The following is a 70,144-nucleotide window of genomic DNA, read 5'->3' as shown; positions in this document are numbered from 1 at the left end:
CTGGTGCAGGAGAAGATACAAAAAAGGAATCAGAGGCAAAGTGGAGGTAAGAAGGCCTTGGGGGAGGATGGAAGTGGGCAGAGGTGGACGCACGGGGAGGGGACTAGAAAAGCGCTTCTCATGGTTCTGGCTCCCAATCCACCTGTGTAGTCACAGACAGACGCCAGCTACCGCCACCACCAGCACCAGCCAATGAAGGTGAGTCCTTTAGGCAAGTAGGGGTAATAAGGGACTAGCCCAGGAACCTGAGGTAGGCTCAGTGACAGTTCTCAACTCATTCCATTTTCCCAGAGAGAAGAGGAGGGCTCCCACCCCTGCCCCCACATCCAGGCGGAGACCAAGGGGGTGAGTGGTGATTCTTTCATGTGTCTCTGGATGGATGGGTGGGTGGGGAATGGGTAGATGGATGAGTAGTTGGGTGGGTACACAAGTGGGTAAAAGGGTGGGTGGATGGTCAGATGGATAGATAAATGGGTGAGTGGGTGCATGGATTGGTGGCTAAGTGGGATGAACTGATGGGAAGTTGAAAGAATAAATAGATGTATAGGTGGGTTATAGATAGATAGGTGAATGGGTATGTGGCTAGGTGGATGAATACATGGATGAATGATTGAGTGAATTAGTGAATGAACAGTGAATAAATGAATAAATGACATAATATTCTAGCCAGTGAAGAAAGCAGTGATTAAATGAATGATTGGTAAGTGAATTATTTAACAAATGAATTACCCAAAAAGCCAGGGAATGAATGAGTCCATACTTAAGTGATAAGCATGAGTGACTGCATAAAATGAAAGAATTAGTGAATGTATGAATGGTTTTGGGGTCCATCCACTTCTACATGTACCTTACGTAGACCCCCTCATCCACTCTCTCTGTGACCATCAAACACATACACCAAAAGTCTTCCCATTTCTTTTCCCTATGCTGTGACTGGCAGGTCAATGGTCCATTCATCCTATTTTGCCCACAGGTCCACCAGCTGGCCCACTGTCCCTAGGACTAGTGACAGTAGACATTCAGAACCCTGACATCACAAGTTCACGATACCGGGGGCTCCCAGCACCTGGCCCTGGCCCAACTGATAAGAAACGCTCAGGGAAGAAGAAGATCAGCAAGGCTGATATTGGTGCGCCCAGTGGATTCAAGTGAGGACCTCTCCCCTGTAGCCCACAGACCCTAGGGATGGGGAGGGCATAGGAAAAAGTGGACAGCTGAGTGGATAGAAGGATGGGTGGCAGATGAGTGGATGGGGAGAAGATAGATGAATGGATGAATGAATGAATTAAAGGGTTGAAGAAAGAATGGGTAGGTGATTGGATGGATGGGTGGATGGATAGTAGATTAATGTATGAACAGGTTGATATGTAGGCTGATTGGTTCACAGACAAGGTGAGTGGGGATGGGTAGATAGCCAGGTATGTGGATGAACCGACAGTTCATGAATGGATAAGTGACTAGAGGTATGTGATTGAATGGCTAGAAAAATGAGTAGATGAGTGGAAAGGTAGACACGTGCGTAGAGGTGGGGTGGTTGGACACTGCGTGAATGCAGATTGGTGGAAAAATGAGTAAACAGATGTGTGAGCAGATGGTTGGAGGGACAGATGTATGGACAGATCAGTGGTCCAATGAATCTGAATGGATGGGTGGAGAAAGGAATGAGTAGATGGATAGTGGAAAGAGGGAGAGGTGGACAACTGGACACCACACACTATAGACCCCTTCTAATGTCGTAACTCGTGCTCACATTCGTTCACTCATTCCAGCCCCTCAGAGCCCCCTGGGCAGTAGAGGGCTGGAGCTTCACTAGGAAGGGGGGGCAGCAGGGCTTCATTGTGGTCTCCTCACATTCCCCAGACACGTCAGCCACGTGGGCTGGGACCCCCACAATGGATTTGATGTGAGTAATTCAAAGTCCCCTGGACCCCACTCAGCTTCCACCCATCCTTCCATATACTACTGCTCAGACCCCGCCCCCACCCCTGCCTTTCCCACATCCCTCTCAGATCCCTTGCTGGGATGGATCCAGTGGTAATCTGTGTCCCCTCATCCCCCCTCCCCAACCCTCCTGGCCTTTTTCCATCTTGGGCAGGTGAACAACCTAGACCCGGATCTGCGGAACCTGTTCTCCAGGGCTGGAATCAGCGAGGCCCAGCTCACCGATGCTGAGACCTCCAAGCTTATCTACGACTTCATTGAGGACCAGGGTGGACTGGAGGCTGTGAGGCAAGAGATGAGGCGCCAGGGTGAGCCCCCTTCTTCTCCAGCCTGGCAGTTGATACCTCAGAGATACCTGGAAGTCACTCAGTTGTCATGGAAACGCCTATCTATACTGCTTGAATAGGGAGTTGACCAGTTGGGGCAGCCATTTTACCAACGAGCTCAGGAAAAAAAAATGAGTGAATATTATCACACCTGTGTTATTTTTCCCACACAGAGCCCCTTCCACCACCCCCACCACCATGCCGAGGAGGAAACCAGCCCCCCCGGCCCCCTATTGTGGGGGGCAACAAGGGTCGTTCTGGGCCACTGCCACCTGTACCTTTGGGAGGTGCCCCGCCTCCACCAACACCTCGGGGACCCCCACCCCCAGGCCGAGGGGGCCCTCCACCACCACCCCCTCCAGCCACTGGACGTTGTGGACTACCACCTCCTCCACCCCCTGGAGCTGGGGGAGTGCCTATGCCACCACCCCCACCCCCACCCCCACCCCCACCCCCACCCAGTTCTGGGGGTGGACCAGTTCCTCCCCCACCCCCTCCTACTCTGGTGACTGGGGGGGGCCTGGCCCCTGGTGGGGGCCGGGGGGCACTTTTGGATCAAATCCGGCAGGGAATTCAGCTGAACAAGGTAAGGATAGACAAGATGTATTATCGGGGGTCTAGAACTCTGGGTGTTGTGTGCAAGTCAAGATATTGAGAGCCAAGGCTAAGACTGATTGGAGTGCCAGGCTTTTGGGGTGCAGTGATAAAGTTGGAGATTGATGGGGAACCTTGGATTGGAGCGTGGGGAGGAGAATGGAAAAGGAAAGGGTGGGGAGAAATGCTCCTCTCACAGGCCTGTGTTCAACACTGTTTGCTGCAGACCCCTGGAGGCTTTGAGAGCCCACAGCAGCCTCCTCCTCAGAGCTCCGAGGGGCTGGTGGGTGCACTGATGCACGTGATGGAGAAAAGGAGCAGAGTCATCCACTCCTCAGGTGAGCCTGTCAGCCCAGGACACAGCCTCAGACATTGCTATCCATAGTGATACCAGGGCTGGGGTGGCTCAGTGGTAGAACACTTGCTGTTATGCTCAAGGCCCTGGGTTCCATCCCCGGCACAGCAAAAAACCAACCAACCAAACAAACAAACAAAGAAATAGTGAGGCTTACCACATCTGTTTTTGTTTTTGTTTTTCCAGTACTGGGATTTTAACTCAGGGCCTTCACCTTGAGCCACTCCACCAGCCCTTTTTTGTGAGGGGTTTTTTTGAGATAGGGTCTCTTGAACTATTTGCCTGGCCTGGCTTTGAACCATGATCCTCCTGATCGCTGCTTCCTGAGTAGTTAGAATTACAGGCGTGAGCCACTGGTGCCCACCTTGGTCTATCTTTTTAAAGTGCATTCTTGACAATAATATTAATGTTAGTGTCGGGCATGTCCACGATACCGACATTACTCTCATATGTTCAGTGCTAGTAACATAAGCCCACTGGCTCGTGATAATGTTACAGAGAACCCCACCCCATATCTGCAGAAATACCAACTTCGATTCCATACATTAACAGATTTACATTAATTCATCATGTGATAATAATATCAATATCTAAACCAGTCTTTTGACAATACTGTTAACATTAGTGTGTCAACAGTACTGTCATTAACCCATTAGAGAAGGGCAATATATATCTCAGCCTATTATGTGACAATAACAGTGAACTTCAGCTTTGACAATAATAGTAACATTAACCCCAAAATGTGTCTGTAAGATTAATGTGAATCCATTATATGACAATATTATCACAAGTCTCATCTTTTGACAATGACGTTATCATTAATCCCACTAAGGGTCAACAATGTTAACGTTGATTCACCATGAAACAATAATAAATCACCCCACCTTTGCTAATAATATTTAAATTTCCTTATTAAGTGACAGAGGAAATTACTGTTAACCCTTGGTGTAACAATAATAGCCTAACTAACCACATTTGAATTTTATTGTTGTTTTGTGTTTTGAGACGGAGTCTCACTGTATAGCCCAGACTGACCTCAAACTCCAGATTCTCTTGCCTCAGCCACCTGACTGCTGGGGCTACAGGCATGCACCTCCATGCCTGGATACTACCCCATTTTTTATAATACTATATTGACTTCAACTCCAACTAGAGCCCAGACCCAGAATGCAATATCTATTTTGCCTAAACTCTACCTTCCCCCAGAGTGGAACCCTCACCTCCTAGGCCTGAGGACTCTCCCAGAGCCTTTGAGCTCACCTGTCACACTCTCCATCTCTCTCTCTCCCTCCAGACGAAGGAGAAGACCAAGCAGGGGATGAAGATGAGGATGACGAATGGGATGACTGAGCTGCAGCCCATGCTTCTCCCTGTGGGCCTGTGGCTCCCATGCCACCAGCTCTGCGCCCAGCTTCCAGGCCCCAGCCTCCAAAGCTTTCACCCTTGCTTGGCCCCCCCATGCTTGCAATGCCCAGGGCCCTTTTATACAAAAGTTTTCAGTTCTCTTCACTCAAGGATTTTTAAATAATAAAACAATTTCCCTCACCTCTCTAAATCTCAGTCGCTTCATTCTAAATGTTTGGGAATTTTGGGTCCTTTCCCTCGCCCAAGACTGGGGTTTGAACTTGGAGCCTCATGCTTGCCAGGCAGGCTTTCTACCACTTGAGCCACTCCACCAGCCTTTTTCTATATTGGGTATTTTTGAGATAGGGTCTCAACAGCTATTTGCCTGGGCTGGCTTTGAACCGTGATCCTCCTGATCTCTGCCTTCTGAGTAGCTAGGATTACAGGCGTGAACCACCAGCACCCAGCTCACTATCTCATTTTATTTATTTAGCCTTACATACATTTTCATTCATTCCATTTTGCCCTCAGTCATTTATCCTGTGTTTCTTTTCTTTCTTTATTTTGTTTTCTTTTCTCTTTGAGATGGGGATCTCACTATGTTGCCCAAGCTGGCCTGGAACTTGTGGGCTCAATCGATCCTCCTGCCCCAGCCTCCCAAGTAGCTGGGACCACAGGTGTCTACCATTGTGCCTGGCATTTCCTTGTGTTTCTTTATTTCCTTCTGTCTGTTCACAACATTTATTGCCAGGCAATATTTTATGGGCTAGGATGGAATGGCCCTAGAGACAAGGAACAAGAAATTAAAGTGAAATCAAAGATGGTCACAGGTGTTATGGGGTGCTGAGGAGACAGAAGGGAAACTTTTATTTTTTTTATGGTACTGGGGCTTAAACTCAGGGCCTTCACCTTGAGTCACTCCACCAGCCCAATTTTTTGTGATAGGGTTTTTCGAGATATGGTCTCGAGAACTATTTGCCCAGGCTGACTTCAATCTGTGATCCTCCTGATCTCTGCCTCCTGAGTAGCTAGGATTACAGGCGTGAGCCATCAGTGCCAGCAGGAAATTCTTAAAGGAGCAGTCAGGGAAAGCTGCTTGGAAGAGGTGACAGTTGTGCTGGATCTAAAGAGAGAGAAGGGTAGGCCAGGTGAACATTTGGAGGAAAGTCATTCCAGGTAGGGGAACAACCAGTGCAAAGATGCTGAGGTGACAAAAAAGCTTGGCACAAAGCTGAGTGGCAAATGAGTAGGAGTCATTTTTTAATTCATAATGGATGGTCAACCTCCACACCCCCACTCTCCATGCACACCCTCTTAACACCAGGATTCCGATAGGTCCCCCTTTAATATTAAAATCCATCTCTGCCCAGTTCTCAATGCAAATCAAGCCCTGAGCAATCACAGTGGACGAAGCAAAAAACAGTACCCGGACAGCATGGCGCCTGTAATCCTAGCTACTCAGGAGGCAGAGATCAGGAGGATCACGGTTCGAAGCCAGCCCTGGCAAATACCTCAAACGTACCCATCACAGAATAGAACTGGCAGAGTGGCTCAAGTGGTAGAGTGCCTGCCTAACACGTGTGAGGCCCTGAGTTCAAACCCCAGTACCACCAAAAAAAATACATAAATAACCATACAAATTTGCTCCAGAACCCAGTCTCAGTCTCTTCACCTATGCAATAGAATAACAACATGTAACGGATTTTGGATTTCAAACTGAGATACTCTTGGGTTCCTCCTCCTCCTCTACCTCTTCTTCCTTCTCCTCTCCCTTCCCTTCACTCAAAATTGTCCCTGGAGTTTCACCAATTTCCAAGGGAGCAATTAGAAACTTTTGCACATCAAAGAGTGCAAGAATTGAGGTCCGCACCCCTTCCCACAGTTGAGGAGGATGAGGGGTTAGTAAAGGAAAGGGGAGGATGATAAAGACCAAGGCAACAGGCCTAGAGAGATCAAGGAACTTGCTTTTAGTCAGTGTGTGTGTGTTGCTAGACAAGGAACCCAGGGCCTCATGCATGCTAGGCAAGCGCTCTACCACTGAGCCACACCCCAGACTCTTGCTATTCATTCTTTTACTCCAAGTAAAAGAACTTTCCTGTGAGGGGAATCCAGAGAGGTTGCCTTTTCAATCTACAAGATCAGTGAAAAAATTCAGAATCGAGGCGTGTGTAGGAAGGAAGCAGCCGCACTGAAGGTGTGGTGAGAGAGTGGGAGCTGGCCTGGCCACATAAAGGATTGCCTGGGAAGGTAGAATCCCCCCTAGCTGGAGAGGGAGGAAGTCTCAGGTTCCTGAACGCTTTTGTGATTCTTCACCCCTACTCTGCTCTCCACCCCAGACAATTCCCAGGGCACTGGGTCTAGGAAGGGCCTTGCAACATCACTTATCCCCTCTCTAAGTCACCCACATAAACCCTAAAAATCCAGTGTTCTGGGATTCTTTCTACAGGCTTTGTCCTGGAAAAGACCCCCCCACACCCATGCTCGACCTCGGAATTCCCATGAGCACTGCCCATAGCAGGCACAGATTTGAGTATAAGGATTGACTGAGGGGCTGGGGGTGTAGCTTAATGGTAAAGCCCTTGCCTAGCAAGCTAGAAGTTCAGAGTTCCATCCACAGCCTGGCAAAAGAAAAGATGGGATGAATTGGGCGCCTGTAATCCTACTCAGGGGGCAGAGATCAGAAGAATTGCAGTTGGAAGCCAGCCTGGGCAAATAGTTTTCGAGACCCTATCTCGAAAAAACAATCACAAAAAAGGGCTGGTGGAGTGGCTCAAGGTGTAGGCCCTGAGTTCAAACCCCAGTACAGCAAAGAAAAAAACAGAGAGGAGAGGGGAGGGGAGAGGAGAGGAAAAAGGAAAGGAGAAAGAAATGGTGCAAATTGCCTGACCTCCATGCCTCAGTTTCCTCAGCCTTTAAAATGAGGGTAAAAATGTTTACCTACCAGGGCTGTGACAGGTTCTTGTACTAAGTGGCTGCACCTTGTAGGCTCTATAAATGGTATTGTCAATATCATTGTTGTGTACTGGAGTTAATTGACTCTGAATCACCACTGATTGAAAAACGTACTATTATTTTATGTATCACTAAGAAAGGAGAAAAAAGCACTGCCATTTAAATTATGACTTCAAGATACAAAAAAAATTAAATGCTTTATTTATTTATTTATTAATATTTATTTATTTTTGCAGTGCTGAGGCTTAAACTCAGGGCCTTGAGCTTTCTAGACAGGCACTCTACCACTTGAGCCACTCCACCAGTCCCCAAAATTAAACGCTTTCTAAACCCTTCTGGTTCTGCATGCAACATAATACATGACATTGTAACATACTCTGTTACAATGGTCTGTGTACCTTTCTGTACATATGTTACATTCCAATATGAGGTTTACATTAACATAGATCCAAACTGTGTGGTTTGGAACAGAAAAAACCTTGTGTTGGCCCCCTCATTGGGTAAGGCAGTATACACAGTAGGTGCTTCATTAATGCTGAATGAACAAATGGTTGGGAGGGGCTCATGGGAATAACAGGATAACCTCTTTGGAGGTCTCCTGAAAAGATCCTGGTCTAGAAAAACTCATCCTCTACATGAGTGGAAGACACCCACCCCAAGGTCATTCATCGGCTGAAGAAACTGTCCAAGTTCATATAGCTCGTAAATGGTGGAGCCAGGATTTGTTCTTTTGGTTTGGTTTCGTTTTGGTTGGCAGTATTGAGCTTTGAACTCAATACTCTGCCTCTTGAGCCACGCCCCAGCCCAAAGTTCCCCTCCCCCTAGCATCTGACAGTTCTAGAAGGGATGAGGGAAGGAAAGGGCTGCAGGGTGGGACTATTGCACTTACAGCAAGCAGCAACAGATGGAACTCACAGCTGGGCTGACAGGGAGACAGAATATCTGGTTGACTGTACAACTCATGGCATGATGGGAGAGGGACAGTTCGAGGAACTGACAGTGCAGTGTCCTGATGCCTCAAGGGAGTGAACATCCAACTGAATGACAACCTGCCTCGGACTGGCTGCAGGGAACACAGGCAGCCTTACAGGACTGGCTGGCTGATGACCCATGACACTGCCCCTGGGCTGGGTGGCCAGATGTTGTGATTGGGTAGCTATTGCTAGGAATCATAGCTGGCCTGAGGAACGTGATACCGAATGGCCCTGTGTAAGGGAGTGTAGCTGAGGGAAAAACCCTCTAGCTTCATTTGCTTTTTTTTTTTTTTTTTTTTTTTTGCAGTACTGGAGTTTGAACTCAGGGCCTACACCTCGAGCAACACTGCCAATCCTTTTCTGTGATTCCCCCCCCCCTTAGATAGGGTCTTGTGAACTATTTGCCTGGGGCTGGCTTTGAACCACCACCCTCCTGAGCTCTGCCTCCTGAAGGCCACTGGCGCCCGGCTGGTTAAAACTATTCTCCAGCAAAAGTTGTTTTCTGCTCTTCTCTATGTTCTGTATTAATGTACAAGGTTAACTATTCCTGGAAAAAGAAACTAAAAAGACAAGAGTCATAAAACTTACTAATCAGTAACTGTTCGCTAGATTTACAGAATTCAGAACATCAAATGACCTTCAGTCAACAGCAGCCTGCCTGTCAGAAAAACAAACCTCTGTGGAATTTATGATCGCCCCAGCATACCCACCCAGGACTACAAAGATACTTCCCTTAATTCCTATAAAAGCCTTTCACCTGCAACCCTAAAGCAAGATGGTCTTTGTTGCCAAGAGCCTCCCACCTTCTTTGGTTTGCTGGCTTTCAAATGAATCTTTTTTCTTGCCCCCAACAATTTGTCCTGGGTTATTGTGCTTTTCTTTTCTTTTCTTTCTTTCTTTTTTTTTTTTTTTTTTTTTTGAGGTACTGGGGTTTGAACTCAGGGCCTATATCTTGAGCCACTCCACCAGTCCATTTTGTGATGGTTTTTTTATTGGCCCTGGCTGGCTTTGAACTGTGATCTTTCTGATCTCTGCCTCCTGAGTAGCTAGGATTACAGGTGTGAGCCACTGGCGCCCGCATTGGCCTTTTCCAGTATGAAGTTGGAATCCCTAACAGAAGGCTAGCCTGAGGGAACTTCAGGCTGACAGACTGACAGGTCTGTGGCTACCACAGCCATATCTGTGACTGATTTTCTTCCCTGACTGAATCACACCATGCAATAAAGACCTTGATGTCGGGGTGGTGGGGGGGAGGCTCTGATCATTCCAACAGTGTGCTCAGTGGGGTGCTGAGAATGACCTGGTTGACTGAAAACACAGCGAGGGGCAGATAAAAGGAGTCACAGGCCAGCCGATCAGCATAGCTGCCTGGCTCCTTGGTTGTGTATGGTTACAGACTGTCTGCCCTGATGGAATGCAAGGGGCCCAACACAGAAGATTCTGACTGGCTGACCCGTGATGGGGTTGCCCAAGAAATGAAAGTTCTGTTGGACTCTAGCTGAAAGTGGAGATGCTCATGACTGCCATCTTGTCTGCCAGGTGGCCTTGGCACACATTCCAAACTTTATAGGATAAACAAAGTCCTCAAGATAAGTCCGGTGAGCATGTCATGCCCGGGTTTTTTTGTTTCTTGTAGTGCTGGGGATCAAACTCAGGGTCTTGGACATACTGGGCAAGTGCGCTACCACTGCCATGGAGCTACGTTACCAGGCCCCACGGCTCTCATTGTTTCTTTTTTTTTTCTTCTCTCTCTCTTTCTTTGATGGGACCAGGGTTTGAACTTAGGGCTTAGTACTTGCAAAGCAGGCACTCTAGTGCTTGACCCACATCTCTAGTTCATTTTGCGCTAGTTATTTTGGAGATGGGGTCCCGTGCACTTATTTGCCTGGGCTGGCCTCAATCCTCCCAATCTGAGTTTTCCAAGTAACTAGAATTGCAGGTGTGAGCCCCTAGCACCCAGATTTTTTTTTTTTTTTTTGGAACTGGAGTTTGAACTCAGGGCCTCACACTTGATAGGCAGGTGCTCTACTACCTGAGCCACTCCGCCAGCCCTTTTTTTGTTTTGAATATTTTCTTTTTTTTTTTAACTTGGATATATTCATTGTACACGGTGCGGGGCGGGGGGTGTTCATCGAGACAGTTCCGAATAGGCTGATATTATACATTGGTTAGATCGCTCTTACCATCTCTCCTCCTCGACCCCCCCTCCTTATCCTACTTAAAGCAATTGCAAGGGTTTTCATTGTTCCGTTTCATATAGGTATATGAAGTCCATCAACCATATATCCTCACCTTCATCGCCTTCATTTACCCTCCTCCCTCTCACTAGTATCCCCCACCCCGTACCTATTTTACAGTCCTGTCTTTCATTATTAATTCCTAAGTTAATGTTCGAAGGGGTTTCTCTATGAATCCCTGCTGTGAGTGTACTTTACTTTAGTCCTTTCAACTCCTTCCATTTATTCTCCTTTACCCACTTCCCTCCCACCCCCTTTTTCAACAGCAGGATACATATTATATCCTATACCGGCACAGATATTATGTATTTCAATTTCATTGACAGTGTATCTTCCTCTTTTTTCTTTCCCTCTTTCCCTGAGTTCTATAGAGTAGTTACACTGTTACAAACATGTATGATCATGCTTGTTTTTGTGTATATGTTTATCTTTGGATCTATCTTCCATGTATGAGAGAAAACATTCGGCCCTTGTTGTTCTGAGCCTGGCTTACTTTTCAGTTGCGTCCATTTACCTTCAAACCACATGGTATCATTCTTCCTTATGGCTGAATAAAACTCCATTGTTTATATATTGTGCTGAGTATTTTCGAGATATGGTCTCATGAACTATTTCCCTAGGCTGGCTTCAAATCAGTATCCTCCTGTTGTCTGCCTCCCGAGTAGCTAGGATTACAGGCGTGAGCCACTGGTGTTTGGCTGTCCAGATTGTTTCTTAACTGACCTTTAACATAATACTTTTCCTTTTTCTTCTTCCTTTCTCTCTCTCTCTCTCTCTCTCTCTTTCTGAAAGCCCAGGTGTATTCTGATTGGCTGCACCCAGCTTTGTTTATGGCATATAATCCCGTTCCTCCTGTCAGGATGCAGAGATTCTTGCTGCCATCCAAGACATGTTTCAGTCTGTAAATCCCTAATAAATTAAACTTTGTGTAATCGTGGATTTGGCTGAGTCTTTGTACTTTCGGCACCTTCTGCCTTTGGCAGCCAGTTCTCATACACCGAGTTTTTCCTACACACCAGATGACCCGCTGATAGCTGACCCAAAGCTTTTTCATAACTCTGTTTGCTCGGAGGGCCTAGTTGGATGTTGCAACTGATCATAGTTTAAATGAGGAGTAACCTGAGGGAACTACAGTGACCAACTGACTGCGTGACTGCCCAGACAGAGCGCTATTAGAAGCTGACAGCAACAGCCTGTCCTGTCCTAATCCCAGCCTGCCTGAAGACGTGTCTGGATGCGATAGCATATGAGAAGTTTCTTCCAGGGGGATGGCAGCTGGTGCCATGTCAGGGGTAGAGGGACAGGAGGGACAATAATGTGATGGGGACGGTTTGAAGGAATGACGGGCTAGCAGCCTCGTGGGTCTACTTCGGAGAGATCGCAGCTGATGGAAGGGCACAGATGGATGCGGTCTGAATTCACACCTGACTGCAGAGACTGACAAAATTTGCATCAGGCTACCAAGTGCATCAGACTATCAAGTGAGCAGTTATCTACGGCGCCAGTCCACCCTGGAAGGCACGGCCTGCCTGGGGTTAAAATGTGATGACAGACATAATAGAGGGGCTGACAGGACGAAGAAGCCCCAGTATGACTGGCTGGCAACGTGATTGGCTACAACTGTGATGGACAGACCAGCTGAAAGGCAGGGCCTCGGGCAACCTCCGCCGCCGCCGCTGCCGCCCAGAAGCACTCCGGGAAAGCTCGGAGAGCACCCGCCTCTGGGAACCAGGCGGGTGCGGGGAGGGGTCCGGTCACCACTCACCGGTTGGTCTGCGCGGGCAGCGCTGGCGGCGAGGCGCGACCAATAGGCTGTGTGTTCTTGGCCACGCCCGCGCGAGCTCTCTTCTCGCGAGGCCGGTTAGGCCCGAATGTCGTTAGCCGTGGAGAAAGATGGCGGAAAATTTAAAAGGTGAAGTAGTGGCGGTAGAGGCACGGGCGCGCTGGCCGAGCCGGGTGGGCTGGAGGGGTGGTGTCGCGGGCTCGGGGCCCCGGCGTCCGAGGCCACGGAGCCGGGAGCTGGAAGCCTGGCGCCCAAAGGATGGGGCTGGAGGAGCGCGGGCCTGGCGCGCGGGATTGGGCGGGGCTGAGGGGAGGGGGCGCATGCTTCGGGGTTCGGAGGGCGCGGGACTAAGTGGGGACCTGGGACCCTGCCACGCGCAGCAGTCCACGATGAGACCGGCGCGCCCACGCGCGGGGGTATCCCCGGAGGCCGTGTCCGCGCGCGGGAAAATCGGGCCCCGGTGACTGTTACCCTTTCGGTTTCCACGCAAGACTCCGGAAGGGGAGGGAAAAGAGGGGGTACGGTCCCCCTGTTAGAGTGGAGGACAGGCGACACTTCGGGTGGAGGGTATCAGGTCCCAGTCTGATGGCGGAAGGGTTTGCAGTAGAGGATTCCCCCAAGAGAGGGGAATGGGGCCTCCCTAATAAGAGAGCTGGAATCCTCCATGTGCAGGAAAGAGGGGTGACTGCATATTGGGGCGACTCCGCGAGAGTAAAGCTGTGAGGAGGATGGATTCCACAAGTGTGAGGGGGAGCTACGAGGGGTGGGAGAGCCCCGTGGTAGTCACTGTGGCGCTAGCTGCTGGCGACATTACTTGGGGTCACTTCGGTGGGGGTTCAAAGGCAAGTTACGTGCTTTGGAACCTAGAGCATCACGGGGAGAAAGAAGCGCGGGCACAGGCTCGGTGTCCACTGGGTCGTAGCTAAATGAGTGTGTGTCTGTGTGGGGCGGGGGGAGTGCACACGAAATCATTTTGAAAAGCGCTTGTATGTTTAGGTTGACATCTAACGCTTAAGTTTTATTTTTTGTAATGGGAGGCAGAAGATATTAAACATCTTGAAAAGAAATAGGATGTCGACTTGGGTACACTTGCAATGAAGTGTTTTGTGACATTTGATAAAATGGCTTCTAGAACACATTAATGAAGGATGTGCCTTGAATCAGAAATGTATAGCCTTTAAATCCCGTGTGCTGAAAAATGTTGGTGGCTCCAGAAACATTCCAGGTATGTTTAGAAGAACCAATGTCATTATCTCACCTATATGGCTTTCTTGAGTTCAGAGCAAACCCTTTGGATGGGCCCTACCTTTCACAGAAATGTGGATGAGGCCACAAGTCAAAATGCATTGTGGGAAAATATACCTTGGGGGTTTAAGGAGCCCCTGACTAATCATTCAAGGAAACTGCCTGTAATGAAATATCTTCCCACAATCCTTATTTATAATCCCCAAATGTAAAAAGTCCTGAAAATGGAAGTCTTTTTCTTAAATTTGGCACCATTCACGGCAAGAGGATATTTTGTAAAAAGGGACTATTTAGTGAGGGCTATTTTACATCCTTATTTCTATTTGATTTGGAAAACTTAGTACTTTTGCTGTAGTTCTAGCAATTGATTATGGCTTGACATCCATGACCACACTGAGAGTCAGTGTCATGTATGGGATATACCTAGAACTGCATTTGGGAAGTCCCCCAATTTTTGAATTCAAAAACACATCTGGCCCTGGAGTTTCATGTAAGGTATTGAAGACCAACCTTTTCAGTTCACACCTTTGTTTGGTGCCCTGGAGATTTTAATCCCATCCCCACCCCCACCCCCTCAGGGTAATTGCACCCCACTGAGATGGGAGATTGTTCTCTTTTCTTTTGCAAAGTGGAAGCAGAGTGACTAGGTCTAGAACCCTAGGCAGGTTTGCAGGCAGCTTTAGGAATAGTGTAGAGGGGCCTAGGGAGTAGAGTCCTCTTGGGCAATCAGCAAGCCCCACCTTGAGCCCCACTGCTCCAGGGCTTCCCTTGGGCATTGAACATTGGGGTTCGAGGAACTGGCCACTGCTCCAGTTGCAGAAGACTTCAGCATTGGCAGAGGTCTGTGGATTCAGTCTCCATGACTCTTCGGCCCCCTTATTCCAGGCTGCAGCGTATGTTGCAAGTCCTCTTGGAATCAGCTGCAGGACCTGTGCCGCCTGGCCAAGCTCTCCTGCCCTGCCCTTGGCGTGTCTAAGAGGAACCTCTATGACTTTGAAGTGGAGTACCTGTGCGATTACAAGAAGATCCGCGTGAGTCTGGGTGACTGCCCTGTGCTGATGCCCTTCTCAAGCCTTGCCTCTTCTCCCCCACTGCCCACCTCTGTTTACAGAGGGAATTTGCTCTGATCCTTGCTGAAAAAAAAATAGACCTTCTTATCCCCATTTTACAGGTGGGGAAACTTAAGTGGATTTCTCAGTGGTAGGAGCCAGAACAAATCCCCAAATAAATCTGTCTTCCCACCTTGCAAGTAAAAACCAACTGCCGAAATTGACATGCGGCGGGGAGTGGGGATAATAGCTAAAGGTTACTGAGGTCTTCTGGCATGCCAAGGAACTTGCTCCCAGAAACCCATTAACTGTTGCACTGTGAAATGGCAACAATTACCACTGCACTGCTGCTACCTGCACTAGCAAGATAGTTACAAGAGCAGAATGCAGCTACATGTTTCTTTTGAAATCCTGGCTACTCTTTTGCAAAACTCTTGGCACTTTGTTTTCCTGGTCTGCAAAGTGGGAAAGGCTAATAGCATCTACTTCACATAGAGTTGTGAGGACATGTCAGTTGTCAGAATAGTACCCACTACATAATGAATGCTAGGAAAATGTTAGCTATTTTACTTTTTTTGGTGTGTGTGTTGGGGGGGGTGGGCATGAGACAGGATCTTATTGACTAGCCCCAGGCTAGTCTGAAACTTGCTATAGCCCAGACTGGCTTTGAACTGGGAATTGATTCTCCTGTCTCAGCCTCCTGAGTGCTGGGATTACAGTCATGTAACACCTACTACCACCACACCTGGCCTTTTTTTTTTTTTTTTGGAGACAGGGTCTTGCTGTGCAGTCTGAGCTGGCCTCAAATTCTTGATCCTCCCACCTCAGCATCCCTAGTGCTGGGATTACAGGTATGCAGCACCACACCAAGCTTGTATTTTTTTCTTTACAAATGGAAACCGAGGCCCTCAGTTTAATAACTGCCTAAATTAAAGAACTTCCATAGGCAACACAGGTAGGGAGCTACAGATTAAAGATTTGTAATCAGATGTCTTCAGACTCTGCCCTATTATAGCTGCCTCTCAGCAGTGTAAGCTTTCTCTGGCTGCTGTGTGAAAAACAACCTGTAGAGGTGAGGGAGGAAGGGTAGGGGAACCAGTGAGGAGGCTTCTGCCAGGGTCTAGGCTAACCATGATGGTGGTGGCAATGGCAGGGTTTAAAGGTATCAGATTCTGGGTGTACTTTATTTTGTGTTTTGTTTTTGTCTTTGTGGTGCTTGGGGATCAAACCCAAGTCCTCAGGAATACTAGGCAAGCACTCTACCACTGAGCCACACCCCCAGCCTTGTGGATATGTTTTGGAGGTGGAGCTCACAGGATGTGCTGAGGGTGGATGTGGGGAGTATGAGCAAAAGAAGAGTGAACTGCTGGAGTGGCTCAAATGGTAGAGTGTCTGTCTACCAAGCACAAGGCCCTGAGTTCAAACCTCAGTGCTGCCAAAGAAAAAACTTAGAAAAAGAGAATAAATAAATAAAAGAAGAGTGAACAATAACTCCAGGAGTTTGGGCCTGAACAATTGGAAGGAAGGAGCTGAGAAGTCAGAGAAGGGAGTGGTTTCGTGGGGGATGAAATGAGAGTAGGAATTTGGGTAAGAGTGTGAGTTGAACCTTGTAGTCCTCACTGCAGAGCCATACTTGCTAATCAGTGCATGGGGCCATTCCAGGAAAGGAATGGTGTGGGATGGGTGTTCTCTGTTGGCCCAAGAGGCTTGCCTCTTATGGTGGCCCCCGTGCCCTTGTGCCCTCAACAGGAACAGGAATATTATCTGGTAAAGTGGCGTGGATACCCAGACTCAGAGAGCACCTGGGAGCCACGGCAGAATCTTAAGTGTGTGCGCATTCTCAAGCAGTTTCATAAGGACTTAGAAAGGGAGCTGCTCCGGCGACACCACCGGTCAAAGCCACCCCGGCACCTGGACCCAAACTTGTCCAACTATCTGGTGCAGAAGGCCAAGCAGAGGCGGGCACTTCAGCGATGGGAGCAGGAGCTCAATGCCAAGCGCAGTCACCTGGGACGCATCACTGTGGAGAACGAAGTGGACCTTGATGGCCCCCCACGGGCTTTTGTGTACATAAATGAGTACCGTGTTGGTGAGGGCATCACCCTCAACCAGGTGGCTGTGGGCTGCGAGTGCCAAGACTGTCTGTGGGCACCCACTGGAGGCTGCTGCCCTGGGGCATCCCTGCACAAGTTCGCCTACAATGACCAGGGCCAAGTGCGACTGCGAGCTGGGCAGCCCATTTATGAGTGCAACTCCCGCTGTCGCTGTGGGTATGACTGCCCCAACCGTGTAGTCCAGAAAGGCATCCGCTACGACCTCTGCATCTTCCGCACAGACGACGGGCGTGGCTGGGGCGTCCGCACCCTGGAGAAGATCCGAAAGAACAGCTTCGTCATGGAGTATGTGGGAGAGGTAAGATGGGACTGGGTGTGTGTGCAGCTTTTCCCATTGTGTTCCCGAAACTCCCCTGCTTTCCTTGTGAGAAAGGCCTGGGGGTTGGTCTGAGTGTCATAGGTACATCCTGGTAGGAGCAAGTATTCCTAGCTGCCACACACCAGCATGACCACGCTGGTAGTTAAAAGAACATTGAAGTACTTCTGGTCAGGACTGTCTTCATGAGGGTACCTAGTGAAGAAGAAAAGTGGAAACTGAGCTCCAGGCAGCAATCCTTGTAGAGACCATGCGTCTGAGAGAACAAAGTCACCTGAAAAGGCCTGTCCTCTTTATCATGTGATAAGGGGCCATCTTACCACAGTGAGTCTGGAGTGGGATGCTGGCATGCCTTGGCTATCTCCTCTATATTTTCAGGTTGCCCTAGTGAAAGGATGGGTGGAACATGAAGGCAGATCTTAGTGGCTTTGCACACTAGCAGTTTGTTTGATCACGAGCAGTCCCCAATGGGTATATTCAGATATAAGGGTATCCTTTCACACAGCAGCTTGGGCACCTAGGTTCTTTCCCTGTTCTGTCTTTCTTGTTCCTTACAGCCCAAGTCACTGCTAGATTCTCAGCATTGGCTGGAAGGTGGGCCGAATGGGGGACTGAAGGTGAGGGTTCTAATGGACATGCACACGTCACTCCTGCCCACTGTCTGCTGGCGGGAACTGAATCACTAGCCTTACCTCAGTGCCAGGGAGGTAGGGGGAGTACTTTAGCCACATGTCCAGATATAAAACAAAAAGGGTATGGGTGAGTAACTAGCAGGTGTCTGCGGAAGAAAGTGTTACATCCTAAGATGGGATATGGTGGTTATTTGGGGCAGGGCAGTTCTTTTTTATGCAGACCTGTCTTGTGCTTGGGAGACATTTAGCATCTCTGGATGCTAAGATACCCTGAGTGTGTCTTGCCATGGTGACAACCCTAAATACTTCCATGGGTCCCTCACAGGGTATAATATGGTTGGGAAGTAGCAGGAAGTGGCCTGAGGACACACATTTGAAGGTGTCCACACTGTAGCAATGGCACTGATGATGAGGAGAGGCTCTGCTCTGAGGAGTCATAGGGTAAAGGGTCACCTCAGAGGGACAGAGACACTCTGAAGACAGGACAGTCTACACTACAGAGGATCCTAACAGTCTGGACAAGGAGACAACCACACCCTAGCTGCTCTGCTGGAGGAAGTGTCCACATGCCAGAGGACCAGGCAGTCTGGCAGAGAGAGGAGGTGTCCACACCCAGAGGGTTCCTAATAGCAGCAGGAGGGGGCATCCTGAGGATCTACAGGAAGGGGTATCTATGTCCCAGAGTGACCTGAGGACCTGGAGGAAGAGCTCAAGCTCTCTATACTCCAGAAAGCCCTGATTTGGGAAGTGTGCACACCCATGCTGTACTAAGGGTCATGAAAAAGAAATGTCTTCACCCCAGAGGGATTAGGGGTAGGGATCAGGTCTATGCCCGTCAGTCTACCTACGCCTGACAGGCTGGAGGTGTTCACACCATTAGTGATCTAACACTAAAGTGGCCAGACCCCAGAGAGACCCTAACCATCAAAAGGAAGACATGTCTTTACCATTGGGCCTCGGGCAGTTCTAGAGGCCACCCTGACCAGGAAACCTCACTGTCCTGACTGATGGGTGGAGGAAAAGCTGTGTACACGCAGGATCCTACAGGAGGAAGAACCCACAAGTCCACAGTCAGCCTCAGAGTCCCCTAGGCTCAGTGTTCTGACTTCTCCACTCAGGAAACACCAGGGTTTCCAGGGGCTCTCTCACCTCTTCCTTACCCTTCCTTCTCTCCACACATTTTCTCCATGGCCTCCATTTTGCCATGATTGGCAACTTCTAGACATCCTCTGGTACCTTTAAGACCCATGGGTCTTCCTGATGGTGCCAGTCTTCCAAATACTGCCAGAGCCAAACTTATCTTTTTTTTTCTTTTTTTTTGTGGTACTAGGGTTTGGACTCGGGCCAAACTCATCTTCCCACATGGCCTCTGAAGAGGTGGCATGGCAAGGTGGGTAGGAGGTGGGCCTTGGAGCCTGTCTGCCCATTTGAAGTTGAATCCTTACCCCACCACTCATCAGCAGTCACTTCACTTCTCTGTGTCAGTTTCCTAATCTCAAAAATAGGAGTGATAACAGCTCATGTGCTTGTGAGAAGCATTTAGCTAGTTATTTTGTATGAAGCACTTGGAAGAAGCACTTGAGTAGTATTCCAGACACAGAAAGTTTCAGGTAAGTGTTGGCCCAGACAGTCTAAAAGTCAGAAAAATCCAAAATGCTTGGAAAGTAAAAGAGTTTTTTTGTAACCCATCTGGCTATTAAAACCCCAACCTGACCTGATAGGGGCCTGTTCATAGTCTTTGTTATCCTGTTTAGGGTGAATATTCATGTATTTCGTTACAGAAATATCAGTTTATTCAATTATGTGGTACTATTCCATATGCTTCCAAGGCGCTATGTAATCAAGAGCTTAGCTCCATACTTGGATGCCACCCTGTCCCCTTCTACTTTGGGACGCTGACAATCTGCACCAACAGTTCCTACTGGGCAAACGGCCCTTCACGCCTTTGTATCCTTTCACTTTTGGTTCAGACTTTCACATTTCTGCAGAACATTCCTAGCTTCACCCAGCAGAGATTGGCTAACACATCACAAACATTCTGAAACATGTATTCTCTTATTTGAAGAGTTCTGGAATGAAGGTTAGTCTTAATTTATTTAATAAAATGATAACATATCATTTAGTTAGTAGCATGTTTTCTCTCTTGGTAAAGGGTACCTGAAATAAGGGTGCACTTTAGATTTTGACAGGACATGGCACTCAGTCACTCATCACATTGCTCTGTTCCTAACAAAACACTTCACGTTCATGATCCTTTGTGTCTTTACAACAGCCCCTGTCCAGTTGGGTTGTCATTCCCATTCTACAGATGATAAAACAGAGACCCAGAGAGATGCAATAACTTGCTCAGAGTCACAAAGCTAGTAAAGTGGGTTTAAAAAAAAAAAAAGGCCAAGTGACTAGCTCAGCCAGGCCTGCTGGCTTTTTTTTTTTTTTTTTTTTTTTGGCTGAGGAAACAAGCACAGAGAGAGAACATTGAGGATCTCGCATCCAGGAGGGGCATGGTAGCGGCTGACTCAGTCTTCTAGTTCCCTTTTCAAGCTGCCAGCTCCTAGGCTGTCTGTCTCCCGTGACAGCCTGGACACATGCTAGGGAACAGGGATGGGGACAGGGACAGATTTGTTCCTGGGTTTTCAGGGTGGGCCACTTTACAGAGTGGGACTGGAAAGGAGAGAGACGGAGAATGAGAACCGTTTGTGCCCTGGAGGACTTGTAGAATGACTCACTCCTGGTGAGCTGGTGAGACTTGGGGAGCAGGTAGGGGCAGGATAGGCGGGAAGATGGAGCCTGGGAAGGAGGTGGGCATTGCCCCTGGCTTGGGGAGGGGCTACAATTTGAAAGATGGCTCACATGAGAGCCAATATGCTGGTGAGAGGGAGAGGCTGCCCTTTGATCCTGGGTTTAATGAGAGAGGCACCTGGCTTTTGAGGGGCTAAGAAGCCAGAAGCTCAGAGCAGTCATATGTGGTCACATATATCTGAGCCAACACCACAAGGCACAGCGCGTGTTCTCTTAAAAGGTAGAGGGAGACTGACCTCAACATACCGTGCCTCGCAATGCTCCTGTGGCTCTAGCTACAGCCCTCAGGAGAAGGTCTCCACCTTTCATCCTGGTGTCATGCCTTTTTATGACCTGCAGCCTACTTTGGAGGATGTAGCTCTTCTGCACACATACACCCATGTCCCCCTAAGCACTGTTCCCTGATTAACATCTTCCATCTCTGTTGCCTCTGTGACCTTTGAGGGTTGGCGCCAGCCTGAGCTCTGTGTCTTCCCCTACCAGACTGTGCCCCTGCAAGGTGGAACTAGGCACACAGTAGTTCTCAATCCTCAATAAAAATCTGCTGAATGGCTGGGAGTATAGCTCAGTGGTATAGTGTGTGGTTAGCATGTATGAAGCCCTGGGTTCCATCCTCAGCTCAGCAAAACCAAAAATCCACTGAATGAATGAGTAAATAAAGAAACAAATTGTGTGTGGGGGGGAGCCAGACTCCTCTAGGAATGCAGAAGCCTCTGTTAGAGCAGAGTGCAGTTAGCAGTGTAGCCTGGAGGTAAATCTGGGTTTTGTAAAGGCATTGTTGATTAGTACTTGGCAGAGCGTAGGTTGGATGTAATAGCATTAAGAGGCGGGTAGGAGACAGGACACCAAGGCCTTCCTGGCTAGAGAACGCAGGGTGGTCAAGCCCAAAAAGGGATGAATTTGAAACTGGAAGAGCATGGCTACCCAACTGTATGAAGTGGGCAAGGAGGGTTTGTACCCAGTGTCACTAGGGGATTGGGGGCTGGGTAGTGGGTCTCTGAGGAAGGGAGAGGGAAGGGAAAAGAGTTGTGGGAGGAGAGAGTGTTGGAACTGCCTGGAGGACTGCTACTTGGACAGAGAACAGGTTGCTGGGGTAGAGAGCAGAAAGAAAATAAGTATTTTTTTTTCCTTTGAATAAATGTCACTTTTGTAGCAGTTACGTGTCTGCTGTGGGCTGTACACTGCTAATGGCACTTGTCTCTAAGGAGTGGGAAAAGAGGTAGGAAACCCAGGAGTAGGGGCACCCTGGTCTGGGGAGGCAGCATTTGGGTACGGTGGGACCCTCACCTGGAGAAGGGTATGATCAGCCCCGCTTGGGGGTTGCCAGAGGCTGTAGTCACTGGCCCCAGGGGGAAGAGCAGATATGGTGGCCTGAGAGGAAAGATCCGCCTCCTTTGGGAGGCAAGGATAGGTCAGGGCTGGGCTGGTGGATGGGGGACCCAGCTGTGGAGGAGGCATGGCAGGAGGCACTGAAGCACAGTGTCAGGGCAGAGAGAGGGCATCTCCCATCTCTACTTTGTTGTTTTTTCTCTCTTGATCTCACTGTCTCTCTCTTTCATTCATCTGTCTCTTTTAAGTTTTTGGCCTCAGAGTCTGACTATCTCAGATTCTCAGGGATCTTGGCCTTGGTCTTCTCTCTGGATATGAGTTTTTCATTGTTTGTGTCTCTTTCCTGTTCATTCAGGCCCTTTCCCCACCATCTCAGGTCTCTCTTCCCTCACGTTCCCCTTGTACTTGCTCTGGATTAGTCAGTTTCTCCCTCTGTCTCTCTCACATTCTGATTCTCATTCTTACCTCATCCTTGCTCTGGGTCTCTCTGTCTCTGTCCCCATCTTGTTCTGTCCCAAGGGCACAGGAAACTTTCGGACATCTCTGGCAGTCTCACTGGGCAGCAGAGTTCCTCCCTTCTTTTCACTCTTAACTGCACCTTACACCCCCACCATTGCAAGACACCTCCTGCCACCCAGAGGCCTGAGGAGGGGTGGGTGGTGGGCAGCCCTCTGAGAAGGGACAACAGAGCTGCTGCATCATTGCCCCTATGTGTCCATGGCCAGGGGTGCCTCCTGCTCACTGTTCTCTTCCCAGGAACCAGACCAGGAGGCCAGATCAGGGTCAGACTGGGGCTGGCTTTCCTGAACTTTGATGACCACTCTCTCCTCCCCCTTTCCCCAGATAATTACCTCAGAGGAAGCAGAGCGGCGGGGCCAGATCTATGACCGCCAGGGTGCTACCTACCTCTTTGACCTGGACTACGTGGAGGATGTGTATACCGTGGATGCCGCCTACTATGGCAACATCTCCCACTTTGTCAACCATAGCGTGGGTCCCCCAGCAGGTGGGCAAAGGGTTGGGAGGGACAGGCCACGGCCCTTCCTCATCCTCCCACTGTTCTTTCTTGCCCAGTGTGACCCCAACCTGCAGGTGTACAACGTATTCATAGATAATCTTGATGAGCGACTACCCCGCATCGCTTTCTTTGCCACAAGAACCATCTGGGCAGGCGAGGAGCTCACCTTTGATTACAACATGCAAGGTGGGGGCAAGGGCCCTGGGGGTAGGGCATGCAGTGACATGGAATGTGATGACCCCAACCCAAGGCACATGGGTCGCTTAGAGAGAGGATCAAGGGAAATTTCTTTTGCTGGAGCTTTAAGATGCTCCTCCTGACTCTTTACAATCCTCCTGCCTGGACCCTGTCCACCCCTTGGAGGTCCCCATATTCCCACCCCCTGAACCCCAATCCTGAGACACATACCAAGACTCATGGAGGAGGACATCTGGAGAGTTAAGGCACTCCTGGCTCCCATCTTGACTGAACTACCTCCAGCCCCTCCCTGCTCTGCTCCTCCTTGTCCTTCCTCATTCTGTGCCTCTGGACACCCCTGTGGCCTCCAACCAGTCCACTCCTTGGCAAACTCCCCACTTCTGAGATACTTGGGGGCAGATCTTGGGAATTCAGGTGTCCTTCTGGATGCCCAGATGACCCTCCATTCCTGTTCCCTGCAAGCCCCCTGCCGCCCCCAACAGCCCTCAACCCCTGGCCTGAATCCAACTCCAATGCTGTGCTGTGGCCCTAGCCCCAAACCACCATCTCAAAACTCTCACTCAAAACCCAGACCAGCTCCCAAGATCCCCTGGGTCCCCCGGTATAAAGGGTAGCAGGACGCTTCATGCATGCCTTCTAATGAGTCCCTTCCCTCCATTCCTCCCTGGCTGTGACTCCACAGTGGACCCCGTGGACATGGAGAGTACCCGCATGGACTCCAACTTTGGCCTGGCTGGGCTTCCTGGCTCCCCCAAGAAGCGGGTCCGAATTGAATGCAAGTGTGGGACTCAATCCTGCCGCAAATACCTCTTCTAGTCCTGAAAAGTCTGAGGCCAGACTGACCAAGGAGCCTGAAGCCACCTGCCTCTTCCCAACTGCTGCCCTCTTGTGGGGGGGATGACCACCAGAGCCTCATCTGTCTCCATCTGCTCCCCCCAACTGCTCCACCCGCTCCAGGGTCAGGGCTGTGGTGAGGACCGACTCCAGGTCCCCTTTCCCTGTTCCCTTTTCCTGTCCCAGCCCCGTCTGTGGGTTGCACTTACAAACCCCCACCCCCCCCCCATTTTCAACAGTACATTTTTCACATCAGGATTTGTCTACATTTGGGATTCGTGACGTATCATGGAGGTCCAAGGGGTGAGCCCCAGTTCAGCCCCAGAATAGAAAGATATTTGGAGTTTTTTTGTTGTTGATTTTTTTTCCTTTTTTTTTTTTTGAGACAGGGTCTTTCTATGTAGCCCAGGCTGGCCTGGGACTCACCATCCTGCCTCCACCTCAGAGTGCTGGGTTTAGAGGTGTGCATCACCACAGCCAGCATGAAGATTTCTGTTTTTGCACCTGCTTTTGCCTGGAGCTTGAGGGGTCGATTACAGGTCTCCTCTCTCCTGCCGTAAGGGTATGAGGAAGCAACCTCAGGGCGGGCAGGCATCAGAGCTCAGAACTAGCAGTATGATGTAAAGCTAGTTCCCCAAACACAGAGCCGTTGTACTAAGGGAGTCTCCAGGGCTGAGGCCAAGGCTGTTTCTGTTCATAGTGTTTACGATGCTGGCTAGTGTTGGCCTTAAGAGTAGTAGGATCTCTGTTGGGGCTATACATCTGAGAAGTAGATGCCCATGGCCTAGACTCTGCCAGCCCTGAAGGAGGGCTAGGATAGTTCTGCCTTCAGGGAGTAGACAGAAAGTGTCCTGCACTCTGCAGTGCGTGCCAGGAACCCTGCCCTGGGGTGTGATGACTGCTGGGACTACTCGAAGCTGGAATGAAGACCTAGATAGTCTGTAGATAGCACTTAGGACAATAATGTGCATTGATTAGAAGTTGAGGTGCCAGGCACGGGTAGAGCACCTGGTTCAAATGGATTGTCTCAGGGAAGCCTTGAAAACCACAGAGGTAGAGCTCAGAAAAGGGCCCGTGTGGCAGAAGGCAAAGTACAGGCCAAGAGTGGTGGAGGAGGTTACCCACAGGATATGGTGAGGCAAGAGGGGCGCCCCTGCTGCCCACCAGCCCCCAGTCCTTTGTGCTTACCCTCAGTCCACCGGTTTCAAAAGTTAACTGCCTAGACATGTACAAAATGCTAAGGTTCTGGTGGCTGCCTCGCCTCCTGCTTCCCCACCCTTGTGAGGTCTCTCGGGAGCCTTTCCTGACTACCTGTGCCCAGAGTGCCCCTACGTGAGACTGTGTACCCTGCTACCAGTTGCCAGATCTGTGTGTCCATCTGTGTGTGTCCTGCTTTCGCCCCCCAGGCTGACCTCCAGGCATGGACTGAATCTGGTTCTCTTGTATACCCTTCAGCCCTACCCAGCCTGGAGTGGGCATCAATAAACCATGATGTTGACTGAACAAGCTGAGATGTGCAAGATTGAGGGCCTGGTGAGGGCTGGGGGGTTATATGGGAATGTGGTCTTTTAAAGCTCAGCTAATCCTCCCACTCCCCCCACCCCCGCAGTGTACCATTTGAACCATCATCTACAAAATGTCCTAAAATAACCATGCTTCATACTTCCATCTTAAAATGCATTTAAAAAGCAAACAAACAAACAATCCAGTGCTGTCTAAATGGATAAACCATTCTTACTTGCCATAAACAAACAAAAATAAGTAGCCAAATAAGTAAATTTGGTGGAGATAAATGTGCTAAAATTTGGGCTGGACTTTCCTTGCTCTTTGAACTCATAGCCTGCCTACTACATTCAAAAAGAAAAAACTCATGCGTGGTTTTTCATTATGAATATTTATTGAAAACCTATATGTGCCAGGGTACACAGCAGAGAACAAAAACAAGAGGTTTCATATGCTTTCATCCTTCCACCTGAATGTGAGCCAGTGCTCTGCAGTTTTACTCATAGACCTCCTGTGTGACACAAAGACCCAAGTATTCCAAAGATTTCTGCCACCTAAGTGACAGAATTCCCAACAGCCTCATGCCCTGTTACAAAGAAAGACCCCTAAATCCAGAGACCTACCTCATCCAGAGGGCACCTAGGACACAGCCCCCAAATAGTTCCTAGACCTTAGACCCTGGATACTGACTCAACCTCTCAAAGATCTCACACCTTGGGATGTGCACCTCTGTACACTCAGAACTCACACCTGCACAGACTCCACATAATAGGCTTCACTGGAACTTGTGCTCCAGGTGCCCAAACAGCATGGAGATCTCCCGTGTTGCCCCACACTGGGAATCAGACCTCAAATACATAAGAGAATTTAGGGTTTTCCGTGGTAGAGATGTACATACTACCACTATGATTTCCTAAACTGTTGTGGAACCTTTACAGCCTGATCATTGCCTTCCAAACTGCTCAAGTTTCATATGCTTGGGACAGACCCCCCAGATAGCTGAGACGTTGGCCTAGGCACAACTACCCAAAGACCTCTGAGCACCATCATTCCCTGTTCCTTAACTGGTTCTGAAACCTCATAGCTTGGACACAGACTCCAAAAGTGCTCAGACAACCTAGAAACCACCATTAAACATCCCGGAGAATTTACTCCCTAGAACACAGTGCCACAAACAACTCAAACTCTTGACGCCAAGAACGTTGGGATCTCACAGCCCGAAAAGAGACCCCGCTCAGAATTCATACCCTGTGAACAAATCTACATGCAGCTCAGAGACTGCATCTTCTGACACAGTCCCCTTAACAGTTCAGAGTTAGGACACCCTGGGATAGACTATCAAACACTTCGTAGACCTCACTTTGTAACCCATGTTCCCAAAAAGCTCCAAGACCTGAAGACCTGATTATAGACTCCTACAAAGCTTAGAGACTTCCCCACTGGGGATAAAGACCTACCACTTTGAAGCCAGGGCACCATGGCTCACGCCTGTAATCCTAGCTACTCAAGAGGCAGAGATGAGGAGGAAGCCAGCCCCAAGCAAATAGATCCTATCTCAAAAATAACACAAAAAAGGGCTAGGGTATGGCTCAAGTGGTAGAGCGGCTGCCTAGCAAGTGTGAGGCCCTGAGTTCAAGTTTTCTGGCCACAGTACTGCCAAAACTTTGAGAACTCACAAACTGGGACAAAACTGGACAGAGTTCAGAGACCGTATGACCACTTCTCAGACCACCAGAGAGTTCAGAGACCTCACACTCTGACCACAACACTGGAGAGCCCCCAACATTGGCCCTGACCCAACTCTGACACCTGTACTCTGGACAGATTCTTGCTCGGAGATGTCATATGTTAGACACAGACTTCCGAAAAACAGCTCACAGCTTTTAGGCACTGAGATAGATCCCCAGATAGCTCAGAGACCTCACAGTGGTTTACAGCAGAGCTCAGAGACTTGAAAATCTTGACACAAATCCTCTACTACCTCCAACCCTTCCCACCCTGTCATAAAGCCCCCAAATCACTTGAGGTCACACAGCCTGGACACAGACCCCAAACAGATCAGGAGCTTTCAACTCTTCACCTGCACCTCCAAATAATTACGAAATATCACCCTAGACTCAGACCTCCAAAAGCATTCCTGGAACTTGTACTTTGTACTCACATCTGGAAGGATTTCAGGTCCCTGAATCATGGACACGTCGCCAAACAGCTGACACCTCACATTCTGTGCAAAGTTGGCCACAGACAAAAGACCCTGTAGCTAGAACACAGATCCAAAACAGCTTGGAGACCTCCAGTCATGGACATAGGCTCCCAAATGGCTCAGAAATCATCTAACCTGGGAGACAGAAATACTTGCGAGATATCACATCCTGGCTACGTATGCCCACATGGCACCTCAAGTACCTCCCCCCACTGGGGCACAAACTCCCAGAGTTAACCTCACAACCTGGACAGTAGACCCTCACACAGCAGACATGCAATGTCGAAATACTCAGAGTTGACAAGCTTTACAGACCCCAAACACCCCAGAGACACCAGACACTGGAAATAGAACCTCAAACTGCTCAGAATCCTCAAACTCTGAAAAGAGTCAGAGGCTGCATACCCTGGAATGAAGAACCTCCCAGAAGAAAGTGCCTCGCTCTTGGAAATGTAGCCCAGCAGCTGAGGTACCTAAACACCAGGAGGTACAGAGATGTGAGATGTTACATTTTGGGACACAGAGGGTGAAGGACCTTAGAAGCTTGAGACAGTAAAAGGACATCTGTAGAAAGACACCAGACTCCAAGAATAGATCTTGAAACTGCTCAGAAAAACCAACCCTAAGACAAACCCCTGAATATCACAGAGCACTTGTTCACTGGAACATTAGCTCAAAACAGTTTAGACAAGCAACATCCTGGGTGCTGACATCCAAATATATCAGAGTCCTCATACGAGGGTCACAGACACCTCGCACATAAAAAGAGAGTTGGTTAAGTAGCTCAGAAGCCAGGCACCAGTGGCTTACATCTGTAATCCTAGCTGTTCTGAAGGCAGATAGAAGGAGGACCACGGTTCAAAGCTAGTCGAGGCAAACAACACAAAAAAGGGCTGGCGGAGTGGCTCAAGCAAGGGAGCACCTGCCTAGCAAGTGTGAGGCCTTGAGTTTAAACCCCAGTACCACCAAAAAAAGTAGCTCAGAGATATAAAACCCTGCACAGAGACCACCATCAAGTTAAAACGTTTCACACACTATAGACCTGCAAACAGTCCAGAAAACTCACCCACTGATGCACACAGCCATTAACACGTCAGAGGAATCTGGCCATGGTGGGGCATACCTATAATCCCAGCACAGGAGGACTGAGAGTTCCAGGCCTGCCTGGACTACATGGCAAGTTCCAGGTCCAGCCTGGGCTACATAAGACCCTGTCTCCAAAAAAAAAAATATCTCAGAGACCTTGACTTTGGAAGAAACCCCTAACAAGTCAACAAGTCAGATCTCTCACACACTGTGACTGAAACCTCCCAAAAGGTACAGAAAATTCCCACCTGAAAATATATCCTGGTGAGGTAAAGGAACTCTGGAACCAATGTGCTCACAGGCCACAGATTACTCAGAGACTTCACAAGGTAAAAATGCAAAACAGCCCACTGAACTCACCCAGGGAATGCAGACCAAAAAATGCTCAGAATCCTTGAATTTGAGATTCAGAAATTCTTCTGAGGCTTAGGGAATAGCTCTCAAAATATACTCCAGAAGATTAATGTGTTAGATGCAGAACATTGGATCGGTCATACAGAGTCAAACAGATCAGAGACCTCATGTGCTGGACCTACACTCACACAAATCAGGGGCCTCACCCCCTAAACACACTCACAAAAACAGCTCAGAGAACTCAAATTCTAGGAAGCAAAAAACCCAGACCTCAGACATACAGGAAGATCAAAACCCACTCAGGTTGAGATTAAAACCCACAAAGCTTTCTAACATTCAGGGTCATATACCCACAAACAGATTACAGACTTCAATCCTGGGGACATATGTACATAAAAATGCCAGCTATTTCACATGCCAGGACAAACGCCCCCTCACACTCTGAAAAGAAACCAAAAAATAGATCAGAGACTTCCCATATCAACATACACCCACAAAGAAGGTGATATTATACCCAAAAGCAGACATACACCTGACAATTGTGATGGACACACAGTGATGACAGTACCAATCACCTGGAAATGTACCCATAAGAACAGCAGAGTCTTCAAACCCTGCAACACACTTTCACAGTCGTACTTCCAAGTCTCTGAACTATTTTTTGGTTTCTTTCCCAGAGTGTGAGTGGGCATTTGCCCAGCACATGAACTGTCTGGTATTTTTATGTGCATATTGTCCCAAGTCTATAATCTGTTTGTGGACATATGGAACTGAATGTTATTTTACAACCATGTCAGAGTCGCAGGCTGAAAAATATCCCCAGAACCAGACTGTATATCTCACAATCATAATGCATGCCCGAAAACACACCAGAGAACTTCCATCCTGGGATCCATCCCATCACACAGATCAGAGAACTCACACCCACAAGCAGATCAGAGATCTTAAATCCTGCAACACACAATCACAAGTCAAAGACCTCACAGGCCAAGAAAACATGAGAAAGAGATCCTAGACCTGACATCCTGCAACACAGACCCACAGAGATCAGTGAGCTCTCATGCCACTTCATATACAGCACAGAGATACACTCAGACAGGTTGTGGCATTCCCATCCTGGGATGTGCACCAATACCTGGGATGTGCAGGTAGATATGCCACAATCTGGGACAGTTGTATTACTTTTGTACTGTTGCAGAAACAAACCACCACAATCTTTTTGTCATATAACAACACAAATTTATTATCTTACATTTTCACAGATCAGAAGAATGACGAGGAGTTTTATAGTGTCAAAGTCAAAGTGTTAGCCGGGTTCCGAGGTGCTTGCCAGTTTCTCAGGAAGCTAAGGTAGGAGGATCGCCTGAACCCAGGAGTTCAAGGCCAGCCTACCTCCCCCAACAAAAAAAAAGGAAGCTCAAGAACAGAATATATTGCATGATTTTGTTTACATATAAATGACATTAAAAAAACACAAATTTTTTTGAGTTAAGGTGTTGGCTAACTTCCCTATGGAGTTCCTTGGAGAGAATGCATTTCTGTTAGATGCCTTCATTCCCGATCTCACTGCTCCTTCCTCGACCTTCAAAGCCAGCAGCATTTCACCTTCAAACCTTTCTCTCTTCCCCTGTCTTTCTCCTCCCCTGCCCTGTCTCCTCTCTTTGTAGCCATCTATTTCTCTGAGCTCTGCTTATATTGTCATGTTATCTTCTCTACTACATCACTTTCTCTGACTCTCACCTTCACACCTTCCTCATGTAATGACACTTGTGATTATGGTGGAAATAATCTAGGATAATTTCCCCAGCTCAGGATCCTTAGCTTAATCACAACTGCAAAGTCCCCTTTTCCATGGCAATTAGCATAATCATGGGTTCTAGGGATTTGGAAGTGGACTTTTTTTTTTTTTTTGGCGGCACTGGGGTTTGAACTCTGGGCCTTACGCTTGCTAGGCAGGCGCTCTATCACTTAAGCCATTTTTCCATCCCAGAGAGGTGCTGCTATCTGGCCATTAGAGATACACACACAAACAGCTCACAGACCTCACTTGAAGTAATCCACTTCCAAATCAATCAAACACCTCCCACTCTCTAACAGACATCCAAAAGAGCAGAGACACACATTCTGGGACGTAGACCAAAAAATGGTCGTAGTCCGCAATCACTTGGGATTAAACCCACAAACACATAAAAGAACCTCCCATCTGGGATGTACACATTCAAAGAGAACAAAAACCTGGCATGGTAGGATGTGCCCCCACAAAGAGATCAGGGACCCTACATTTCAGGAAATATATCCCCAAACAAGTCAAACCTCCAAACCTGGGACACACATGCACAAATTACAAAAAGAATGCATTCTTAGACATAAACCCACAAGCAGGTCAGTTACCTAACAGACCTCACACCCTTGACAAATGCACAAGACCAGACACTCCAGATACTATGGTATGTGCTCTCAAACACTCTCAAACATAGCAGAGACTTCAGGTAAGAAAAACAACCAGAAAGAAATCAGAGACCTTGAGGTCTGAAACATGAAAAGACAAACAGGTTAGAGACCTTACATGCAGGATATATGCCCAGAATAAGTACAGAGATGTGACAGTCTGAGATAGATACCCACAAACAAATCAGATTTCAAATCTTGTAGTAAGTACCTATATCCAAGCCAAAGATCCAGAAACAGATTGTAGATCTACGATCTTACAACATACAGACATAAACAGACTGAAGAGCTTATATTCTGAGACAAACTCTCAGATAGGTCAGAGGTTTTCAGTTTAAGGTAAATGAACCAAGAGCCCAGTGACTTCACAGCCTGGACACATACACACATTAACATACCACACATACATATGTCAGTAAACAAATCATGTATGCTTGGAAATATACCCCCAAGCCTCAGATATGTGACCAAGTTGAACACACATGCACCAATGACAGCTCAGAAAGCTCACATCCTAGGTTGTGCAATCCATAAAGATAGAGGCAGGCCCAGGTGTATTGCACTTGCCTGGCTTGCAGGAGGCCCTGGGTTCCATCCCCAGCTCTGTAGGAGAAAAAAAAAAGAGCTCAAACACCAAACGTGTCCTAGGGCAAGCTTTCACAAATAGATCAGAAAACTCAGATCTTGGGAGAATGCCCTCAACTTAGGTCAGAGACTTTAGACTCTTGTCCATTCACCAGTGGACAGAGGCATTTCACATTTTGAATACCACCTGCAAACGGGTCAGGAAATTCACATTCTGGGACACACTGACAGACCAGAGGCATCCCAGCCCGTACACGCACTTACAGACATCAGAGGCTTCAGGCCAGGGAGCCCAAAACTACAGAAGAGCTCGTGAACTTCATACCTTGCACACGTATACCCAATTCAATCAGAGACCACACATCCCAGGGCATGGAGCCAGAAGCATCAGAGACTTCTGATGGGTATCAGGACACATAACTTCAAACACATGACAGACCTCACACGCCGGTACCTTCACCTCAAGTAGATGAGAGAATTCACAATATCAGACACCCCCACAAGCTCACCAGGGAGTTCACATCCTGGCACGTAAACCAACAAAGATGTTATAGACGTTAAAACGCGGACAGGCAGCCACAAACATATCAGAAACCTCAAGTGCTACAAATAGTTCAGAACCACACTATGGGACACATAGCAGCTGAAATCCTGGGACATGTGACCACAAAGAGATGAGAGGCCTGTCTCTAAAAAGAGACCATGGACTTCAAACTCTGCAACACATATCTACAAACAGATCAGAAACTTCAGGGCCTGAGTCACACGTGACAAACGGATCAGAAAATTCACATCCTCGGATTTACTTCACAAACAATGCAGAGACCATATACATCTGATATGCATACCCACAAGTACATCAGAGATCTCAAATCCTGCAATGTATAATCATAATCAAGTCAGAGATAGTGTAGGCCAGGAAAACACCAGAAACAGACCCTAGACATGAAGTAATCTACACCCATGAACAGATCAGAAAGCACATGTGCTGTACATTTACCAACAAACAGATCAGAGTCCTCAACCTGATATGTCACCAACAAAGAGCTCATGAAGTTCACACCCTGGACATACACACCAAAACAGATCAGACACTTAACATCCTCGACATATATTGTGGGGAGCAGATTATAAGAAGCCTATGAGAACTTGACATAAGCACAGTTGTGCTCAATGATCTACAGGGTGAGTTTGGCCCGGCCCCAGCTGCAGAAGACAGCGAAGGTAAAATGCAGCACAGCTGCTTTTCCTAAGTTGTTTAAGTTCAGAGAAGTAGAGAGCAGGTTTCTCTTATTACAATGTCACACAGCTCCCCAAGAACTGTTGCTCCACCTCCTTGTTTACTACTAGATACAAAAGACTTGCTGAAGGAGGATGAGGGGTTTTTTGATGGAGGTTTTTTGATGGGGGATTGATGGAAGGGTTTTTTGATGAGATTTTTGATTGGCTGCCACTGCTGCTGCTGGTGGTTGTTGTGTCTCCACCAAAGCAGCTTTCTGCACCAAGAACTTTAGCTTTAGAAAAGCTAAGCTAAAGAAAAGCTAAAGAGAACATGGGACAGTGCAAGTCTGAGGGCCAAGACTTTAAAAGAGATTAAGGAAAACATGGGACAGAGCAAGTCTAAGGAAAGAGACTTTAAAGAACAGAAAAGAAGCAAGGTTTTACAGAAAGACTTTAGAAGTAAGGACTTAAAGAATAGAGAAGAAAAGAGAAGTAAAAGAAGAGTTATTAGAGAAAAGAAGCAACGAGGCTGCTGTGTGTCTCCATCTGAGCACCCAGCATACTTGACCCCAACTTTATGCATGTCTGTCTTCTATCATTTGTCCTTTCTGCATCTTCAGTTGCCCCCAGTTAGGTTCAGTAGTAATGGAGCACAAGAAAACTCGCTACAATATATAACCAAACAAATGACAGAATTTATCCTTGGAAGTGAACCCCAAACATGAGAGCCTTAACGACCTGGGACATAATCCACAAATATCTCAAAAACCTACTTGAACATTACCCATCATCAGCTCAGAGATGTCACATCTTAGCATCTTAGGACAGGCATGCACAAACAGCTCAGAAACCATAAATTCTTGGATACACACCACTAAACATTTGGGTACCTCTCACTCTGGTTCAGATACCTACACAGAAAGCAAAGACTTTTACCATCACACACATACACAACCACGGAGCTCACATCCCGAGATATCCTCTATCAACATTGCAGCCTAGGACGATGTATTCATTTTTCCTATTGCTCTTGTAGCAAGTCACAATCTTAGAGTTATAAAACAACACAAATTTATTACCTTACCTTTCTGCAGATCAGAAGCCAAAAAAAAGAATGGACTTCCATGGGCTAAAATCAAGGTGTCAGTAGAGCTGCATTTCTTCTGGGCGTTCGAGGGGAGCTGTGTTCTCTGGCTTTTCCAATTCCAGAGCTGTTTGTAGTCCTTGGCTTGCGGCCCCTTCTTCCATGTTCAAAGTCAGCAACATTTCATCTTCAAATCTCTCACTCTCTCTGACATCATACCAGCTCCTCTGCCTCTGACAGTCCTGCCTCTCTCCTGTAAGGACCCTCGAGATAACATTGTGCTTTACACCATGACATAGGGACAAGAAGCCTCACATTCTGTGACATGAACACAGAACTGATCAGGAGTTTAACAAAAGAAAATACACCCCAAAAAGACATACACACCTCAACAGATCAGAAAACTCACATGCTGGGGCATGCACACAAAATTAAATTGGAGACCTCCCATCCTAGAACACACAACCTCCAAAAGCTCAGAGCACAAACTCTGGAATACACACCACTAAACAGATCAACAGATCAGAAACATAAAGCTACACAAAGATGAGAGACCTCTCCCATCAGACACACACAGATAGATCATGGAGTTCCCATCTTGGGATGTGTACCAAAATGCAGACAGACATGCCACAACCTGGGACATCATGTCAGTTTTATTGCTGCTCAAACAAGTAACAGCAGTCTTATTGTCCAAACAATAAATATTTATTATCTTACACTTCTGCAGATCAGACTGATGAATTTTACAGAGTCAAAGTCAAGATGCTGGCAGAGCTAACTTCCTTCTGTAGTTCCTTGGAACGAATCCAGTTCCTGTAAGACACCTACGTTTCCCAACTGCACAAACAGATCAGTGACCACACACTCTGGTGCATCCACCTACAAACATGTCAGAGATGTCCTGTTCTGGTAAATACAGCTACAAACAGATCAGAAACCAATCATCCTACATGGAGGTTATAGTCATAAAGAGAGGGAAGAGACTGACCTCGAACTCTTGGCACATCCATGAGCCGATTCAGAGAATTTATTTTTATTTTTTTAGTGAGAGTGATAATAACGTTTATTAAAGGTGAGAAAGTACCACTAGAAGCTATGGTGGATAGAAGGCAAAAAAAAAAAAAACAAAAAACCCAAAACCAAAAAAAAACCGCCAGTCTGTTTCAAAGAGCTTTTTATATATCACAAGGGCAAAAGGTGGGAATTTAGAGAATTTATATATAGAGATATGTAGGCAGACAGATCATAGACCCTGAGAAACACACTCAGAAACAGTCCTTGACATACACCAGTGAGGACAGACTCACATCCTGGTATATAGCAACAAAGGAATCAAAGACCTCACGTCCTAGGAAATATACTACAACAAAGAGCTCAGAGAGGGCTGGTGGAGGGGCTCAAATGGTAGAGCGCCTGCCTATCAAGTGTGAGTTCAACCCCAGTGCTGCCAAAAAAAAAAGAAAAGAACTCAGAAACTTCAACCATGGGACATACATACCCAAAAAGCCCTGAGACCTATATCCTAAGTCCCAGCCACAGACTGAGAACTCACTCTGAAATCCACCCCAAATAGGTCAGAGACCTCATACACTGGGACGAATAGCCAAACATTCCAGAGACTTCACATATTGGGATATGCAGAGGGATAGACAGGACTAGATCTGCAACCTCACATTCTGGGACATACATCATCTAAGAGCTCAGGGGCACTCACATCTTGGGAAATACACCCACAGTATTCAGAGACAAATGCCCAAAGCGTTGCAGCACAGACCTCACACCTTGGGGCATACACCCTCAGGCACGACAGTCTTCATATTCTACAACACATACAGCCAAATAGATCAGAGTACTCACATCCCTAGAAAATACAACCCCAAAATATCAGAAACGTAACATCCAGAAATATATACCTGGAAAGATCTGAGATACAACATCCTGGGATACAGACTCACAGATAGATCAGAGATGTCACATCCAGCGACACAAATTCAAAAACAGATCAGAGACCTCACTCTGGAAAGCATACACACACAAAAAGATCAGAAACCTTGTACCAATGGACATAAGCCACGAACAGCAGAAACCTCATGTACTCACCAAAATAGATCTAAGAATTCCCATCTTGGAATACATACCCACAAACACACTGGAAATCTCTCATTCTGGGAAACACAGACCTAAATGGATCAGACCTCACAACCTTAGACACACACAGACAGAGCTCAGCTACCTCACACCTTGGGACATACACCCATAAATGGAGGAGCTATAATCACATCAAGAGCACCCAAGGGCTGGCTAAGTGGCTCAAGTGGTAGAGTGCCTACTCAGCAAACATGAGGACCTGAGTTCAAATCCCAGTACCACCAAAAAAAAGACAAGTGGCTCACACACACACACACACACAAAAAGAATAAAACAAAAACAAAAGAGCACCCACAGACAGCTCAGGAAACTCACAGGATTCATAAACAGTTCAGAGAGCTGGTACCCTGTCCACAAACTCAAAAATATCAATATCTGGATACAGACCCTCAAACACATCAGATACTTCATGTTTAGGGACCCAGAGGCCCAAGTTGCTCTGACACCTAGGGTCCTGGATGAGGAGTTCAGTTACCTTGGTGATGTCTCTTCCTGGGATTGGAAAATACATGTACCCCCAAGAACACACAAAACCAGTGCAGTCACCCAGAGTCCATGAAGGTGAAACCTGAGATACAAATTCTCAAAGCTTTCAGTGACCTCTCATTTAGAGCACATAATAACACAGACTTCGAATCTTGGACCCAAGCACCAAGTATCTTGGAGACATCTTCCCTGAGACTAAGGATCCCAGTTATCATCATATTCAGGATTCAAACAGAAAAACAGCCCAGAATCTCCACACTTTGTGACACAGATGCAAATAACCCAAGATCTAGAAATCTGCAGAGAATCCAGAGAGATCAGAAACTATGTGAAACAGAGAATGCCTCCACAACACAGCTGTGATAGCACGGATGACAGACATGAAAACAACATTTGTGAAAAATAAAGAAAAGTAAAACAATCTAAAAATTGCATAACAAATTACCTCAAAATTTACCAGCTTACGACTGTAGTAAGCATTCGTTATTTCAGAGTTTCTGGGAGTTTAGGACCAGCTTAGCTGAGTGGATTGGCTTCGGGTCCTCAGACTGCAGTCATCTGAACGCTTAACTGGAGCCACATGCTCCACGTCCACGTTGGGTCACCCCCACGGCTGACAGGGAAGCACTGGTTTTTGGCTGGGGTGCCTCAGGACTGCCGCTCTCCTTGAAGGTCTTGAGTGTCCTCACAACATGGCAACTTGCTTCCACTAGCATGAGTGATCTGAGGAAGGGCAAGACAGAAGCCAGAATGCCTTTTAAATTTCCCTCCAGAGGAAGCACTACTTTGCTGCAGCCCACAACTTTGGTAAAGCTTTACTTTCATTTCATTCAAACTATTTTTCCTTTCTCTGGAGACTTCCTTGACTCACTGAGGCCCTGCTCCCTCATCACAAAGCCTTTTTCCAGAATTCATTTTGTTACAAATGACTGGCTGGCGAGCTGAGGGTTGTTTTTTTTTTTTTTCTTCCTGGACAGAAATCACAGATCAGCAAAGATCAGCTCTCTCAGTGTTGGTGCTTGTGAGTTCCAGAGGCTTGGAACTCCTTGACTCGAATCCTTGACAATTAGAGGCTATGGCCTCTAATTCAGAGGCAGAAGTGTATTGCTCTAGGTGGTCAATACAGAGGCTTTATTTTTGTAGGCTAAGAGTGCCAACATCCAGCAGCCATTGTTGGAGCTCCAGAACGTTAAGTGTTGGGACCCTTGGCTCTTTACCCCTTTGCAGCTTTCTTGAACTCTTTCAGTAACCAGGGCTTGCAATCCTCATAGTTTCAGCTGCCCCCAGTTGCTCTCTAGAACTTTCTTTCCCACCACCCCCTAGCGTTGCAGCTCAGAGTTTTAGTTGTTGGAGCCCTCAACTCTCTTCCACCTGGTAGAGAGAGGTGGATAGCTAAGGGCTTGGGTATCAGGCCCTCAGCTCTTGGTGGCCCTCTCGAACTCTTAGCAGCCTTAGTGTAACAGCTGCCACCACTGCTGAGAGGCTGGAAGGCCCTGGGTCTTGCTTGCTCTTTGTGCAACCAGTCCAGTCTGCCTTACCTGTAACAAACACCATAAGGAGGTAAAATGACCATTTGAGAGAAGCCTCTAATTAGGGCCTAATGTTCCAACACCAGTGGGCAGTATACAGGAGAGGACCTGCTGGCTTACTCAAAAGTGTGGAGGAGCCAGGCACTGGAGGCTCACACCTGTAATCCTACCTACTTAGGAGGCAGAGATCAGGAGGATTGTGGTTCCAAGCCAGCCCGGGCAAATAGTTCCCGAGACCCTATCTCAAAAATACCTAATACAAAAAAGGTCTAGCTAAGTGGTTCAAGTGGTAGAGCGCCTGCCTAGCAAGCATGAGGCCCTGAGTTCAATCCCCAGTGCCGCCAAAAAAAAAAAGTGTGGGAAGAAACAGATCATGTTAAGGAAGAGGGTACTAGTGGGAAGGGGAAGAGTAAATGAAGAGGGTAAAGGAGGGTGAATATAGTTGATATACTTTCTACACATGTATGAATATGAAACCTGTGGAAGTCATTTTAAGAAGGGGGAAGAGGAAGAGGGAGAATAATGGAGGGGATGAACCAAATCTGGGTACATTGTACACATATATGGGAATGTCACAATGAACCCCCTGTACAACTATTACATACTAATAAAAATTTTTTTTTATAAAAAGTATAGGGAGTAGCCTGGTTAAGTAGCCAGAGAGGGAGTGTGGTATGTAAATTTGGGGTTGTAACTTGCACCAATCACAGCACAATTTTCAGTTTCACTGAGAGTAATGACAACTCTCACATAAGGACCAATCACAAGCCATCCACTGAGTCACCAGGGAAAGTGCCCCCTCCCCCAGTGAGAATAGCTTCAGGGTTAGAAGGGTCATCTAGTGTTCACTGAGGCTTGTGATGGCTGAACGAACTTACACTGTAAATTGTCTGAAGCAGTTCTGACTGGAGCAGAAACAGTGGCTTCAGTAGTATCTGTGGTTACAGTGGTCTTTGCAGCTGGAGTAAAGTGTTCAAAGCAGCTGAGCTGTCAAACTATCAGTATGGCCAGTCTTCAAAAGAGGAGCTGCTGGGCTGGTGGAGTGGCTCAAGTAGTAGAGTGCCTGCCTTGCGATCATAAGGCCCTGAGTTCAAACCCCAGTACCACCAAAAAGAAATCATTGTTTGGCTGTGAGTGCCACACCAGCTTCTGGAGATGACAGGCTGCTCCCTCTCTTTTTCTTTTCTCATGCTAAACATCTGTTATGAGTGGAACTGTATCCCCTAAAAATTAATATATTAAAGTCCAATCCCTTAGGACCTGAGAAATGTGAACTTATTTGGAAATAGAAGTCTTTTCAGATGTAATTACTAATGTTAGAATGAAGTCATGCAGGAGTAGGCTGGGCCCCTGATCCAACATGACTGGTATCTTTATTGAAGGGGGAAATTTGAACAGACAGGCACACACACACACACACAGAGTAGGTCATGCAGCACACAGTAGGGATGCAGCAGAAGGTAAGGAACACCAAGACACCAGCAACCCCCAGAGGCTAAGAGGCTGGGAATAGACTCTCCTCTGCCTGTCAAATCCAACCTTACCTTGATCTCTGACTTGTCACTTCAGAACCATGAGAATATATTTCTATTGTTTAAGCCTCCCCCCCCACCCCCGCAATGGGTTATTTTGTTATGACGGCATCCTGAGCAACCTAATACAATATCCGACAAAACAAGAAAACAAGAAATAAAAAAGCAATATCCTACCATGCACACATAGTCCTCCATAACAAAGAATTTTGGGGTACAAAATGTCAGTAGTCCTGAGGTTGAGAAATCCTGCCCTAGACTCAGAACCTAAAAGTGTTTACTGACCTCAGTTCTCTGACAGAGGCCACAGTAAACATAGTTTTGAAAACAGCCCTCCCAAAGTGCCCAGAGGCTGTACCCTCCCTGAACACAAAAGCCCAAACAGCTCAGAGAAGAAAAGCCCCTTAGAGACCTCTAAAAGGTAAAAGACATCACACTGAGACAAAAAACAAAGACCACTGAGAAGATGAAAGATCTAGTATCTAAAAACATGCAGTGCCTTGGGGGCTCAGTAGCTCACACCTGCAATCCTAGCTACAAAGGAGGATCCAGAATTCGAAGCCAGCCCAGGCAGACACTTCAAGAAACCCTATCTCAAAAATACCTATCAACAAAAAAGAGATGGCAGAGCCAGGCGCCGGTGGCTCACGCCTGTAATCCTAGCTACTCAGGAGGCAGAGATCAGGAGGACTGAGGTTCCAAGCAAGCACAGGCAAGTAGTTCACAAGACCTAATCTCAAAAATACCTAATACAAAAAGGGCTGGTGGAGTGGCTCAAGGTGTAGGCCCTGAGTTAAGCCCCAGTACAGTAAAAAAAAAAAAAAAAAAACAGAATAGAGAATTGGACTGGGGCATGGTGGCTTATGGGTGTAATCCCAGCTATGCAGGAAGTTTATACTGGCAGAGACTGGCCTCAGGCAAAATAAGAGATCCTATACAAAATATATCGAAAGAGAAAAAAGGGCTGGGTGCCAGTGGCTCACGCTTGTAATTCTAGCTACTTGGGAGGCAGGGATCAGGAAGATTGCAGTTCGAAGCCAGGCTGGACAAATATTTCGTGAGACCTTATCTAAAAAAATACCCAATACAAACTGGGCACCAGTGGCTCACACCTATAATCCTAACTACTCAGGAGAGCCTATCTTGAAAAGCCCAATACAAAAAAGGGCTGGTGGAGTGGCAAAGTGTAGGCCCTGAGTTCAAGCCCCAGTACCACAAAAAAGGGGGGGCCAGCAGAGTGGCTCAAGTGATTGATAGAGCACCTGCCCAGCAAGGGTGAGGCCCTGAGTTCAAACCTCAGTACCACCAAAAAAAAAAAAAAAAAAAAAAGACTGACAGTGGAAAAATGATCAGGGGGCATAAAAGAGAATTTATAAAACTTAAATATAGCTTGCTCACCAACACAGGGAACAATGTTATACCTCTCTAGCAGTAAGAGACGTGCCAATAAAAGAAAAATTCAATTCAATTTTAAGAAAAAGCTTGAGGGTATGGCTCAAGTAGTAGAGTGCCTGCTGAGGCTGAGTTCATATCCTAGTACTGTAAAAAAAAAAAAAAAAAGGAAAGAAGTATAGAAAAAGAGAAAGACAGAAAAGAAAGAAAAATAGCCCCTGAGACTATTTTTCTTAAGTCCTATCAAGAAAGGGGGGGGGCCCCTGAGTACTGCCAAAAAAAAAAAAAGGTAAAAGAAAAAAAAAACCTGTATATCTGGAGGCAGAGACCCATAAATAGCTCAGAAATTTCACACCTTGGGATGGAGACCCCCCTTCAAACATCTCAAAGACCTCAACTCCCGAGACACAAATCAGCAAACAGTCCAGAGACTTCACCGCCCATTCATAGATGTCATATCCTGAACTGAGATTCCAAAACAAGTCAGAGACTTCACAACCTACACACAATCTTCCATATCGCGCTTAGCACATGAAAATTAGCCTATGATGAATTGACTTGGAAATCATTTTCCTCTCGCCCACCCTCAGCCAAATACCTCCCAGGCCTGATGCTCAAAATCCCATCATTAAAAAGTGAAGTAGGGCTGGAGGTGTGGCTCACAAACTCAAAGTCCTGGGGGTGGGCGGGAGTGGAGATGCCATAATAGACAGGGAGTGGCAGCGAACATCTGAAATCCCATCACTCAGGAGCTGGAGGCAGGAGTATCACAGATTCAAGGCCAGCCTGGGCTACAAATCCAGACCCCTTCTAAAAAAAATGTAGTCATTTACAGGCCACCCGGTCACCCTACTCCTCTTCCCACACACCTCCACCACATCCCCTAGTCAGACCTAGTCCAGAATGGGCAGGAATCCTCCAGATAACCCTCAGAGAGAATCATGAGATTGCCTTGAATCTTATCTGCTGGACCCCAACCTATATCGAGCCTGAAAGACTTACAGAGACGCTGGAGAAGAGTTTTTCTTAAGGAGGTTGTGAACAGTGAGTGGTCCTGAAATCAACATAGAAGGCAATGAACACTGTTTACAAAAACAAAAGAACAGCTAGAAGTCAACGAAAAAGATTACCTGACACAATCTGTACCAACTCTTGAGCACAAGCCAATAATGCTAGCTTCGCTCACGGGTTTGCAAGTTGAAGTTCATGGCGGGATTCGAACTTCTAGCCTACAATAGTCAAAGCACTGCTGCTGCAACCCACACCAACCCAGGAGCCATAGCGCCTGTGCCAAACCAGCAGCCAATAGGAGCGTGGAGTTGGAAGGCCCGGCTCATAGAGTTCTCTAAGTGATTCCGGGAAATCTCGGTACCCTGGAAGAGCTTGGGTAGACCATCACGTGGTGACCAATGAGAGCTCGGGAGAAGACTTGGTCCCGCCTAACTCACCTTAGAGCCAATCATCGCTCTTCACCCTTCCACCCCCACCCACCTCCGCTGTTGATTCTAATCTGTTAGCCAATCCTGAGGACCGGATAAAAGGTCATGGCGGTGGCTTCCAGGTAGGATGAAGCTTTGGGCGGAAAGTGGGGCCTGCCCAGGTCCGGGGTTGGTCAAAGCAGCGCCATTTTGTCCGTCCTAGGGGGCTATTCACTGAAGAGATGAGTAGACCTTTTTTGTCTCCACTCGTACGATGGTATCTTCCAAAATACACGTACCCTCCCCTTGGTACCTCCCTGAGTGGATTGTTCCATTCTAGCATCGCGCGATACTACTTCCGGGAGCTGCACTATCTGGTCTTTAACTCTTCATTCCCTTCCTCATGCCCGCCCATGTTCCATTCCTGTGTCTCCCCCCCTTCCTCCAATGGACCGTCCCAGCCCCAGCCCTCCCACTCCCCAAGACCTGAAGCGTCTGAAGCGTCGAACCCCTTGGTGCAGAGCCCCTCCCGAAACAGACATGCATTCCCCAGAGGTCATGGATGGAACTGTGCATGTGGGTGGCAGCATTTATCACAGTAAAAGATGGGCTGGCCAGAGTGGCTCAAGTGGTAAGCGCACCTGCCTAGAAGCGTGAGGCCCTGAGTTCAAACTCGAGTGCCGCCAAAAAAAAAAATGCACGGAATGTCAGCATCACCACGGTATGGCTATGTGTATTTCTAAATTCTCTGGTGTCTCCCCAGCGCCTAAAATTGCCCTCCACACCGTAGGTGCTCAAGAGGGAGTTTGTTAAGTAATGACTCCTTTGACCTGACGGTTCCTCTTCTGCTTCTTCTGGTTTCTTTGTTGTTTCTTTTTTTCCAGTACTGGGGTTTGAACTCAGGGCCTCATGCTTGTTAGGCAGGCACTCTTACCTCTTCAACCACTCAGCCAGTCCTTTTTTTTTTTTTTTTTTTTTTTGCCGTCCTAGGGCTTGAACCTCAGGGCCTACACCTTGAGCCACTCCACCAGCCCTTTTTTGTGTTGGTTTTTTTTTTGAGATACGGCTGGATTCAAACCGAGATCCTCCTGAGCTCTCTTCTCCTGAGTAGCTAGGATTACAGGTGGGAGCCACCTGTGTCTGGTGTTTTGGATTTTTTGAGAAAGGGTCTTGCTGTGTAGCCCAGCCTGGCCTTGAACTCCAGATCCTTCAGCCTCCTGGGTGCTGGGATTACAGGCCTGTACCACCACCTCCAGCTGGTTATTCCACTTCTGAATCTGTGTTCTAAGGAAATAGTCACACAGGTACATAGGTGTGTATGCAAAGAATGGGAATAACAAATGGGAAAAGCCAAATGAATACCTTGGAGTGCTGGTTGGCTGTGAAAAAGAGTGAGACAGCTTCCAGACTTCCAATTCCAGAGGTTCCACATGACAGGTCTAGCCACTTGCTCATACTCTCAATAAAGAGAGTAGTGGGGAAGGGCAGAGAAAGATTTATTAAGGCAACACAGCATGCTTCAGAAAGAGGTAAAATGAGTACCTCAGCCCACCTTTGGGGTACAGACGTGAGCATTAAGTTTAAATAGAGGAGCAGGGGAAGAGGTATGCATAATTAAACAGTCCCAGGCTCTGTATGACCTGGTCTGTCATCTTAGTTCTGGTTCTGTCACTGTCATCACTTAAGGAGAGCAATCTGAGTTCCATGAGATGATTTCTCATGTTCCAGAGTGCAGTCTCATCATAGGTAATTGTCCTCATTTGGGAGGTGGTCTGTCTTGTGAGGCTCTGCTGTTCCTTGGGGGTAGTTTCCGTCCCTTGTTGTAACGATATTATCAATCAGTCCTGTCCTTCTTGGAACCCAAGGTGATTGCAGGAAAGACAGATTCACAGCAAAGGAGAGAGATGTAAAATAGAGGCAGGGAGGCCAAGCTTTTGTCCTGCCTTTAGTTAACTTGTGAACCAGGATTGAAGGAGTCAGGGCTTTTTAGCAAAAGCTGTTTCTAAGTACCTGTTATCACCTCACCACTGGAACCATGTCCCAGATGACTCTGGACACAGAACCCAAAAATACTGAAACACCTCACACTCTGTAACACAAGAGTCTCAAAATGATCAGGTGTCTCACACTGCACTGCACACAAACCACAAAACAGCATAGACACCAGATGTGGGCCCTTGACCCTGGACCAGAACTATGAGCCAAGATAAACCTCTTTCCTTTATAACTTACCCAGTCTGTTGAACTGTGTTAGTAGCCACAGAAAAGGGGGACAGGGCATATATTTTTAAACTATTAAATCAGGGCTGGCAGAGTGGCTCAGGTGATAAGAGTGCCTGCCTAGCAAGCTCGAGGCCCTGAGTTCAAGCCTCAGTGCTGCCAAAAAAAAAAAATTCATACACTATTAAACATTCCACATGGTTTTCCACAGTGGTTATGTTATTTTACACTCCCACCAAGAGTGTGCAAATCATAACATTCTTTTGAGTTGGGGTTTTGCTATGTTGCCAGGTGGGCCTTGAATTCCTGGCTCAAGCAATCCTCCAGCCTCAGCCTCCCAAGTAGCTGGGACTACATGTGGTACCACCACACCCTGCTTACATTTTTAAAAAATTGCCAGTCTGATAGTATGTGCTGTTCCCCTTTGTAGTTTGACTTTTATTTTTCCTGGTGAAGACTGAGGCTGAGTATCTCTCACATGTTTACTGGACCTTTAGAGGACCACTTCTTTGATGTGCCTGTTGCATTCTTTTGTCCACATGTCTACTGGCTACAAAAGACTGAAAAAAAATTCAATTAGTAGCCAGGTGTGGTGATGCATACCTATAATCCCAGCTCTTGGGTAGCTGAGGCAGGAGATTGTGGGTTCAAGTCCAGTCTAGACTACCTAGGGAGACCCTATCTCAACAAAAAAATTAATGAGTGGCTAAGCTAAGAAGTAAAAGATTCTGACTGGACACTGATGGTCCACGCCTATAAACCTAGCTACTAAGGAGGCAGAGATCAGGAGGATCATGGTTCAAATCCAGCCTCAGGCAAATAGTTTAGAAGATCCAATCTTGAATAAACCTATCACAAAATAGGGCTGGTGTGGTAGAGTAGCTTCCTTCATGAGAGCCCAGGGCCTTGCTGGCACTTGTGCTGGGTCAGCCACCTCTGTCTCCTCCATCTCCGCCTCTTTCTTTTCTTTGCCTTCCCTTGCCACCTGCGCTCTCTGGGCTCTCTGTAAACCTGGAAACATCGGGGAGGAGTGTGGGCGCCATTGCTGTAACACCAGCGAGGGCATTGGCACTCACACATTCTTCACTCCCTGCATGGGGCAGTGGCTCTCAGGTGAGTGCTGGATCCCTTCTCCCAGCGGCCTGTCCCAACACAGCTGCTCACACTGTCCTGTGTCCAGGGCCTGTGTTCTCCCCGTGCAACCTGGTGTGACTGGCAAATATTTTTTCAACTTCAATAAAACTCCTAATGGCAGCTTGTATCCTCAATTTGAAAACTAGGCCACATTCCCATTAATAGAAATGTCTAAATAAAATATCCATTAATCAACTCCAGCCTCCACATTTGACAGAACATGTGGTACTTGACATCCAGTGCCTGACTTAGCTCATATGACATTGTTGGAAAAATCTCTGGGTTAATGAATAAGACTCAGGAGTCAGTCAGCAAGGCAACAGTTTTACTTCTGCAGAATGGTGTGGCAGCCAGGCACTGGTGGCTCCCACCTGTAATTCTAGCTACTCAGGAGGCAGAGATCAGGATGATCAAGATTTGAAGCCATCCAGGGCAAATAGTTCTGAGAGACCCTATGTTGAAAAAACTCTTCACAAAAAAGGACTGGTGGAGTGTCAAGGTGTAGGCCCTGAGTTCAAGCCCCAGTACCACAAAAAAAAAAAAGTTTGTGGCAACCAACAAAGGTCTGGTAAGCAAGCACACTGAGCAGGAAGTCCACTTGAGTTTTATCCCTGACACAACACTGCCCCATTCTCCTATTGTTAGGAGTGAGGGTTCACAGACTTTTTTGATGAGGGTAAAGGGTAAGGATAACATTTAACATTCTGGGAAGCTGCAAGTTAAAGCAAGCATAGCAGTCTGCTGCTTTAAAGTGGATTTGGGGAGGTTGCAATTTCTTTGAAGGAAAAGACAAGTTATCCCCCACTTGATGGCCTCCAATTCCATCCACTTTGCTGCAAATGACAAGATTTCCTTCTTGTCATTTATGGCTGAATAATATTCCATTGTGTACATAACCCCATTTTTTTACCCATTTATCTACTGATAGGCATGTAGGTTGATTTCAAATCTTAGCTAATGTGCTTAGTGTACAATAAACATGGCACCCATTATGTACAATTAATACATATTCGTCAAAGATAAAATTTTGTTGGTGCTGGGGATTGAACATAGTCTAAGCAAATGCTCTACCACTGATCTATACCCTCCACCCTAAAACAGATTTTTAAAATGACCTTCCCACCATAAAGAAATGCTAAACCTTTGAAGGAGGTGTGAGGTGATGGGTGTTGCTGACCAACCTGATTTGACCATCACACTATTTTGATTATGCTGAGAATGGAGACAGGGCTTTGTGCATGCTAGCAAAGTACTGTACCACGGATCGAGCCCCCAGCCCTGATCATTATACATTGGATACTGAACATCATACTGTACCCCATAAATAAATATGTACAATGTTTTTAAGGTATAAAAATCTGCTTCTCTCCAAAATGTTTTCATAACATTAAGTTAATGGGGAGAGCCAGGGTTCAGTTTGGTTTTGTGTCTGTAAAATTAGTGTCTGCACTCTTTTTGGCAGTGTTGGGGATGGAACTCAAGGCCTCCTGTGTGGGGTGCTTGTACCCATAAATATCACATGATTCACCACAGTTTTGTTGCAGTGTTACAACCCAGTGAAAATGGAGGATCTCTGAGGAATTAAAGAAGCTCTCTCAGAACATAACACATTTTAAAATTGTTATCACACAGAAGTAGATTCTTCAGTAATGCTAGTACATTCCTTTGCTGGGGCTACATAGCTAAGAACCAGAGACTGGTTTGCTCAACCAATGGAATTTTATTTTCACACAGTTCTGCAGGCTGCAAGTCCAAGATCAAGGTGTTGACAGGGTTGGTTCCTTCTTTTTTTTTTAAGTGGCACTGGGGTTTTAACTTGGGGCCTCACATTTGCTAGGCAGGTGCTCTACCACTTGAGCCACTCTGCCAGCCCTTTTTTGTGATTTTTTTTTTTTGAGATAGGGTCTCACAAACTAATTGCCCAGGGTTGGCTTCAAATCTCCACCCTTCTGATCTCTGCCTCCTGAGTAGCAAGGATTACAGGTGTGGGCCACCAGTGCCCAGAGAGTTGGCGCCTTCTGAGGCTCTCTGCTCTCTGTGGTTTACAGATGGTGGCCTTTTCTGTATCTTTTTTTTTTTTTTGTGGTGCTGGGGTTTGAACTCAGGGCCTTATGCTTCCTAAGCAGGCACTTTACCACCTGAGCCATGCCACCACCCCTTTTTGCTTCAGTTATTTTTCAGGTGGGCTCTTGGGCGGGGGACGGGGGTTTGCCAAGCTGGCCTGGACTGAAATCTTCCTATTTACACCTCTGCAGAGCCGGGATTGCAGACATGCTCCACCACAATCCATTTATTTGTTGAGATGGAGTCTTACTAACATTTTGCCCGGGCTGACCTTGAACCACAATCCTCCTGACCTCCACCTCTCCACCTCCTGAGTATCTGGGATTACAGGTGTGAACCACCTCGCCCAACCTTGCTGTATCTTTATATGGTTTTGCTTCTTGTATCCTAACCTTCTGTTCTTATAGGGACACCAGATAGATGTTTTAAGCTGATCATCTCTTTATAGTCCTATCATTAAATACAGTAACATTCTGAGGGTTATGCTTCAATGCATACACTGGAGGGGAACACAACTCAGTCCAGAACAGCAATAGATGAATTTTTCTACTTACCTAAGATGGAGAAAGGAGAAGAGAGTAGTGACCTGGGTTGTGGTCTTTTGCTTTGGGGAGACTTCACCAGAGATGGACACGATGCTCAATAAATGGCAGCCATGGCATCAGTACAGGCTTCGGCAATGGAAATCCATATTAATGACCTTAATGTTCTTTGAAAACAACAATGGCTGATAATTACAAAAAAATGCAAAAAATTTCCAGAAAAATCACAAAGATGAAAACTTTTTAAAAAAGAAATCACTCTAGCCTGGCACCAGTGGCTCACGCCTGTAATCCTAGCTACATAGGAAGCTGAGATCAGGAGGATCAAGGTGGGGGGCCAGCCTGTGAAAATAGTTCAAGAGACCCCATCTCCAAACTAACCAGAGCAAAATGGAGCAGATGTGTGTGGCTCAAGTGGTACAGCACCTGCTTTGCAAACTCCAAGCCCTGAGTTCAAATTCTAATCCCACCAAAAAAATCATTCTGGGGCTGTGTTTATAGTGCAGTGGTAAAGCACTTACCAAGCACGTGCATGCGTAAGGCCCTGGATTCCATCCCCCACAATGCAAAAACATTTTTCCTACCCAGGTGCGGTGGTACACACCAAAAATCCCAACACTCCAGCGGCTCAGGCAGGAGGATGGAGAGGTTAAGCCACTTTGGGGTATAATAGCAAGACCCTGGCTCAAAGTTCCAACAAAAATCCCAGTCCTTGGAACTGTGACTATGACCTTCCTTGGCAAAAAAGGTGGGGGGAGGACATTGCAGATGGGATTAAGGATCTAGAGATACCATCTGGATGGGCCCTAGGTATGTTCACAAGTATCCTCCCTTCCTCCCTCCCTCCCTCCTCCCTTCTCTCCCTTCCTCCCTCCCTCCTTTTATACTGGGGTAGGTAGGCACTCTGCCACTTGAGCCACTCCAGCAACCCCTTGTTTTGTTTCATTTTGGTGATGGGGATGGCACCCAGGGCCTTGCACATGCAAAGCAAGCACTCTACCACTGAGTTACACCCCCAGACCCCATGAATGTTCTTTTTCTTTTCGTGGTGCTGGGGTTTGAACTCCAGGCTTCATGCTTGCTCCTGGCTCTACCACTTGAGCCATTTTGCCAGCCCTGTTTTGTGTAGGGTATTTTAGAGAGAAGGTCTCATGAACTATTTGCCCAAGCCTAGCTTCAAACATCAAACTTCCTGATTGTTGTGTCAGCAGTAGCTAGGATTACAGCTGTAAGCCACCATCACCTGGCTATGAATGTTATAAGAGGGAGGCAGAGGGAGAGTTGATACAAACAGAAGACTAGAGGACACACATGGAGGAGGAGGCAATGTCACCACGGAGGCAGAGGTTTCAATAATAAGGCCATGCACCAAGGAAGGCTGGCAGCGCCCCAAAAGCTGGAAGAGGCTGGGAATGAAGTCTGTCCCAGAGCCTCGGGGAATGCAGCCCTGCTGACACCTCGACTTTGGCTTTCTGGCCCCTGGGACTGTGAGGTCTTTTCTGATCCCTTGGGGTGACATCTGGCACCAAGGTTGACACACAAAGGTGTTCAATAAATAATAAAAAGGAAGCTGAACAAGGTAGCGCATCTGTAGTGCCGGTTACTCGGGAGACTGAGGCAGGCGGATCGCTTGAGCCCAGAAGTTCAAGGGCAGCTTGATAAGTCTGAGTTTTCTTGCAGGAAAGAAAACACAACCCTAAGTCCCAAGCACTGGAAGACCTGGCAGAGAGACCTTCGGGTGACAGTGAGACAGCAGAGGGAGGATGGGGGCGGGGGGAGGTGATCCAAGGCAGGTGAATTAGGAGTTTTGTTTGTTTGTTTGGTGTGTGTGGGGGCGGTGGTTGAGACAGGTTCTCTCTGTGTAGCCCTAGGCTATAAAGAGCTACTTCCAACTCTAGATCCTCCTGCCTCTGCCTCCCAATTGCTGGGACCACAGACATGGGCCACCACCCCTGGCTGAGGTGGGATTTCTGAGAGGCTACAATGCGTTATCCTTAAAGGCAGCTCCAGGTCCCCTGGAAAAGGGGGAACTCGGGCTTGGATGTGGCTCAGTGGTAGAGTGCTTGCCTAGCTTGTACAGGTTCCATCCCCAGCACCAAAAAGGAGGGGAGGGGGCACCCATTCTTCTTCTACCAGCTCCTCATACACTGCCACCTTCCTTCAGGGTCTCTCACAGTTCCAAGAATACAGACTTGATCTTCCTCTTCGGCCCTCCTTGAACACACTCAGACTCAGCAGTTAGGACTCAAAGTGCAGCAGAGACCATCATGTCTGACTCCTTCATTGACCATTTTGGGGAACAGAGACACAGAGAGGGGCAGCGGACCTGTTCAAGGTCACTCAGCATAACACTAGCTGCAGAGCTAGGCTGGAAACGCACTTAAGATAAGGCCCAGAAATGAGCCTTGGCTCTGCCCTAGCAATTCCTTGTACAGTCAGTTCTCTTCAAGGACAACCAAAATGACCTTGATTCTGGGCTGGAGGTGTGGGTCAAGGAGTAGAGCACCTGCCTAGCAAGCACGAAGCCCTGAGTTGAAACCCTAGTACTGTCAAAAACAAACAAAATGACCTTGATTCTACAGGAAAGACAAATTCTTGCCCCTGATGGGGAGGAGGAAATAAGGTAACTGGACCTTTCTCATTCAAGACTCAGTGGGCCTTCTCTGCCATACTGTGGATTCTACAGCCCACACCCCCACCATCCAACCACAGGGTCAACAATGCATAGAGTGTCTTTTGAGACCACTGAATTCAACTCTTCCTGGTATGGAAGAGGAAACCACTGCCCAGAGAGGGCAAGGGAAAGAACTGAAGCCACACAGTATCTCCAATGCAGAACTACATATAGAACTTGGCTCACCTTGCCTTCCTATTGTTTGGTTCTACAACAGATGCTTTCCACTGTCACCCCATTCTGTTCCATTCCACCACCCCATCCCCACTCTCTTCTGATGGTGTCCAGAGACTCCCTGTTCTTATGGAGGACAAGTTCCTCCCCCAGACCATCAAGGGATGGGTTGTGATTGGTCTAAACCAGTCATAGCAATCTTGCTTCCTTTGGAAGGTGAATGGTCTGTGGGAGTGGCATTTGATGCAGTTTGGGCCAATTTGACATAAGGGTAACTTATAGGGAGGGTTGTTGGTCCTCCCCAATGTCCTGTTATGAGAAAGCCTTTATCGTGATCTTTTCTTCATTCATTAGATAAAGATGTGAGGTCTGGGTCTGGCATAGTGGCTCAGGCCTGTAATCCTAGCTACTTGGGAGGCGAAGATCAGGAGGATCGCAGATAAGAGGTCAGCACGAGCAAAAAGTTCACAAGACCCCATCTCAACCAATAGGTGGGCTCTGTGGGATGACGCATGTCATCCCAGCTATGTGGGGAAGCACAAATAGGAGGATCATGGTCCGAGTCGGCCAGGACATAAAGGAAGACCCTATCTCAAAAATAACTAACACAAAAAGGGCTAGCAGTCTGGTAGAGTGGCTCAAGTAGTAGTGTCTGCCTAGCAAGCATGAGGTCCTGAGTTCAAACCCCAGTACTGCAAGCAAGAAAAAAGTAAGGACCTAAAAAAACTAATTAACACAAAAACAGCTGGTAGTTGTGTTTCAAGTGGTAGAGCACCTGCCTAGCAATCATGAGGCCCTGAGGTCAAACCCCAGTACTGCCAAAAAATAAAATAAAATAAAAAAGAAGGCATGGAGCATGAAGAGGAAAGTCTGCATTGTTAAAGATATCAGAATACAAGAAGGAAGGAAACTTTGACCCTGGGCACATCACAGAACCTGAGACTGTTAACCTCAAATTTTCTGGTAATGGAAGGAAATATGCCTTCTCACTTGAAGGCACTCTAGTCAGACTTTCTATTACTCACAGAGGGAAGGACACCTGACTGACAAAGACCCTTTTCACATAATCCCTTAACATGTCCATTGTTTGCAGGGAAACTGAGCTTCAGAACCCATGTGGTTTAAATGGCTTACCTCAAGGCCTCCCCAACTCCAGTATGACAAAATGGCAGGAACTTTCTGTGTGTATATGTGTGTGTGTGTGTGTGTGTGTGTGTGTGTGTGTTACTGGGGTTTGAACTCAGGGCCTCACACTTGCTCGGTAGGCACTCTTACCACTTGAGCCACTCCACCAGCCAGCAAGAACTTTCTTTGGGTAGAAATACACTCTCTAATAAAAAGGCAACCTACAGAATGGGAGAACTTATTTTCAAATCATACCCGATAAGGTATTCATGTCCAGAATATAGAAAGAATTCCTAGTCGGGCACCAGTTGTCTTATGCCTGTACTCCTAGCTACTTGGGAGGCTGAGATCCATCAGGAGGATTGCGGTTCAAGGCCAACCCGGGCAAATAATTAATGAGACCTCATCTCTAAAATAACCAGAGCAAGGGGGTGGAGTGGGTGGTAAGGGAGGGGGTGGGGGCAGGGGGGAGAAATAAACCAAGCCTTGTATGCACATATGAATAATAAAAGAAAAATGAAAAAAAAAAAAAATAAAATAAAATAAAATAACCAGAGCAAAATGGGCTGGAGGTGTGGCTCAAGCTGTAGAGCACCTGCACTGCAAGCAGGAAAGCCAGGCACCAGTGGCTCACGCCTGTAATCCTAGCTACTCAGGAGGCAGAGATCAGGAGTATCACAGTTTGAACCCAGCCCAGACAAATAATTCACAAGACCCTATCTCAAAAAAACCCATTTCAAAAAAAGGGCTGGTGAAGGGCTCAAGGTATAGGCTGTGAGGTCAAACCCCAGTAGTACAAAAAAAAAAAAAAAAAACCACCAAATATCATTTTAGCTCAAGGACTGAAATAGTCATATGGCTCCACCCATGGGCAAAGGGTAATGAGATATGAAATTTGTGACTAAGCAGCAACTTTGCAACTGTTTAAATCTCAGTTGCAAAGTAGGAGTCCACAATTTCATCTGTTGGCCACCTTCACCTGCTGGCTCACTGCTCTGGATTTGAGAAAGGGTCTTGGACCATCTCATCTATATGGTGATTTTTTTTTTTTTTTGGTGGCACTGGGGTTTGAACTCAGGGCCTCATGCTTGTTAGGCAAGTGTTTTACTGCTTGACCCACTCTGCTACCCCTTTTTTGGGGTTTTTCGAGATAGGATCTCATGAACTATTTGCCCAGGCTGGCTTCGAACTCTGATCCTCCTGATCTCTCTCTCTCCCAAGTAGCTAGGATTACAGGTGTGAGGCCTGGCTTGTGCTTAATTTTTCAAAGCAGTTTTCTCTTTCTTTATTTCTCTCTCTCTCTGTCTCTCTCTCTCTCTCTCTCTCTTTCTCCCTCCCTCCCTCCTTCTTTCTTTCCTTCCTTCCTTCCTTCATCTTTTTTTGTTCACGGTGCTGGGGATGGAACCCGGGCTTCATGTGTGGTAGGCAAGCACGCTACCTCTGAGCTACATCCTCAGCCTCAAAAGCAGTTTTAGCTTGAGAGTTTCACTTCATCTTCAAAATGTCCTGGCAAAGGAGGCAATAAACAAATGATCCTTATTTTACAGATAAAGAAACCATGTCCAGCCAGTTCTGAAGAAAGCTGAGAGGTCCAAGATCGCAGGCAGTGCAAACTTGTACAGCAAAGGACTCCTTCTCAGGCATGGCCCGTATTCATGAAAAGAGGTAAGCCATGGTGGGGCATGGCTACGCAAAGTGAAGCCCGTGTTCTAGAGCTTGTCTGCCACGTGCGGGGCCATCTCCCAGGGTGTAGCTCCAGCATCATTTTTGCCCCAGTGTGTGACCTCAAGAGCAAACCCTCCCCATTCTGTGTAACCACACAGCTGTCTGCCCCAGTCTGTGTGACCCCAGGAGTGTCTACGTGCCTGTCTGTGACACCAGGAGGATTCATATTACATGTGTGATGCCAGAGGTATCCTCACCCCAGTGTATATGTGTGTGTGTGGGGTCTAGGATAGTGTCCAAATTCCAATCTGGTTTTTGCTTTTGTTGTTTGGTGAGACAGGGTCTCATGTAGCCCTGAGTGGCCTCAAACTTGCAATTCTCCTGCCTCCACCTCCCAGAGTGCTGGGATTACAGATGTGTGCCACCATACCATGTGTTTTGTTTTGTTTTGTGGTGTGTGTGTGTGTGTGTGTGTATGTGTGTGTGTGGTGCAGGGGTGGAACCCACAGCCTCACACATGCTAGGCAAGTGCTACCACTGAGCTCCCAAATGCCAATCTGTGTGACCTCGGTGTGCACGTTCAAACCCGTATATACATGGCCCCTAAGTAGTGTTTACTCCCCAGTGAGTGGGACCCTGTGACAGTCGCTCCCTTTCTGTGTGAACCCAGCATATACTGCTCAGGGTATGTTACCTCATTTATGACACCCCAGGGATGTCCACACCCAGTCTGTGTGCACTGGTTCAAGACCAGCCCAGGCAACATAGCAAGACCCCATCTTAAAAAAAAAAAGGCTGATGGGGTGATGGAGTGGCTCAAGAGGTAGAGCACCTGCCTAGGAAGCATGAGGCCCTGAGTTCAAACCCCACTACTGCCAAAAAAAAAAAGTTACATGTTATACACATACATCTCATGCTTTTACTTTCAAGGACCCCAAGGTTTGGTTTGGTTTTTGGGGTGCTGGGGATGAACATAGGACCTCTTAAACATGGCTCTACCCTTGAACTACACCCCTGCTCCTCAAGGCCCTGAGTTTTATGTCAGAGTCCTTGTGCTTGTGCCACCTACCTCTGTCCCCACCCACCTTCCTCAGTTGGCACTCTCTTATTCCTGACCCTTGATCTCTGGGCACAGAGCCAGAGGGTTGTCTCAGAGACTAGGAGCAGGAGCCTTGACCTACCCCACCATGCTGCCCTCCAAGTTGCCAGTCAGGGTGTGTGTGGCAGGACTCCCAAGAGTCAGGTGAGCACAGTGGGCTCCAGGGTCTGGGTCTGGGTGTTGGCAGCCAAGCTGGGGAATCTGGCAGGGTCTCCAACGGCTCTTTGCCAAGCTGCCCTCCATTTCCCTGTTTCCCCGCCTCCTCTCTTAGACAAGCAGAGGGCAGCAGAGCCCATAGAAAGGCTCTGAGCAAGCAAGCCATGGAGGGCCAATCCACAGAGCTGTGCAGGGCTGACTGCTCTCTCTAGGTGGCCCGTTTAGCCAGCGACAGGTGGAGAGACCCAAAGGTAGTTTATGGACAGTGTCCCTGAGGCTGTTATGATAGGGCCTGGTGGAAAGGAGCCAGGAAACACAGTGACCTTGAGGTTTACCAGCCTATTCGGGGGCCCCTGACAGCCCAAAAAGACCTTGAAGAGGACTCTGAAGGAAGATAATTTTTCCCTGTGGAGGAGGCAGAAGGAGGAAGGGAGGGAGGGCGTCATGGCCCAGGCACTCTGAATATCTATAGGGCTGTCAGGATAAATCAAATGCATTCTTTTTCAGATAGTGTTTAAAACAGGACTTGGCACTTGATAAACCATACGTGATTACTATGTCTTGATCATCTGGTTTTGTTTGTTGGTTTTGTTTTGGTTTTTGGTGCTGGGGATGGAACCCAGAGCCTCACATATACTAGGCAAAGTTCTCTATCACTGAGCGACACCCCAGCCCTTGATCATCATACATACATACATACACACACACGATAATATATGTATATATGAAGTGGGCTCTGTAACCTTGCTTCTGAGCCCCCGCAAGATCTGGCCCATACCTCCAGTTCCACTCATCCCTCACTCACTTGGATTCTAAGCCACACTGGCCTTCCTGTTTATAAAAGCCATTCCTGTTCATCCTTCAAATTTGCAAGGACAGGGAGGATGCAGCTAGAGCAGTGCTTAGTGGAAACCTGTAGCTCTAAATGCATAGATCGGAAAAACAGAAGAGTTGAAAATCAATAACCTGAGCTCCCATATCAAGAAGCTGGCAAAAGACATAAATGATACCCTAAGGCAACAGGAGGAAGAAAAGTAGAGAGGTAAGAGTAGCAGCCGGTGAACTAGAAAGCAAGCACAGAATCGAGAAAACTTGACAATGTTGAAAGTTAGTCGTTTCTGTTTTTGCTCCAGAAATTTGTTAAAAAGCATAAACTAGCAGTATCAGAAAAGAAAGGGGCACTCTTGCAGATTATACAGACATCAACAAGTCAATAAGATTTTCTGAACATAGGCTTTAGTTTCCCTGGAGCCGAGATATCACTCACTTCCTCCTCCTACTGCTTCTGTGTTCATGTGGCTCTTTGTATCCAGGAGGACAGCAGAACTCAGAAACTTTGCTAATGCATCATCTACTCATGAAAATAGAACCACACAGTATTTTTTAGCTAGGGCTCAGTGAAATCAGTTGTTTCAAATGTATTGGTTTCAATGGAATTAAATACAGTGGAATGGAAAAGAATAAAATAGCATAGAATAGAACAGAATATTATGGAATAGAATGGAATGCAATCCCATAGAAAGGAATGGAACAGAAAAGAATAGAGAGTAGCAGACTTTATAGCAACAACTGGATATAATTATTAAAGTAAATATTAATTTATTGAACAAATATTGAACTATTCATTTGAGAAACAGTGGGGAACAAAATAGACCCTATCTCAAAAATACCCAACACAAAACAAGGCTGGCAGAGTGGCTGGAGTGGTAGAGTACCTGCCTAACAAGCCTGAGGCCCTGAGTTCAAACCCCAGTGGCACCAAAAAAAAAAAATGCAGGTCAAGGTCAAGAGAAAGATCCTAAGAGAAATGGAAGAGGTAGGAGGTGTTCCCTGCACTGGGTGTCAAAGTGGCTCTGTAAACAAACATGTCCAGAAACTTTTACTTCATCTGAGGTGCTCCTTCTCGTCCTGCCTGCTCTCTATAATCATGAGAGGGGGAAGAAGGGAGGTGAGGAAATTGGCCAATGGATGGCTTGTATACAGGGTTGGGCATCCTCTGTGGCTTGTCATTTCTTGGAAAAAGAGATTAATTCCAACTTGGGGAAAACAAGGGAGAGTTTGGTGGTGGTCTCCACTCCCCTAATCTTCACTTCTATGCCTCTGTAAGAGAAAGAAGCAAACAGTGAAGAGTAGGCATGGCAGACACATGGAGTCTTGTGAACCAATGCATGAGCAATAAGACTTTACTGAGATTTTCTTGCAGGCCTTTGTGTTTGAAATATGGGTGAGGGGGAAGGGAGGTAAAGGGAGGTGATGGGAGGGGAGGAGAAGGAAATGTGAGAGTGGTGGTTTCTTCTAACTGTTTTTACTTTTTAGTCATGGAGGAAGGGCAGTCAGACCTCTTTCCGCGTGTCTTATCCATAGACTTGACCACATAGTGATGACAGTAAAGAGCATAAAAGACACAACTGCATTCTACTCCAAGATTCTAGGCATGGAGGTCACAACTTTCAAGGTAAGCACATCCCCAAAGGCCAAACTGCAGGAGAATTAAAATTTGATGATAACACCTTGAGCCACTCCACCAGCCCTTTTTTTGTGATGGATTTTTTCAAGATAGGGTCTCACAAACTGATCTCGAACCTCGATCCTCCTGATCTCTGCCTCCTGAGTAGCTAGGATTGCAGGCGTGAGGCATCGTGCCTGGCAAACACTTTAAAATGTAACTGAAAGCCAAATGTAGTAGCATACCATGGAGGACTGTGAGCTGGAGGCCAGCCTAGGCTATACCACAAGACCTGCCCCCCCACCAAAATAAATAAATTAATTAAAATACACCTCAAGGGGTGGGGGCATAGCACAGTGGTGGAGTACTTGCCTAGCATGTATGAGACTCTGGGTTCCATCCCCAGCACAGAAAAGAAAAGGAGGAGGGAGAAATACAACTTAACTTCAAGAACCAAAGCATAAGAAATATGAGAGAAAAGATAAAAGGATCAGTAGAAAAGATTCCAAACTCTGAATAAGGGGAATTTCAGTGAGAAAGAGGAGAGAAAAAGCAGGGGAAGAAATTATCTAGAAATAATACAGGAGGGTGAGCATGGTGGTCCATGTCTGTAATCCCAGTACTTGGGAGGCTGAGGCAGGAAGAGTGAGAGCTACATAGTGAGATCCTGGCTCAAAAACCCCAAACAAACAAACAAATAAATAAATAATTCAAGAGAACTTTGCAGTCTTTATATAGAAAATGTTAACCAGCCAGGCACCAGTGGCTCACGCCTGTAATCCTAGCTACTCAGTAGGCAGAGATCAGGAGGATTGAGGTTCAGAGCCAGCCCGGGCAAAGAATTTGAGAGACCCTGTCTTGAAAAACCCTTCACACAAACACACACACACACACACACACACACACACACACACACACGCACGCATGCGCACACACACAAAACGGTCTGGTGGAGTGGCTTGATATGTTCTTATGGAATTATATAACATCAAATTAAAAAGTAGACCCCAGTGCTATGCTCCTTTGTATAGCCACCTGCCATTGTCTCTCCTTTTAATGGCATCCTAATGAATCTTTCTCCTATAAAAAGAAAAGTAGATCCTGAAGGGGATGGGAGGAGGGGCTAAGAGAGAGTAACAGGGGTGAATATGAGCAAAGTATATTACATGCATGTATGGAAATGTCATAATGAACCCATTATTCTGTATAACTAATATACACTAAAAAATAGTAACAAGCTGGGTGCCGGTGGCTCACACCTATAATCTTAGCTACTCAGGAGGCAGAGTTCAGGAGGATCACAGTTCAAAGCCAGCCTGGGCAAACAAACAGTTCAGGAGACCCTATCTCAAAAATAACCATCACAAAATAGGGCTGGCAGAGTGGCTCAGGCAGCGCCTGCCTAGCAAATGTGAGGCCCTGAGGTCAAACCTCAGTGCTACCAAAAAAAAAAAAGTAACAAAAAAGAAAAAGTAGATCCTAAGAGTTTTCTAAGAGATTAAAAAGATTAAAAAGGAAAAACACATGCTCAAATATTAGATTTCCCAAGTCACACCAAACCCAGGAGAGAACAGAAAAACATCTTAAAGATTCTGGGAAGTAAATGGAAAAATGAGACCTGTTCAAACTATTCCAGGAATGGAGGGGAAGTGGATAAAATAGAATAATGGAGGGGGAGAATTCAAGTATGATATATTTGATATATTGAAATAACTTTGGTAAATGCCACAATGCACCCCCAGCACAACAATAAAAAAATGAAAAGAAAAAACAATTCTGGGAAAATTTTGAACCTAGAATTCTATGTTTACCCTGAGTTCAAACCCTCATATCATCAAAAAAAAAAAAGAAAGAATTCTATATGCAACCAAAGTATTAATCAGAAGTACAGTAGAGGAACGTACTCTTAGATGTAAAAAGCCTTAGAACATTTGTCCACTAGAGGGCTGGGAGCATCACTTAGCAGTAGAGCACTTGCTTAGCATGCATAGGCAACACCACAACAAACAAAGAAACAAAATGAGTGACAAACATGGCTGTGAATTAGGAAGACATGGGAATCTGGATGCTATGGCTCCCAAGGGCAACATCCCAGAAAGATACCTAGAGATCAATCCAGTTTGAAACAGGAGAAAGGTCCAGGAAAGAAGCAGGAGAAAGGTCAAGGGGAAAAGGAGGTTTCCAGAGACTGTCCTTGAAAACTTGGAACAACTTCAAAAATAGTAAATGCAGAGAAAGTAAAATAAATAAATAAGTGTTTTACCAAGATGTCTTTCAGCAGGTAAATGGATACACTGTGGCATTTCTGGATAATGGAATATTACTCAGTGGTGGCTCACGCCTATAATCCTAGCTACGTTGGAGGCAGAGATGGGGAGGATCAAAGTTTGAGGCCAGCCAGGGCAAAAAGTTTGTGAGACCCCCATCTCAACCAATGGCTGGGTATGGTGATATACACCCATCATTCCAGTTATGCCAGGAAGCACAAACAAGAGGATTTCGATCCAGCGTGGCCCAGGTATAAAGTGAGACCCTATTCTAAAAATAACCAAAGAAAAAGGGGCTAGTGGCATGGCTTACATGGTAGAACACTTTCCTAGCAAGTGAGAGGCCTTGAGGACTGAGAGAAAGAGCGATATGAGCTCACAAGCCATGAAAAGACATGGAGGAATCTTAGTTGCATATTATAAAGGTAAAGAAGTGAATCTGAGAAGGCTGTATACTCTATGGATTCCAACTATATAATGTTCTAGAAAAGGAAAAACTAGAGACAGTAAAAAGATCATTTGTTGCCAGGGGATGAGCAAAGGGAGGGACAAAGAGATGGAGCACAGAGGATTTTTAAGGCAATACAGCTACTTTGTATCGTACTGTAATGGTGACTACAATGTGTACAATTGTCCAAACCCATAGAATATACAACACCAAGAGTGACTTTGTATGATTGTGTATCAAATGTAGGTTCATGAATTGCAAAACTGTAACACTCTGGTGGAGAATGGTGATATAATGGGGAAGGTTGTGCAAATAAGTCTGAGAGCAGTGGCTATATGGGAAAGCTTTGTACTGTCCTCTCAAATTTTTTGAGGTACTGGGATTTGAGCTTAATGCTTATGCTTGCTAGGCAGGAGTTGCACTGCTTAAGCCATGCCTGCAGCACTGATCTCTCAATTTTATTTTTTGGCTTTTTGAGACAGGGTCTTGCTATGTATTCCAGGCTGGCCTCAAACTTGAGATCCTCCTGCCTCACCCTCTTGAGTGCTGAGATTATAGACGTGTACCACCACAACCTGGCTTTGTTCCTCTTAACTTTGCTGTGAACTTAGAACTACTCTAAAAAAATAAGTATATAAGGGCTGGTGGAATGGCTCAAGTGGTAGAGTGCTGCTTAGCAAACATCAGGCTCTGTGTTCAAACCCAGTACCACCAAAAAAAGAAAAGAAAACTTAATGGATCACTGTAGAAAAGAATATTATGCAACATTAGACTGGATGTCTTACAGGTCTTTAAAAGATGATACAGACTGAAAAACGAAGAAATAGAATAAGGTCTACAGCATGGTGCTAGTCACAATACTCACAAAACAATAACACACATTTCTACAATAACTTATGAAAACCAAGGAATGCACGTCAAACACATTATGCTTGCCTAAGGTGTGGATGTGAATAGAGAAGGAAGAAAAATGAACAAATGCATAAATCAAACAAGGTGGGCTTTGCGTGGGCCCATGATGATAATCAGGTATAAAATGGCTCAATCCCCTGACTCTAAGATCATTGCAATGACATTTCAGAACATCGAGGGTCAAGAAACACTAGCCGGGTGCCAGTGGCTCACGCCTGTAATCCTATTGCAGTTCAAAGCCAGCCTGGGCAAATAGTTTGTGAGACCCTATCTCCAAAAAAAAAAATCACAAAAAAGGACTGGTAGAGTAGCTCAAGGTGTAGGCCCTGAGTTCAAACCCCAGTACTGCAAAAAGAAAAAAAAAGTGTAAAAGCTGCAGGAAAGAAGCTCTATCACCTACAAAACAATGAAAAACAGGGTAAGGGGGCATGGCTCAAGGGGTAGAGCACCTGCCTGAAAGTGCAAGGCCCTGAGTTCAAATCCCAGTAATGCAAAAAAAAAAATGAAAAACAGATTAACATCAGACTTCTTATCAGCAATACCAGATTCAGGGAAGACAATGAAGGCATTTATTTAGTTAGCTATATTTTTTTGTGATAAGTTTTTTCAAGATAGGGTCTCAGGACTATTTGCTCAGGGCTGGCTTCGAACCGTGATCCTTCTGATCTCTGCCTCCCAAGTAGCTAGGATTACAGGTGTGAGCCACTGGCACCTAGCTTATTTTTCATTTCATTTCATTATTTTGGTGATGCTGAAATGGAACTTAGGCCTCATGCATGCTAGGCAAGAGTTCCACCACTGAGAAACACCTCTGCCCTGTAGCAAAGTATTTAAAAGGTTGTGGGAATTCTAGCTGCCATCTTGTGGCCCATGTGTGCTTGCCTAATCTCAGCTGGTCTGCCTGAGACCCTCTGAGTGACAACTCTAGAAAACCTAGATCTCTTTATAGGTTGGCAGAATTAACTGTGTCAAAATGTCCAAATCACCCAAAGTGGTTAACGGATTCAATCTGCAGGCAGTGAGAGACTGCACATTCTGTAGAGATTTGTAAACAACAAAGACTGACTAAAACTGAACCATTTATATCGTGTTCATGGGCTGGTGATTCTAAATAAGGACACTTATTTTAAAATTTTCATTGATTAAAACATTTGTTGCTCCTACTTAACAGATAATATATATTCATATGTAATAGATATACTTCTATGATCATGTTTTTGTGTAGACAATTAAACCTAAATATTTTGACTCAAAGAAATTTGAGAGACACAAGCATTAATCTTCTAGAAACAGCCATGCAATATATTTTAATTTCTGGGATTTATTATTTAAAAAAAAAGAAAACCTAGATCTCTAATATTTTAAGCCAAGCCCCTTAGACACTGCAGCTCTTTTCAATTTTTGCTGTACACATTCATTCTTTGCAGCTTAACTAAAGCCAAAGAAGCCTGGGAATAAAGTTGGAAACAAAGGTTAATAAATAAATTTATTTGCCTAGTAAAATATACATAGAGCTTGGGTGTGGCTCAAATGGTACAGTACCTGCCTAGAAAGCACAAGGCTCTGTGTTCAAACCCCAGTACTGCCAAAAAAGCAAAACATAAATAAACAAATAAATAAGGGTTGTAGGGAAAAAAACAGCCTCAACTTAAGAGTTGTATACTGGGTCAAACTATCATTCATGTGTAAAAGTGAAATAAAGTCATTTTCTGACAGAATGGATATGGTATCAATCATGGCGATAAAGAGATAGAGAAATTATAACGGAAATGGCAGATCCTGAAAGGTAAAGGGGGGTAGGGGTCATAAAGAAGACAACAGTGAACAGGCTTTCATATAAAAAAAATAAACATCCCTAGCACCACAAAAAATAAATAAACAGGCAAGTAGGTTATTTAAAACTTTCAAAGGAGGATTCTTCTAGGCCTTTTGGCTAAGATCAAGGGTAAAACTTATAATGGAGCCAGAAGAGGAACTAAAATGATGGTAGAATTCTATTGGGAGGAGGTACTAATGTGTGAGCGAAATTCTCATTTATCATGGCAGAAATGATAGAAAATACCTGAAGAAATAGTGGTGTATCAGTTAGGGGTTGTGTGTGGAGATGCAAAGGAGAAAACTCAACTGACATAGGGTTAAATATGACAGTTTTCTTTTTCTTTCATTGAACAAGCAGTCAGAGATAGTCAAGACTTGGGCAGTGGCTGGGAAAGAGGAAATGAATGGGCATAAAGTACCAGCTCAGTAGAACAGGGAGGTTTCCAGAATCTCTACCCACAACCCTCTCACTGTTGAGTCCAGCTAATGTGGCCTCCCTTACATGGTGGCCTCTTAGCAAGGAATGCTGGGAAATGTAGGACTTTTTATTAGCATACATTAATAGAACAGGGTTTTTTTTGTGATAATTCATAGATGTGTTCAGTCTACTAACAAGTTTATCCCCTAGGATTTTTTTCTTTTAGTGGGACTGGAGTTTGAACTCAGGGCTTCACACTTACAAACCAGGCACTCTACTGCTTGAGCCACACCTCCAGTCCATTTTGCTCTGGTTATTTTGGGGATGGGGGGGTCTCTCAAACTATTTGCCCAAGAATAGTTTCAACCACGATCCTCCGGATCTCAGCCTCCTAAGTGGCTAGGACTACAGGCATGAGCCACAGGCGCCAGGCTGGATTTTTTTTTTGAGACAGGGTCTCACTATGTATTCCAAATTCCATATCCTCCTGCCTCTGCCTCCTAAGTGCTGGGATCACTCATGTAATTCTGGGTACTACCTTGCGCAGCTTGAAATGTGGGATTTTTAAAAAGGTTGACGCTATTGAAATTTAAGTCATGTTTATAAGGAAAAAGGGGAACAATCTGGGAGGTTGAGGCAGAAGGACTAAAGTCCAGGAGTTCTGGACCCCGTCTTGAAAAGATCAGTAAATAAAAATTCAAAATTTTGGAAAAGAAAAAAAAAGGGAAATCTATTGAGTAGACACATTGCTATCTCTACTATGGGTGGAGTATAAATATATTATTTGGAGACACTGGGGTTTGAACTGAAGGCTTCATACTTGCAAAGCAGGCACTCTATCACTTGAGCCACTCTGTCAGCCTTGTCTCGTGATTTTTTTTTTTTTCCGAGATAGGGTCTTAAGAACTATTTGTTCAGCTGGCTTTGAACCGTCATCCTCCTGATCTCTGCCTCCTAAGTAGCTAGGATTGCAGGTGTGAGCCACAGGTGCTCCACCTGTTCTACTTTTTTAAAAATCAACTTGGGGTAGATGGAGGCTTTTGTTCACACTCATCTTGTTTTCTCTTTTCCAATTAGGGAGACCGGAAAGCACTGTGTTTTGGAGAGCAGAAATTTAACCTTCATGAAGTGGGAAAGGAATTTGAACCCAAAGCCTCTCACCCAGTTCCTGGCTCCCTGGACATATGTTTGATCACAGAGGCACCTTTGGACGAGGTGATTGCACGCCTTAAGGTGAGTGGCACCACATTCTCCCTGCTGCCAATGTTGTGACAACAAGAAGCATGACCCAGGGACGTCTTCTGGAAACCTCAGGCATAACCTAATTCATTACATCCACACATGCCTGGACAAATTTATCTACTCCTTATTTTAATCGATGTCATTTTGTTATGTAACCAAACAGAATTAAGAAAGTGCACGCCTGTAATCCCAGCTCCTTGGGAAGCAGAGATAGGAGGCTGGCCCAAACAAAAACTATGAGACCCTACTTGAAAAATAAAGCAAAAAGGGCTGGAAGTGTGGCACAAGGCTGAGTTTGAAACCCAGTATTGCCAAAAAAAAGAAAGAAAGAAAGAAAGAAACTTTAGGGATGGGGTATAGTTAAGGCCCTGGGTTCCATCCCCAGAACTAAAATAAAGGAAACTTTCTATCACCCTGATTTAAAAAATTATACATGAGTTCTTTGACATAAATGCATTTATATAAGGAGAACATGTTCCAGGCTGGTGGTGCACTTCTGTAATCCCAGCACTTGGGAGGTAGAGGCCCAAGGATCATGAGTTGGAGTTTGAAGTCAGCCAGGGCTATGTAGTGAGATGCTGTGTGAGAGAGAGAGAGAGACAGACAGAGAGAATGTTTCACCAAGTATATGAAAAACCTATTTTATCTTGGTTTAAAAGGAAAGTAACTGAAAACCAACCCCTATAGTGCTGCAGGTAAGCTCAGTGGTAGAACACTTGCCTGGCCTACAGAAGGCCTTGGGTTCCATCCCTAGAACCACAACAAAAGAGTAAAGACTTTGGCCCAGACTGCCTGGGTTTGAATTCTAGTTCTGCCACTTATTGGATATAATAGTAGGTACTTTTACCATCTTCATTTTATAGATGAGAGAACTGAGGCACAGAGCAGTTAGGTACTTTGCCCAAGGCCATACATCTTGAGCAGAGTGAATGAGGAAAGAATGGCAGGAAATGAGGTCAGAAAGATACCCGGATGTTCTAGGGACTTCTAGGTGACTATCAGGCCTCACACTTAGACTGTGATAAATGCCTTTTGTTTTCTCTGCCCACTTTAGGCTTGTGATGTCCCCATTGAGGAAGGTCCAGTTCCCAGAACAGGAGCAACAGGGCCTATTATGTCCATCTACTTCCGAGACCCAGACAGAAATCTGATTGAGGTGTCCAACTACATCTCCTCGTGATTGACACTGGCCTTCCTCCATTCTGTTCCCTGCAATGTCACTCTCTCCTTTCCATCCTACAAACCCTTGTCCAGGCCCAGAGACCTCCGAGGACTGAGGACTTTGACAGGTCACACATGCTGCGAGGGGGACTTGAGACAGATTTAGGACAAAATCTAAGTGTCTGGATGACCACCACCCAAACTATGCTAATAAATGAATAATCTCTCCATATAGGCTCATCATTCCTATCATCTCAGTGCTGTCTGTGGGCTTGCCTAGGGTATTAGTTAGCTGGGATCTTTGGAGTTCTGTGACCAGAACATCTCTGAGAACCAAGTCCAGGCTGTCCCCTTGGGATCTGAGGCCCCCAGCAGATTTCTCTTTGGTAGTGATCCATCCTTCGTCCTCCCTTTCTACCTCACCTCACTCCTCCAGTTGCTATGTGCTGTTTCCTCCACCAATCGGACTTCCTAGGACCAGCCCGGACGATGTCACTTCCTCCTGGAGAGCCTATCTGCTGTCACCCCAGGGTACATAGCACTTTCTCCCTTTGCATCTGGTAGGTCCACACTCATCTCAACTGAAGCTCAGCTCCTGACTGAGTAGGCTGGACAAAGTCCAGTTTCTTCTGCTTCTGTCCCCCACCACCACTGCCATACCATTCACTCATTGCACCAACCAAAAAGCATATATTGAGTACCTACTGTGTGCGAGGCCCTGTTCTAGGCATTAGAGAGACAGTATTGAACAACAGAGATAAGCCTATCTGTGTTTGTAGGGCTGCCATTCTAGTGAGAGAGATAGAAAACAAGTAAAATTGGAAGGGTGTGAGGAGGGCGGAGTAGACAGAAGGTGGCTGCTGGGTACAGTATGGCTGCATAGGAGGAAAAATTGCTAATATTCTGTAGCACAGTATGATAACTATAGTGAGCAATAATTAACTGGATATTTCAAAGTAGCTAACAGGATTTTGAATATTCCCCGGGGTGAAAGATAGGACAATTACCCTGATCTGATCATTATACATTGTATACATGCATTGAAATGTCAGGGCTGGGGCATAGCTCAGTGGTAGGCTCTGGGCTCAGTAACCAGTACCACAGAAAGAAAAAAGACATCTCATACCGTGCCTCTTAAAATATGTACATTATTGTATTAATTCTTATGAAATATACCAATAAAAAGAAAAAGGAAATGAAGTAAACTATCAATTATGTTAGAGGCTGGTAAATGCTTTGGATAGAAAGAAAACACATGGGGAAAAAAAAGAAATAAGAAAACACATGGCTAAGGGTGTAGCTTATGTGCCTAGCATGTGCCAGGCCCTGGGTTCTATCCCTAGCACTGCAAAGAAAAAGAAAAAAATTGCTGGGGCCTTTTACAATGCTAAATGAATGGGCTGTTCCAAGAAAGCCTGACAGAGGTGAAGGGGGCGGGAACGAACCCCACAGCTAGCTAGAGGAAGACACACCAGGATGAATATCCAGTACAGAGGACCTGAGGCACGAGTGTGCCTGGTGTATGTATAAAGAACGCTAAGGAGGAGGCCAGAGTGGGGAGGGAAGGGGGGTGAGGGGGAAAGATTGGGCAGAGCCTCGAGGGCCATGGCTTTTGCTCTGAGTAACAGGGAGCCACAGGAGGGTCATGAGCAGAGCAGGGACTTGATCTGCCATAGGGTTCAACAGGCTCACTCTGGCTGCTGCACAAAAAAATAGTTGGTGGAGGGTGGAGGCAAAGGCACCAGGGAGGAGGAGGCAGCCACTGCAGTGGTCCAGGCCAGTCATGAAACTGGTGGCAGGGGACATGATAACAAAGTGGTTAGATTCTGCCAATATTTTGAAGCTAGAAACTAAATGAGTTCCCAAGAGAGAAAATGTCAGCTAGAGAAGAAGCCCAAGGAGATTGACAGTTCTGAAACAAGAGGAGGCACGGTGAATGAGTCATGTGGGAGGAAGTGGGAGCAGAGGGATTCCTGAGAACCCAGCAACATATACAAAAGATTACGCACCATGACTAAGGGGGATTTATCCCAGAAATGCATGGGAAAATCAGTCAATGTAAGATACCATCTGAATAGAATAAAGGACAAACGCCATGTGATCCCAGTAGATGCAGAAAGAGCATTTGACAAAATTCAACACCCTTCATGATAAAACCTCAAAAACTAGAAATGGAAGAGAACTTCCTCAACACGATAAAGGGCATCTATGAAAAAGCCACAGCTAACATCATACTTATGATGAAAGACAGCTTCCCCCAAAGATCAGGAACAACACAAGGAGGTTCCCTCTCCCCGCTTCTATCAACATTGTACCCAAGGTTCTAGCAGGGTAATTAGGCAAGAAAACGAAATAAAAGGCATCCAGGTTGGAAAGAAAGAAAGAAAGAAATTTACCTCTTTTGGCAGAGGGCATGACCCTGCACATAGAAAATCTTAAGGAACACACAACAGAGCCCCATTAGTATATAAGCTCAACAAGGTTGCAGGATAGATCTTGTGTGATACAAGACCATGCAAATCTTAATCATAGCCAGGCGCTGGTGGCTCACGCCTGTAATCCCAGCTACTCAGGAGGCAGAGATCAGGAGGATCATGGTTCAAAGCCAGCCCACGCAAATAGTTCATGAAAACCTTATCTCAAAAATACCCAAGACAAAACAGTGTTGGTGGAGTGGCTCAAGTGGTAGAGTGCCTGCCTACCAAGTGTGAAGCCCTGAGTTCAAACCCCAGTGCTTCCCCCCCACAAAAAAAACCCATAGTCATATACTTGGGCAATTAACAACCCCAAACTAAAATTAAGACAATAATTCCATTTAAGGTATTATAGGATTAAACATACTGTTTTGGGGGGGTTGTGCTCTACCACTTGAGCCACACCTCCAGCTCTTTTTGCTTTGGTTATTTTTGGGATAGGGTTTCACTTTATGCCAGTGCCAGCCTAGATCGCAATCCTCCTATTTACATTTCCTGTGTAACTGAGGTGAGAGGCCCCTGCCACCATTCTCAGCTTTTTATTGATTAAGATAGGGTCTTGGGCTGGTGGAGTGGCTCAAATGGTAAAGAACCTGCCTAGCAAGTGTGAGGCCCCGAGTTCAAACCACAGTACTGCAAAAAAAAAAAAAAAAAAAAAAAAGGAAAGGAAAGAAAAGGGTATTGGCCAGGTGCTTATAATCCTAGCTACTTAGGAGGCTGAGATCAAGAGGATCACAGTTTGAAGCCAGTCCAGGCAAATAGTTTGTGAGACCCCATCTCTAAAAATAACCATTGCAAAATTGATTGGAGGTGTAGCTCAAGTGATAGGGCTCATGCTTTGCATGTATGAAATCCTAAATTCAAACTCCAGTTCCACAAAAAAGGAAGGAAGGAGGGAAAGGAGGGAGAGAGGAAAAACATGGCATGCTCATGGATTGGAAGACTCCATAGTGTTAAAAGGGAGATACTAGAAGAGTGGTGGAAGAGGTGAATTCAAGTATGATATACTTGATACATTGTAAGAACCTTTGCAAATGCTACAATGTACCCCCACCCAGCACAACAAAACAAAA

General features: G+C 46.3%; 3 protein-coding genes and 1 long non-coding RNA gene across 23 annotated transcripts in view; 3 read left to right on the top strand and 1 right to left on the bottom strand.

The window, feature by feature from the left end:
- The window catches only part of Was (WASP actin nucleation promoting factor), a 10,995-nt gene extending 6,234 nt beyond the window's left edge, over positions 1–4,761 (top strand). For 4 of the 5 annotated variants that reach the window (XM_074062613.1, XM_074062614.1, XM_074062612.1 and 1 more), the window contains 9 exons: positions 1–46; positions 151–198; positions 292–345; positions 974–1,148; positions 1,861–1,903; positions 2,096–2,249; positions 2,441–2,853; positions 3,088–3,199; positions 4,511–4,761. The exon at positions 1–46 is cut by the window's left edge and continues 57 nt beyond it. In XM_074062613.1, coding sequence (XP_073918714.1) covers positions 1–46; positions 151–198; positions 292–345; positions 974–1,148; positions 1,861–1,903; positions 2,096–2,249; positions 2,441–2,853; positions 3,088–3,199; positions 4,511–4,566 — 1,101 coding nt within the window. In that variant the 3' untranslated portion in view covers positions 4,567–4,761. The remainder of the gene's footprint in view (positions 47–150; positions 199–291; positions 346–973; positions 1,149–1,860; positions 1,904–2,095; positions 2,250–2,440; positions 2,854–3,087; positions 3,200–4,510) is intronic. The other variant, XM_074062611.1, reaches the window with a different exon arrangement.
- Positions 4,762–11,819: 7,058 nt separating this feature from the next.
- Positions 11,820–25,565, top strand: Suv39h1 (SUV39H1 histone lysine methyltransferase). Of its 7 annotated transcripts, none has more exons than XM_074063128.1 (8): positions 11,820–12,635; positions 13,639–13,731; positions 14,637–14,782; positions 15,576–15,651; positions 16,550–17,212; positions 19,193–19,252; positions 22,834–23,194; positions 23,889–25,565. In XM_074063128.1, exons 2-8 carry the CDS (start codon positions 13,705–13,707, stop codon positions 24,020–24,022), a joined length of 1,467 nt encoding a protein of 488 aa, XP_073919229.1. In that variant the 5' UTR covers positions 11,820–12,635; positions 13,639–13,704; the 3' UTR covers positions 24,023–25,565. The 7 variants fall into 7 exon arrangements, with proteins under 7 accessions (XP_073919229.1, XP_073919228.1, XP_073919232.1 ...); XM_074063130.1 differs by lacking the exon at positions 15,576–15,651 and having other exon boundaries at positions 11,824–12,635; positions 22,834–22,980; positions 23,065–23,194; positions 23,889–25,564; XM_074063127.1 differs by lacking the exon at positions 15,576–15,651 and having other exon boundaries at positions 11,822–12,635; positions 23,889–25,564.
- LOC109701208 (uncharacterized) lies at positions 13,498–42,983 on the bottom strand. 5 transcript variants are annotated; one of them, XR_012444320.1, is made up of 5 exons: positions 42,745–42,982; positions 37,607–37,884; positions 34,525–34,777; positions 17,117–17,425; positions 13,498–14,758 (listed from the first exon to the last, which is right to left on the bottom strand). It is a non-coding gene; the product is annotated as an uncharacterized lncRNA (long non-coding RNA). The 5 variants fall into 5 exon arrangements; XR_012444318.1 differs by adding an exon at positions 17,551–17,614 and having other exon boundaries at positions 13,498–17,425; positions 42,745–42,981; XR_012444319.1 differs by having other exon boundaries at positions 13,498–17,425; positions 34,525–34,842; positions 42,745–42,983.
- Positions 42,984–43,056: 73 nt separating this feature from the next.
- Positions 43,057–66,827, top strand: Glod5 (glyoxalase domain containing 5). Of its 6 annotated transcripts, none has more exons than XM_074063138.1 (6): positions 43,057–43,175; positions 54,513–54,630; positions 55,766–55,873; positions 58,250–58,340; positions 65,272–65,427; positions 66,491–66,827. In XM_074063138.1, the coding sequence occupies exons 2-6, from the start codon at positions 54,608–54,610 to the stop codon at positions 66,614–66,616; spliced, it is 504 nt and encodes a 167-aa protein (XP_073919239.1). In that variant the 5' UTR covers positions 43,057–43,175; positions 54,513–54,607; the 3' UTR covers positions 66,617–66,827. The 6 variants fall into 6 exon arrangements, with proteins under 6 accessions (XP_073919239.1, XP_073919236.1, XP_073919242.1 ...); XM_074063135.1 differs by having other exon boundaries at positions 58,202–58,340; XM_074063137.1 differs by lacking the exon at positions 43,057–43,175 and adding an exon at positions 53,888–54,000 and having other exon boundaries at positions 58,202–58,340.
- Positions 66,828–70,144: the final 3,317 nt, after the last annotated feature.

The sequence above is a fragment of the Castor canadensis genome, chromosome X (genome assembly GCF_047511655.1).
Source record: "Castor canadensis chromosome X, mCasCan1.hap1v2, whole genome shotgun sequence".
Taxonomy (NCBI): Eukaryota; Metazoa; Chordata; class Mammalia; order Rodentia; family Castoridae; genus Castor; species Castor canadensis.
This window is presented reverse-complemented; position numbering and strand designations above follow the sequence as displayed.

Excerpts from the sequence above, each read along its gene's own strand:
- Suv39h1 (XM_074063127.1), top strand. Across the intron at positions 14,783-16,549 it reads GCGATTACAAGAAGATCCGC|GAACAGGAATATTATCTGGT; the intron begins GTGAGTCTGGGT and ends TGCCCTCAACAG. Across the intron at positions 19,253-22,833 it reads TGAAGAGGTGGCATGGCAAG|ATAATTACCTCAGAGGAAGC; the intron begins GTGGGTAGGAGG and ends CCCTTTCCCCAG.
- Glod5 (XM_074063135.1), top strand. The coding sequence starts at position 54,608 with ATGGCCCGTATTCATGAAAAGAG. Across the intron at positions 54,631-55,765 it reads GCCCGTATTCATGAAAAGAG|AGCCAGAGGGTTGTCTCAGA; the intron begins GTAAGCCATGGT and ends CTCTGGGCACAG. Across the intron at positions 65,428-66,490 it reads AGGTGATTGCACGCCTTAAG|GCTTGTGATGTCCCCATTGA; the intron begins GTGAGTGGCACC and ends TGCCCACTTTAG.